Here is a 72,089-nt window from a genome sequence, read left to right on the forward strand (position 1 = left end):
GATGAAGGATTGTAATAACTTTTATAGATTTCCTGCTGCCACTCCTGCAGGTTGGCACACGCGTCTTCCAGACGAGTCTTACGCGTCCTGCTGTTCAGTTGCATAATTATAATTCCTGCAGGATTGTTACGAGATCATAGTGAAAATAAATAAGTCAGCACAAATCCTGGATAAACTGTTTATATGTGTCATGCCAAATGCTCGATTTGTCTCTCACGAAGGCCATATTTCCTCAAGCACTGCTGCGAGAAAGAAAAAGTGAAAAAAGGAAAGAGTGACTGTAATAGTGTGATATTATTGCATATGTTAATGTAACTTGCTGCTCCGTGTTATTTTACATTAATAGTGATTGTTAAGGCAATACAATACAATACAGGTAAAACCAGTGTGTCTTCATGCACTGGTCAGTTTTGCTTCCAAACCATGTCTTCATTTAGACTATAGCGGAAACTATAGTAGAGTTTTGAGTCTGGCTTTGTCTGATGTTCAGATGCAAATTAGTGCATATTTAACTAGATGATGTGTCATATTTAACATAACATTTCAGAAAACTTGTAATACAAAACAAGTGTCTTAATGAACTACAGTTAATTAGCTAGTTTTTTATTCTATTAACCTGTGCTGTCTTGCGTTTAATCAAGCATCACTACTGACCAAACCTCTGACACTAAATATTAAATGATAAAACAGGCAAAAAATCCTACAGACGCACAGTGAAGGAGAAATTCGACCAGAGGATGCAGAACTCTCACATCAGAGCAACCACCCAGAGTACCCTAGTAACCACCCAGAATACTCTAGCAACCACCCAGAGTACCCTAGTAACCACCCAGAATAACCTAGTAACCACCAAGAAGATCTTAGCAACCACCCACAATACCACAAAAATACAGAAACCACCCAAAATACCCTAGCAACCACTCAGAGTACCCTAGTAACCATTCGGAATACCTTAGCAACCACCCAAAACACCACAAAAGAAAAAAAAAAGTACCCTAGCAACTACCCAGAGTACCATAGTAACCACTCAGAGTAACCTATAAACCACTCAGAATACCCTAGTAACCACTCAGAACACCCTAGCAATCACCCACAACACCACAAAAAAAAAAAAAAAATAACATAAACCACCCAGAATACCCTAGCAACCACCCAGAACACCCTAGCAACCGCCCAGAATACCCTAGCAACCACCCACAACACCACAAAACACAGAAACATACCCTAGCAACCACCCAGAGTACCCTAGTAACAACCCAGAGTACCCTAGTAACAACCCAGAATGCCCTAGCCACAACCCAGAACACCATTGTAACCACACAGAATACCCTAGCAACCACCCAGAACACCATAGTAACCAACCAAAAAACCTTAGCAACCACCCACAACACCACAAAATCATACAGAGTACCATAGCAACCGCCCAGAACACTCTAGTAACCACCCATGATACCCTATCAACCGCCCACAACACCACAAAAACACAGAAACCACCCACAATACCCTAGCAACCACCCAGAATGCCCTAGTAACTACTCAGGATACCCTAGCAACCACCCAGAACACCATAGTAACCAACCAGAAAACCCTAACAACCATCCACAACACAGAACACCACAGAAACTTCTCAGAATACCCTAGCAACCACCCAGAATACCCTAGTAATCACCTAAAGTACCCTAATGACCACTCAGAATACCTTAGCAACCACCCATAATACCCTAGTAACTACCCAAGATACCTTAGCAACCGCCCAGAACACCCTAGCAACCACTCACAACACAGAACTCAACGGAAACTTCCCAGAATACCCAAGCAACCACCCAGAATTCCCTAGTAACCACCCAAGATACCCTAGCAACTGCCCAGAGCACCTTAGCAACCACCCACAACACAGAACACAACAGAAACTTCCCAGAATACTCTAGCAACCACCCAGAATTCCCTAGTAACCACCCAAGATACCCTAGCAACCGCCCAGAATACCCTAGCAACCACCCACAACACAGAACACAACAGAAACTTCCCAGAATACCCAAGCAACCTCCCAGAATTCCCTAGTAACCACCCAAGATACCCTAGCAACCACCCAGAATACCCTAGCAACCACCCACAACACAGAACACAACAGAAACTTCCCAGAATACGCAAGCAACCTCCCAGAATTCCCTAGTAACCACCCAAGATACCATAGCAACCACCCAGAATGCCCCAGTAACCACCCACAACACCAACTACCACAGAAACCACCCAAAATACCCTAGCAATCACCCAGAATACCCTAGTAACCACCCAAAATACCCAAATGACCACTCATAATACTGTAGCAACCACCCAGAATACCCTAACAATAACCCAGAACGCCATAGTAACCACCAACAATACCATAGCAACCACCCACAACATTGAACACCACAGAAACTACCCAGAATACCCTAGCAACCACCCAGAATGCCATATATCCACATAGAATAGCTTAGTAACCACCCATAACACTGAACTCCACATAAACCACCCAAAATACCCCAGTAACTGCCCAGAACACCATAGTAACCACCCAGGATACCCTAGCAACCACCAGAGCACCCTAGCAACCACTGAGTACGGTGAATGAAAGCGTAGAACACTGAATGTAAACACTGAAAATAAACAGAGAGATGCAAAGAAGTGATTTTTTTTTCACACATAACACAGGATAGTGTGTGTGTTCTGTATAAACTGCTGTCACCGCGGGCGAGTGTTGTTCCACCTGTCTCTCTCTCTCTCTCTCTCTCTCTCTCTGTGTGTCAGGTGGCACAGAGCCACAGACGCCGCACCGTTTCTCACAATCACGCTTGTTCTCATTTGCACACTGATTCTAGATTCTAAAAGTCTATCGAAAGCGACGCCAAAGGCCGTCACATTTCACTCGTTGCGTCCTGCTAAAGCCGGACGCGAGGGTCCGGATCCGAAGCGCCGCGTGGGCGTCGAGGGCATCCGAGGTCCTGCGGCAGATGCATGCGTGTGTGTAATTCACAGGTTTTATTGTGGTGTCGTCTGTCAGTGACTCGTCAAGGCCTGCGATAGAAATGTGCCGTCAGCTCCATCGGCCCGTCAATCAAACTCTAACTGCTGATTGTACTTTGACTCGCTTCCAGAAAGAAATAGAGCAACAGCCAACTGCCAATGAAGCTCGTCTTTAATTATAAACGTACGGTTCACAAAATGATGGCCGTGCGCTACTGTTCAGCCCCGGGCCTTCGAGAGCCTTTGGTCTTCAGAACCACCGAAATCAAGACAAGATCAAAACCTGTCTGAGCTCTTCATCAGCATCACATGATTTATTATTGCATGCGTGTAAAAAGAACAAAACTCTGACTGATGGAGGAAATTATTTTTAATGATGCTTAACTATAGATGAGAAGCAGAAAGATGAAGAGATGATTAACTGATAAAATATGACTAACGCTCGCACCGACTTCAACGCTTCCGCCATGGAGTACAAGAAAATGAAAAGTGGAAAGTAAAATTTTGAACAACATTGGAAGACAATAATTTTATTGTATGGACTTAAAAAAAACTCTCTTGTACACACTGCAAAATTATATTAACAAAACATTTTTGCTTAAATAAAACCAGTTAATTTAGGTAATTGTCTCTTTTCTTTTTGTCTCCTAATTCTGACTTTTTAGACATAAATGCAGAATTGCAAGATATAAACTTGAAAAAAGTGAACTGCAAGATGTAAATTTAGACATCCCACAATTTTGACTTTTTTTCCAGAATTGTGAGAAAAAATTGTGAACAATTCATAATTTTAATTTAATTTAATTTAATTTAATTTAATTTAATTTAATTTAATTTAACTTAACTTAACTTAACTTAATTAATTTTTTTTCTGTGGCAGAAACAAGCTTCCAGATAATTTAGATGTTACCATTTTTCGGTTTCTGTTTTTTCAGTGCAGTAAATTCCACAGAAGAAAGTCAGTCATGGGGTTTGTACTAACATAATAATTAAATATTATATTAATAATTAAAATGATTAAATAATTAAATAACAACTGATCAAAGTTTTAGATGAAAAAAAATATATTTTCATTTGAATTTTTTGTCATTTTTTAATATGTCTACTTTTTAACCTTTTTTTTAGTAATTAGTAGTTTATTTAGTTTTAGTTATTTTAGTACTTCAAATCTAACTAAAAAGTGAGAAATGCTGCCTAAATGTTAAAATAAGTTAATTTTTTATTTACTTTATTATTGTTAACATTTATTTTTTTTCAAGAAATAATTATATAATTTTAAAATAAAATTAAAATAAATTAAATTTAAAATCCATGGAAATGTTTTACATTTTGAATCTTCTGTTTTTATTTTAATTTGTTGTTGTTATATTTTATATAATCTATATAGGTAAAAGAACTTTACTTTTTATTATTTTTATTGTCATGAATGCATATTTATGTAAAGTAATAATTAGATAAAAAATGTAAAATTTAAACAAATTGAAATAAATAAATAAAAAAAACAAAAACAAACAATAATTATGATCACAAAACACTTCCTAAAAGTCTTGCAATTCTAACTTTTCCCCCGGAATTAATTTAATTTAATTTAATTTATTTTTCTGTGGCGGAAACAAGCTTCCAGATAATTTAGATGTTACCATTTTTCGGTTTCTGTTTTTTCAGTGCAGTAAATTCCACAGAAGAAAGTCAGTCATAGAGTTTGTACTAACATAATAATTAAATATTATATTAATAATTAAAATAATTAAATAATTAAATAACAACTGATCAAAGTTTTAGATGAAAAAAAAAAAATTTTCATTTGAATTTTTTGTCATTTTTTAATATGTCTACTTTTTAACCTTTTTTTTTTAGTAATTAGTAGTTTATTTAGTTTTAGTTATTTTAGTACTTCAAATCTAACTAAAAAGTGAGAAATGCTGCCTAAATGCTAAAATAAGTTAATTTTTTATTTACTTTATTATTGTTAACATTTATTTTATTTCAAGTAATAATTATATTATTTTAAAATAAAATTAAAATAAATTTAATTTAAAATCCATGAAAATGTTTTACATTTTGAATTTTCTGTTTTTATTTTAATTTGTTGTTGTTATATTTTATATAATCTATATAGGTAAAAGAACTTTACTTTTTATTATTTTTATTGTCATGAATGCATATTTATGTAAAGTAATAATTAGATAAAAAATGTAAAATTTAAACAAATTGAAATAAATAAATAAAAAAAACAAAAACAAACAATAATTATGATCACAAAACACTTCCTAAAAGTCTTGCAATTCTAACTTTTTCCCCGGAATTAATTTAATTTAATTTAATTTTATTTATTTTTCTGTGGCGGAAACATGCTTCCAGATAATTTAGATGTTACCATTTTTCGGTTTCTATTTTTTCAGTGCAGTAAATTCCACAGAAGAAAGTCAGTCATGGGGTTTGCAGTGACATGAGGCTGAGTAAATAATGTCAGAATGATCTTTAGTGGTGAACTATCACTTTACCAACCCTTTAACCCTTTAAACTCTTCCTGAATGATTCCTCAGATCATGTGTGTTGTTGAGGAGACCTTTGCTTCTGCTTTACTAAATAATCAGACGCACCATTTCCACCTGCTGGAACAGAAAACTAACCCAAGCCATATAAACAATCTGTTTTAAGCATTAATGTTTATAGTGGGTCTGATATTCTACGCTGATGAACTCGATTCTATTGTTGTCGTTCGGAAACAGGCGAAGCCTCGTCTAGGTGTGGTAAGAAAATCGCTTCCTCTTGTTGAACTTCATTGGCTCGACTTGTTTCTCTATCAGCTAACGTAAAGAAAGCCAAATGACTAAATGCACAGGAATGCATCACAATACACAATAAACACGGGCCGTGCACCCTATATAGTGCACATGGGGACTGAAGCGGGCGGTGCACGGCTGTTTATTCAGGAACAGACTGCACGGATCAACATTCACATGTTCAGAATGTAAAATGAAGCAATAATTAGAAGCTGCTCCTCACAGCATGTCACGCACATGCACACGCTCACATGCACACACACACACACACTGACGTGCTACTGACTCAAGAGCTTGTATAAGCACACATGCACACACCGTCTGCATCTGACACACATAAAATACCAACATTATTCACCATATAGGCTTGATTCTAAAGCTTGGTGTGTTTTATACCAAAACAGCTGTTTCTACATATCTAACTATTCCAGAAACTTGAATGATGTTTTAGGAGAACTGAAAAATGATGCAGAAATAATCTCTGACTTGAACCGGTGTTACTTTAGTATGCTTGATATACTATTATTGTCTTTACTAATATGTAGAATTTTTATTTCCTGTTTGGTTTTAGTTTTGGTCATTTTAGTACTTAAAGTTAAACTAATGAAAATGAGAAATGAAATAAGAATAGAGATAAAAATGTTGGTATTTATTTAATTAATTAATTTATTTATTTCAGTTAAAATGTATTTTATTTCAAGTAATGGAATTTATTTTGGTTTTGGTTTTAGTTGACTATAATAACACTGATAATATTTATACATTTTTTAAAAAAAAAAATATTTATATTTATTTATTTATTTTTATTTATTTTTTTATTTAATTTAATCTGATAATTTTTACATTTTTAAAAAAAGTATTTATTTTATTTATTTTTAATAACTTTTTAAAAAAACTGATAATATTTTTAAAATAATTTTTTTAATAAAATAGTATTTATACATTTTTTTATATTTATATTTTTTATTTATTTATTTTTATTTAATTTAAGCTTTTTTTAAAAATATATCAGCAATTTTTAAAATTATTTTTTTAACACTGATAATATTTATACATTTTTAAAAATAGTATTTATATTTATTTATTTATTTATTTATTTTTATTTCATTTAAGCTTTTTAAAAATATATCAGCAATTTTTAAAATTATTTTTTAATGACATTGATAATATTTATACATTTTTAAAATAGTATTTATATTTATTTATTTTTATTTTATTTAAGCCTTTTTTAAATATATTTCAGCATTTTAATTCATTTTTGTTTAATAACACTAATAATATTTATACATTTTAATAAATAGTATTTATTTTTATTTTATTTAAGCTTTTTTTAATATATCAGCAATTTTTTGTTTATTTTTAGTTATTTTAGTATTCCAATTTAAACAAAAAAAAAAAAACCCCCAAAAACAAATGTTGCCTTGCAACTAGCTAAAATAAAACATGTATAAAATACTATTTATATATATATATTTTTTGTACATTTTATTTCAACTAATGTTGATTTTATTTTAAGCATAATTTTAGCTTTAGTTTTAGCTAACTATAATAACCCTGACTTTAACTAATGCATCTTTCACTGCTGTCTTTTAAACTTAAATGGTTTATTTGCATTACTATTTTTCTCATAATTCCATTTAACGTGATGTTGACGCTGATCTTTGCCCAGATCATGATTTATATCGCCAATCTACAAAAAAGACAACAACAATGACATAAATGCACCAATAAAGTACATTCTATAAGACTTCTGAAGTCATGTGATGCTTTGCATAAGAAATAGAATGAAACCGAAGTCATTATTCCCTGTAACAGAGCAGTCTGGACATTCTGCTAAACATCTCTTTGTGTGTTTAATGACAGTAGAGTGAGTAAACGATGACAGATTTTATGCGCAGCTTCCCAAACAAACTTAAATCACGTCAACGTGATTGCATGAGCCGATTGCATGATCTCGTGTTCCCACTGAACAACTGTGTGATTTCACCACAGCCGTCCTGAATCACACACTAACACGGGACTGACGTCACATTTTCAGAGAACTGTACAGAACACAGACGAATCAAGGTGGGAAAAGAGGACGTGCCGTTCCGTGGCTGCCGCTGTTGTACTTTGCTCCCGTTCAGGTGAAGAATGTGTGTCGTGAGATTTATTAGAACTTCAAAGACGCCACTGACTAAAGCTGACACTCCCACTGCAGCACTAGCTCTCTCGCCCTCTCTCTCTCTCGCTCTGGTTTTTGTGAATGACAAAGCTCCAGTGACTGACAGCTCTCTCTCTCTCTCTCTCACATCACACATCGATTGTTCTCATACAGAACATGATTGTTTGAGCAGATACGGGACTTTTTTCTTCCTCAGGAGCTGTAAAACTCGTCTTGAGGTTTCAAGAAAGAACAATTGACAATATTACAAAAAAAAAAAAAAAGAACAACTTTCTCTGAGTACAAAGAAGTTGATGGTTAGGAAACAGTAGACACACAGACACAGACACAGACCTATTCAGAACAGTTTACTTCAATAATTGAACTACAACAATATAATGAAATATTATTTGTAGAAAGCTGCTGTTTGCAGTCAGATGATGTAGTTGTGAACTCTGCCAGCAGGGGCAAATTGACCCACACTAAGCAGCCGAACATTGTCAGAATCAGAATCAGAACGCTGTTATCGGCTGACCGAAATCGGAACGTGAAGCTGTGACGGTGTTTTAAATGTGAACGGCTCAGCTGCTTTGAAAGATGAAGATGAAAGATCTCTACGGATTTCTGAAATGGCAAATTTAGATGCATGAAAACACTGAGATAATGTTCATGCCTGAACCTGCACTGATTCTTTTCCAGCAGAACACAAATATCACACGGGATTCAATTTTCATCTTACAAAACAAATGAATGGCCCTTGTGTGCTCACGATTTATGATTTATGTTTTTTTTTATGTCAAGTCAGGGTTTTTACAAATGAGAGTTAATGAAAAGCTAATTATATATAAATGTAAAATTAAAATAACTAAATAATTTAAAAAAAATGTTTTAAATAACATTTTATGCTTTCTCTTTTCATTTTATTTTATTTTTTTTCATTTTTTAAAAATATGTCCATTTTTTTTTAGATAAATAAAATGTAATAAAATTTAAATACATGTAATAAAATTAAAATAAATAAATAAAATTAAAAATCCCTGAAAAGGTTTTACGTTTAGAAATTTCTTTTATATTTTAATTTGTTGTTTTTTTGTTATTTTTATTTTTTAAGAAGTCTAATTTTATTTTATTTTATTTTATTATTATTATTATTATTATTTATTTATTTATTTATTTTTGACTAATTTTAGTAATTAGTAAAAATAAAAACAGAAAATTCAAAATGTAAAACCTTTTCAGGGATTTTTAATTTTATTCCGTTTATTTTAATTTTATTACATTTAATTTAGCTTAATTTTCATTTTATTTTAAAATAATAAAATAAAATAGGGTTTTACATTTCGAATTTTTGTTTTTATTTAACATTTTTTTTGTCATTTTTATTTTTTTATTATATCTTTTTTTATATCTTCTAATTTTTTACTGATTTTAGTAATTAGTAGTTTATTTAGTTCTAATTATTTTAGTACGTCAAGTTCAACTAAAAACTGATAAGTGCTGCGTTGAAAACTAGCTAAAATAAGTTTACTTTTTATTTATTTATTTGCTTCATTTCTGTTAACATTTATTTTATTTTATAATCCCTAAAAAGGTTTTACATTTTGAATTTTCTGTTTTTATTTTTATTTGTTTTTTGTTTTTTTCGTCATTTTTATTTTTTTATATATTTTTATAGTTTTATTTTATATAAGCAATATAGGTAAAAGAATATTACTTTTTATTTTCATGAACATTTATTTATGTAAAGTAATAATTAGATAAAAAATGTAAAATTGTAATAAAATGAATTGAATACCAAGGCTCTATGTATTTAAATGAAAAATGAAAAAATAATAATAATCACAAAACACTTCCTAAAAGTTTTTTTTAAAAAATGTAAACAATATAAATAATATAAATATAGAAATATTTTGTTTCCCGCATGTCATTTGACCATTAAACAACATCAGAAAACCATGAACGTGATCGTATATTAAATTATTGAAATGTTAACTTAATAGGAAACATTTTAGCTCAGATGTGTTCGGCTGATTAAATCTGAAGAGTCAAACATCACTGGTACTACTAGTAATGTATGTTTGTGTTTTAAAAGTTCAGTCAGTAAAAGGAATTACAATCTATGACTAAGCCTTTTAAAATAACCATTTAGGTTGTTGGCATCAAGGAAACCGATGCAGCTCGGAGGAAACGGCGCTCAGACGCCGCAGGCGTTGTGTTTTCTGTCAGTGTTAATAAAACAACACAGAGCTGCTCAGGAGCCAAGATGAAATTCCCCTGATGATCAATGAAAAAATCAAAAATCCCCTCAACCGCCTGTAAATCCTCACACGAGGGGCATACGTGCACACCAACAGCTGCTGATAGGCATCGTTTCCCGAGCACACGGGCCCGAGAGACACCTGCAGCTGCGGCAAAGGGGGACATGTAAAAATAGCATGTGAATTTGCACAGATAATGACTTGTTAGGCTTTATAACAGCGATGTTGATACGGGCGAGTAGCTCCGTCTAGATAACATCTCGGTGCCGTCAGTTTAAAACTCACTAAATATGGAAACATATCCGCTTCTTCATCTTTAACCTGAAATCAACAATAATAGGCGTTAAAATCTCATCTGACTTCACCATTCACAACCCCGGCCTGGCGCCGTGTTGACGCCTGACCTTTCAGAGGTCAATCTGATCGGCTTCAACAAATGCAGGCCGTTTGTATTTGTATTTGGATGATTTATTTAGTATAATCTCGTATGTTTCACAGAATCAGCTGCTGATATAGTTTAGACTTCATTCTGGAGCTCCAGACAGAGACGTTCGGTTTGGTTATTAGATATGAACTACTTAAAAGTAATGCTTTACAATATTGAGTTACTCCCTAAAAAAGTAACTAAGTACTTAGTTACTTTTTATGGAAAGTAATGCTTTATGTTACTTTTGCGTTACCTTTTAAATCTGGGCAGGGCTTGCTTCTTTGTTTTTAATGTAAAAAAGTTCTTTTTTGGCAACGTAAAAGGCCTTTCACAACAAAAGTGAAATGAATCACAACGGGATAAAAAAAATAGAAATAGAAAACCTGTATAATTACTTACCTTCATCATAGCAAATCAGCAGAACAGACTCCACAACAACACGCATGATTTGAGGACTCGTTCACGTCTGGAAAACGAACACTTTTTACTTTAGCGTGAAAGGTGTGATCACATCCAGAAGTGTAAAGTGTAATAGTGATGCTTCACTTAAACACTAATAACTATAGTTATTTACAAGAAATTAATGCTTTTATTAAATAAAAATGCATTCAATTAAGATGCATTCAATTTCTGCCACAAAATTAAGAATAAAAAGGTAATTGCAAACTTTAGCTCACAATTTTGTTTTTCAGACAATTTTCACTTTTCTTTTTTTATTTCTTTTTAGTTATTTTAGAAACTAGCTAAAATAAGTTTACTTTTTTATTTATTTCTGTTAACATTTATTATTTTAAAATAAAATATAAATTAAGATCAATTAAATGCAATAACAGTAAAATAAATGTAATAAAATTCAAATAAAAAAAATTAAAAATCCTTGAAAAGGTTTTACCTTTCAAATTTTCTGTTTTTATTGTAATTTGTTGTTGTTTTTTTTTTTCACTAATTTTAGTAATTAGTAGTTTATTTAGTTTTAGTTATTTTAGTACTTCAAGTTTAACTTAAAACTGAGAAGTGCTGCCTTGGAAACTATAGCTAAAATAAAAATTGCAAGATAAAAACTAATAATTAGCACCTATTCATTCACTTTTCTTTTTCACAATTGTGTGTTTATATCTTAAAATTCTGACTTTTTTTTTCTGAACTGCAAGAATAATTGTGAATTGTGAGATACAAAGTCGCAATTACATTTCTTTTTAATTTTGTAGTGGAAACAAGCTTTCATTTTAAATTGATAACAAGTAACAGTAAAGAATGTTACAATCAGTGTTGGGGAAAGTTACTTTTTAAAGTAATTCATTACAATATTGTGTTACTCCCTAAAAAAGTAACTATTTACATTACTTAGTTACCTTTTTATGGAAAGTAATGCATTACGTTACTTTTTTTTTTTTTGGCAAACGTAAAAGCCCTTTCACACCAAAAGTGAAATGAATCAGGCTGAAGGAAAAGTAAATTCATGTCTGTACAGTAGAACGCAGAAGAAGAAAATTCAACACAAAAAGTAACATAAGGCATTACTTTCCATAAAAAGTAACTAAGTAATGTAATTAGTTACTTTTTAGGGAGTAACACAGTATTGTAATGCATTACTTTTAGAAGTAACTTTCCCCAACACTGATTGTAACATTCTTCACTGTTACTTGTTACCAATTTAATATGAAACCTTGTTTCCACTACAAAATTAAAGAAGAATTGCAACATTGTATCTCACAATTCACGATTATTCTTGCAGTTCAGAAAAATGTCAGAATTTTAAGATATACACAGGACCTGAAAAAGACCTGTCAGTCAATAAATAGAAAAAAAAAGTAACTGGCGTTACTTATTTGCAAAAGTAACTAAGATATTTTACTGTAAATTAAACAGTGGTGCATTACTTTACTAGTTACTTGAAATAAAGTAATCTGATTACATAACTCAAGTTACTTGTAATGCATCACCCCCAACACTGGTTACAATGTTGCAAAATACTTTTATTTCAAATAAATGCTGTTCTTTTGAACTTTCTATTCATCTGTGAATCCTGAAAAATAAAATGTATCACAGTTTCCACAAAAATATTGTGCAGCACAGCTGTTTTCAACATTGATAATAATCAGAAATGTTTGTTGAGCAGCAAAACCGCATATTAGAATGATTTCTGAAGACTGGAGTTATGATGCTAAAAATTCAGGTTTGATCACAAGAATAAATTATAGTTTAACAGATACTCACTTAGAAAACAGCTATTTTAAATTGTAAAAATATTTGATATTTTTATACAAATAAATACATGGAGCCTTGGTAAACATTGTGAGTCAGTTCACTTTTTGAGTTTGTGTGCAGCTGTTTATGAAAACTGCAGTGATGTTATGTGAGGTTTTGGCAGCTGAAGCTCTTGTTCATTCTGGATAATTATCTCCTGGCAGACTGTCACGGCTCTTTTTGCTTTGTTAGAAGCTCTTTCATAACTACTGCTGGTGTCCCTGAATAGACGTTTCAAGTTTTTACACCAGGCCTCGAGCCTGACGAACAAATGCCACACTTGACGAAAAACAGCCAGGGGGCAGCGGACGGCGGGGGAAAAGAGACGCTTATATCACCGGATTAAAATGACCATAAACAGAATGATTTGATTACACAAAGGGAAAAGATATTGCACGGGTTATGAGCCCTTTGGAAGAAAATCAAGCGAAGCAAAGCTCCTGTCGTGCAAGGTCACATCACGCTGCCAAACATCTCACGGTTTGGGACGGGAGAGAAAGACCCCCTCCGTGCACACGTAAAAGCCCACTAATAAACAAAAGCAAATGCAGGTCTCTTCTTGTAGCTTGTTGATTCTTTGACATGTTATTTCTGCATCTCTCAGTGGTTTGGCTGGAATTAATCAAACGCTTTCCTCCTTCATGACAGCTACTTGGACTCACCGCATAACGCAACGGTGTGTGCGCAACCGATATTACGTGTCACGACATGCGTCTGCAATGAAAACCAACAGAGCGGCTGCGAGAGGACGTGTCATTAAAACGTTTCCCTTTCTACCTTTATATAAACACCATCATTCTGTCATTTAGTAACAGTGAAAGATGGTAATTTGAGCCCTGCAGTCGCTCATAAAACAAATCTCTCTGTCTCTGTTCTTACAAGCTCGTCTTTTGCAATGCACAGAAACGCATACGATGCCAGGCGACGTGCTGCATCTGTTGACCTCAAGTAGTCGGTTTGTTCAGAATGCTTGTTTGCATTGTACTGCGCTGCTTTTTTCAATGTTATTCTATGCAAACACGTGCTAGACGGACATAGCTGGTCGCATCTTTTGTAGCATGGCACACGTGACAAATGGTGTTGTAAAACAGCGCTGAAATTTAAATAAGTTAATCTTTGAAAAAACAGGTCTCTATTTTATTCCACTACTCCCTGTATGGAAGCTTTTTTACACCACAAAATAAAAACATAGGCCTAATAAAGGTAATTGCAACTTTATTTTACAATTCTGATATTTTTCTCACAATGGGAGTTTATGTCTCACAACTGACATTTTTACACTTTCACATGTCACAATTCTGGCTTCACATCTACTTATTCTAATTTCACATATTTCTCAATTCAAACCTTATATCTTGCAATTCTGGCTTGACATCTCACAATTCTAATTTTACATTGCGCAATTCTAATTTTAGATCTCGCAATTCTTACATCTTGCAATTCTAAATTTACATCTCGCAGTTGTAACTTCACATTTTGCAATTCTAAATTCACATCTCACAATTCCAACTTTACATCTCGCAATTCTTACATCTTGCAATTCTAATTTTACATCTCACAATTCTTACATCTTGCAATTCTGATTTTACATCTTACAATTCTAATTTTACATTGCGCAATTCTTACATCTTGCAATTCTAATTTTACATCTCACAATACTAATTTTATGTCTTACAATTCTTACATCTTGCAATTCTGACTTTACATCTCACAATTCTACATTTACATCTCGCAATTCTAATTTTACATCTCGCAATTGTAACTTTACATATTACAATTCTAAATTCACATCTCACAATTCCAACTTTACATCTCGCAATTCTTACATCTTGCAATTCTAATTTTACATCTCACAATTCTAATTTTACATTGCGCAATTCTAATTTTACATCTCACAATACTAATTTTGTCTCGCAATTTTTACATCTTGCAATTCTGACTTTACATCTCACAATTCTAATTTTACATTGCGCAATTCTAATTTTACATCTCACAATTCTTACATCTTGCAGTTCTGACTTTACATCTTCCAATTCTAATTTTACATTGCGCAATTCTTACATCTTGCAATTCTAATTTTACATCTCACAATACTAATTTTATGTCTCACAATTCTTACATCTTGCAATTCTGACTTTACATCTCACAATTCTACATTTACATCTCGCAATTCTAATTTTACATATCGCAATTGTAAATTTACATCTCGCAATTGTAAATTTACATCTCGCAATTGTAACTTTACATTTTGCAATTCTCACTTCACATCTCACAATTCTAACTTTACATCTCGCAATTCTTACATCTTGCATTTCTTATTTTAAGTCTCGCAATTCTAATTTTACATCTCGCAATTCTAACTTTACATCTTGCAAGTCTTCCATCTGGTAATTCAGACTTTACATCTTGTAATTCTGACTTTAAATCTCAGTTCTTACATCTCTTAATTCTGTCGTCACACCTCTGGCTTTACGTCTTGCACTTCTGACTTTTTTCTTGGAATTCTGACTTTACGTCTTGCAATTCTCTTTTTTTTTTTAACTACGGAAGACTGAAACTTTTTCCAGAATTGCGAGTTTATATGTAAAAGTTAGAATTTTGATATAAAAAGTAGCAATGACCTTTTTATTTTGAATTCTTTCCATCTCGCAATTCTGTAATGTCACAATTCTTAAGTCAGAATTGTTAGAAAAAAGTGTCAGTGAGCTTTTTTTTATTTGTTCTGTGGAGGAAAGCATCTTCCATATAAAATACCTAACACAAATGAACATGATGAGACAGTCCTGTGTGATCTGCAGTTGACCTCTTGTCCTCCAGAGGACACCGCCCGAGGAGGCACGTTAAAAGCGTGCGAAGCGCCGCTCGTGAAGATGCCGACTGTCAGGGGGCAGAAGGAGGGTCATTAGTGTCTCAGAGATAAAGAGCTCGTCCTCACGCAAGAGCAGCAGCACGACCCTGAGGCTACACCTCCGCCATCTCCGTGGACTCGTCCGGCCGGTTCTGCGCTGCTCGCCGATGGATGTGCATGCGAAGAGCTTGTAAATGAGAGAGGAAGTGAAGGTGTAGAGTTTGAGCGCCTGAGGCTAAGAGAGTTTAGACAGAGCTGCAATCACGCCTCGAGACTGCTGTATACTCCACTTACCTTTGGCAGGTCATTTCTGAAAGGGCCAGTGACTCATCTGCTATGCAAAAAATGAAGAAACAAACTGTAATAAACTTGATCTCCAAAACAGCTTTTGAGAGCTGCATAAACAGCCTTCATCAGCACTGTGGTCTATTAAACTCTTTCAAATATTTTTATTGGCATAAATGGTTGCAAGAGGTTTTTCAGTGCACAAAAGGTTATTTATAGTGGAAAAAAGTTCTTCAGATTATTAAACTGTACTTCACACTAAGAGAAAATGGTTCTTTTAAGATCTGTTCAGTTAAATGTTCTTTGAGCAACCAAAAAGGTTTTTTTTTTTTTTTTTTTTTTTTATTGCTTATTTTTAAGAGTCTAATAGTCCTTTTAGACATATACCATGTACTGCTAAATGAATAAATGTAAATATGGTATTTGCATGGTACTCTATGGTACTCCTGGTACCATGTCCAAAAAATAAAAAATAAAATTAATAATTAAAATTAAATAAAAAATGGAGTAGAAATTAAATTGCATTAAGTAATAGAAAAAAAAAATAAATAAAATTATAAAAAAAAAATTAATGGAGAAGGAAATTAAAAAAAAACATTAAGTAATGCAAAATAAAATAAGATAAAATGAAATGAAATGAAATGATATAAATTGAGAAAATTTGGGTCCATATGAAAACATAATTATGGAAACAATGAAAAAAATAAATTAAATAATGAGGAAAAAATAAATAAATAAATAAAATAAAAAATAAAGGGAGGGGAAATTTGGACCATAATTTGTTTTTGTAAACTACAATATTTTATGTAGAAACACGTGACACACTTTTTCTGATTTTTAGTGTAAACAACTGCAAAAATAATTTCTCTGCTGACAGCAGCACATGAAAACATTCACATAAACAGTGTCTGACAAGAGTTACGATGGGAATTCAGATCCTATTGATCGGCTTATGGGAACAAACTCCTGGCTAAATGTGCACATACCAGACAGCAGCGGCCAAACCTCAATGATGATTGTGTTCATGTCGAGCACAGGCCTAAAAAAACAGGCCGAGAGACAGAGAGACAGACAGACAGAGAGACAGACAGAGAGAGACAGGCCGGGATGAGCGCAGTGGCGTGTTTGGCCCGAGGCCTGGCAGCCCAGATTTAAGAATGAGTTAGCGTGTGAAGGCTGCGTGTCGCAGCAAACCACGCCCGCACCTGTCATGTGTTTGCTGGCATGAAACGCACAGAGCTGCTGCACAAATCTGTGTCGCATGTGTTCCTGTTCACATGTGACACCCTGCAGTTTCACTAAAGCACTCTGGCCCTGGAAACCGCTAAATATTTACACTGTCACTCTGAGAATATGTGCTACTGATCACACACACACACACACCCACATCAACACACACTCACACTCCCATGCAAACCAAACGTCCAGATTTAAACAAACAAACACTCAGTTCTACAATAAAAAAGATACAGGACCGTTTCAAAACTAATTTATGTGCTCAATTTGCTGGTCAAGCTCAGGCACATCAACTATTAATTGCAAGTAAATTTATTAAGTTAGTCATTGTTTAATTTTAAGATTTTTTTTTCATATTTGAAGCATCTTTTGAAATGTTGAGATTATAAAATATAATTTGATCAAACAGGGTCAATGTTTCAAACGAACTAACACCACAAAACATCCCAGAATCAATCAGATCCACTTACTGATGGCGGAGCTGCTGCTTTCCCTCCAAAACGATGTCACTTCCCTGAGGACGATGTCAGTGTTAGTTAAAAGAATTCTACAATAAAAAGATGGAAAAACGCAGCAGAATTAATTATCATCCACAAAAATTATTTAAAATTCTGTCCATTATTTAAAAAAAAAAAATACATATGACCAAAAATATAAACGCAACACTTTTGTTTTTGCCCCCATTTTTCATGAGCTGAACTCAAAGATCTAAGACTTTTTCTATGTACACAAAAGGCCTATTTCTCTCAAATATTGTTCACAAATCTGTCTAAATCTTTGTTAGTGAGCACTTCTCCTTTGCCAAGATAATCCACCCACCTCACAGGTGTGGCATATCAAGATGCTGATTAGACAGCATGATTATTACACAGGTGTGTCTTAGGCTGGACACAATAAAAGGCCACTCTAAAATGTGCAGTTTTATCACACAGCACAATGCCATAGATGTTGCAAGTTTTGAGGGGCGTGCGATTGGCATGCTGACTGCAGGAATGTCCACCAGAGCTGTTGCCTGTGAATTAAATGTTCATTTCTCTACCATAAGTCATCTCCAAAAGCAAGAATTTGGCAGTACATCCTAACGGCCTCACAACCGCAGACAACGTGTAACCACACCAGCCCAGGACCTCCACATCCAGCATCTTCACCTCCAAGATCGTCTGAGACCAGCCACCCGGACAGCTGCTGCAACAATCGGTCTGCATAACCAAAGAATTTCTGCACAAACTGTCAGAAACCATCTCATCTGCATGCTTGTCGTCCTCATCGGGGTCTCGACCTGACTGCAGTCCATCGAGTGGGCAAATGCTCACATTCGATGGCGTCTGGCACTTTGCAGAGGTGTTCTCTTCACGGATGAATCCCGGTTTTCACTGTACAGGGCAGATGGCAGACAGCGTGTATGGCGTGGTGTGGGTGAGCGGTTTGCTGATGTCAACGTTTTGATTGAGTGGCCCAAGGTTGGCAGTGGGGTTATGGTATGGGCAGGCGTATGTTATGGACAACGAACACAGGTGCATTTTATTGATGGCATTTTGAATGCACAGAGATACCGTGACGAGATCCTGAGGCCCATTGTTGTGCCATTCATCCACGACCATCACCTCATGTTGCAGCATGATAATGCACGGCCCCATGTTGTAAGGATCTGTACACAATACCTGGAAGCTGAAAACACCCCAGTTCTTGCATGGCTAGCATACTTACTGGACATGTCACCCATTGAGCATGTTTGGGATGCTCTGGATCGGCGTATACGACAGCGTGTTTCAGTTCCTGTCAATATCCAGCAACTTCACGCAGCCATTGAAGAGTAGTGGACCAACATTCCACAGGCCACAATCAACAACCTGATCAACTCTTCGTGAGGCAAATGGTGGTCACACCAGATACTGACTGGTTTTCAGACCCCCCCAATACAGTAAAACTGCACATTTTCGAGTGGCCTTTTATTGTGTCCAGCCTAAGACACACCTGTGCAATAATCACGCCGTCTAATCAGCATCTTGATATGCCACACCTGTGAGGTGGATGGATTATCTCGGCAAAGAAGAAGTGCTCACTAACACAGATTTAGACAGATTTGTGAACAATATTTGAGAGAAATAGGCCTTTTGTGCAGAAAAAGTCTTAGATCTTTGAGTTCAGCTCATGAAAAATCGGGGCAAAAACAAAAGTGTTGTGTTTATAATTTTGGTCAGTAAATATATATATATGTGTGTATATATATATATATATATATATAAAACTTTGAAACAAATTTTGTTAATATTAATTAAATTATTAATGAAAAACATAGAATTAATTTAAATTATCATCCACAAAAATTATTTAAAATTTAGCCCATTTGAAAAAAAAATATATATATATATATATAAAGTCTAAATCTTAATGGAAAAACACAGAGTTAACTATCATCCACAAAAATTATACATACATACACACACACATATATATATATATATTCTTTCATTCCTCAAAGATGACATAAATTGATAGAAAGAGACAGCATATATTTATAATTTTAGACAAGATTTTGATTTCAAATAAATGCTGTTCCTTTGAACTTTCTATTCATCAAAGAATCTTAAGTAAAATGTATCATGGTTTCCACAAAAATATTCTCTTTCAACATTGCTTTGTGTCTTGAACAGCGAATCAGCATATTGGAATGATTTCTGAAGAATCATGAGACACTGAAACCTGGAGTAATGATGCTGAAAATTCAGCTTTGATCACAGAAATAAATTACAGTTTAACAGATATTCACATAGAAACATATATTTTAAATCACAATAATATTTCACATTTTTCCCATATTTTTGATCAAATAAATGCAGCCTTGGTGAGCAGAAGAGACTTTCACACACTACTGCATCTAATAAAGACATGAAAGTGTGCTGGAATGACATAGAATCACAAAGCGAGCGTGTGAAGCATCTTCCAGCGGTGTGCGTCTGGAGCTGCGGTCTGATGTTTGTGATCTGTGATCAGATAAGCGGAGCTCCTGTAATCACGGCTCGCATGCATTTCCTGCAGGTGTTTGCTGCAGACGAGCCGCTGTCGCTTATTCTCACGTAAGATCTGCCGGGTCTCAGACATGTTAAGAGATGCTGCTTACCTGCAGACACGTTATGGGGACGTGTGGAGATCATCTCTTCATGAACACTTTCCAAAAAAAAACTTCTCCTAAATGAGATTTTGCATACGTTTCCTTACTTTCATCCTTAGTAATGTCACATGCAAAAGACTCAGCAGCAACAGCAGCAAATCAGCATATTAGAATGACTTCTGAAGGATCATGTGACACGAAAGATGAGTAATGATGCTGAAAAATTCATCTTTGATCACAGAAATAAATTACATCTTAACAGATATTCACTTAGAAAACATCTTTTTTTAAATTGTAATAATATTTGACATTTTTTACTGATTTACTGACATGTTGTATCTAATAAATGCAGCCTTGGTGAGCAGAATCACAAAAAAAAAATCTTTAAAAACATCTCAACAATGTCTCAATCTCAACTATGAGCTGCTTCACATTCATTTTATATCTCTAGACGACTGGTGACTCATTTATTTCTATTTTAATTCCTCCTGGAAAATTTTTGAAGAAACATTAGATCGCTAATTTAAAAATAACTGAGATGGTCATTGAGTCCCCTGAGCACTGAAAGAGCAACACACGTTTCCTCTGGGCAGAACTATTAACACAATGACAGATAAACACACAAACTCTCAAATGTACAGCTGAAGAACATTCAGATCCACTCAAGAGTGTCCTTTACTTGATCTCTGACCTCAGAAACATCTCGTAAATCAGCGCTGACGCATCTCATGAGCATTTACTAATCTGAATATTAACGTTTCAATGTTTACATTAACAGTGACTAATAAATACTAGGATTATTGCTCATTGTTGGTTCATGTTAACTAATGCAATAATTGATGCAACAAAAAAGACGTTATTGTAAAGCGTGACCCATAATGTACTACTCAGTGTTGTTGTTTTGTGGTTAAGCTTTACTGGAAATGATGGTTGATGGGAACATTCAATTTAATTTCTGGTTGGTTTGGTTGATTTTATACAAAGTAAAATCAACATCAAACATGTAAACTGGTTTGCTCGGTTGGATGATAAAGTGGTGTGATTAACATGAACTGGTGTCATTTTAGTATAACATACTATTACATTTGTGGAAAAAAAAATTATATATATATATATATATATATATACACACACACTTTTTTAGCTTTAGTTGTTTTATTAATTGTGAATAAAATTCAAAACTATTTTTTATTTTTATATTTTCTATTTTAATGAAATTTTAATTTTTTTAATTTAAGGTTTTGTCATTTTTATACAACATTTTTTTAAATCTTTAATATGGTTGATATTTACCATACAGTTTTATTACTTTTTTAGTTTTAATTATTTTATTAATTGTGAATAAAATTCAAAACTAGCTTTTATTTTTAATTTTATTTTTAATTTTTTTTAATTTTGTTGTGTTTTGTAATTTCTTATCCTTAATATGATAGATATTTAATATACAGTTTTTATTACCTTTTTTTCAGAGTTTGTCATTTTATTAATTGTGAATAAAATTCAAAACTAGTTTTTATTTTTAGATTGTGTTTCTTTTTTTAATATAATTTTGTCGTGGTTTTGTCATTTTTATACATTTTTTAAATCCTTAATAAGGTAGATATTTAATATACAGTTGCATTACTTTTTTAGCTTTAGTTGTTTTATTAATTATGAATAAAATTCCAAACTAGGTTTTATTGTTAGATTTTCTGTTTTCATTTTTTAATATAATTTTGTTGTGTTTTTGTCATTTCTACACATTTTTTGATCCTTAGGGTAGATATTTAATATACAGTTTTTATTACTTTTTTATTGTTTGAATTATTTTATTAATAAAATTCAAATCTATTTTTTATTTTTTAATTGTTTTTGACATTTTTATGACTTTTTTTTTATTCTTAATATAGTAGATATTTAACATACAGTTTTTACTACTTTTTCATTTTATTAATTGTGAATAAAATTCAAAATTTTGTTGCTTTTTATCCTTAATATGGTAGATAGTAGTTATTTTATTTTAATGTTTATTTCAAATGTTTTTATGGTTTTAATTTTAATGATCTCTAATAACCCTGGCAAAGCATGTAAATGTAGACTAGTTATTTAATTATTCAGAAAAGGCTGACAAACCCTGTCATATAAACACACAAATACAGTAGGCATGAAAGTGTAAAGAACAAATATTACAGTGCAGATATTATTTAATAATTCACAATGGATGACTTGTCAATAAAGAATTCTGTTTATGTATTAAAGTTTCGTGTTGTGGTTTCATGTTAAAGTTACATAAACCTAAACAACAGTTAAGCATCAGTGGAAGTATGCGGTCGGTCAACATCCGTGAACTCCAGTGACCGCGTCACCGGCGCCTCCAGAGGAGCAGCGCGGCACTGCAGCGCCTCACGTACAGGACGTGCTAACAGTAATACACGCATCTCTCATACGTGACATGAAGAACACAGCAGGGCCGATGATGGGAGAGATCTGCTTAAACACACACACGCTGACAGATCTGTGTGTCTGATATGACAGCAACAATATCAAAAAAAGAGTCCAAGGACAAGCCAGAGACACGTTACTGCAGATTGTGTCATGTATGGACACACTACAGTCAAAAGATTTTTTATTTGTTTTTTTAAAGAAGTCTCTTCTGCTCACCAAGCCTGCATTTATTTAATGTAAAAAGTACAGGAAATACAGTAAAATTCTTTTTTACTATTTACTATTTAAAATAACTGCTTTTTCATTTGAAAATATTTTAATGTAATTTATTTGTGTGATCAAAGCTGATTGTCACATGATCCTTCAGAAATCATTCTAATATGCTGATTTAACGCATTTATTTGATCAAAAATACAGTAAAAATCTGAAATATTATTCTAATTTAAAATGGCTGTTTTCTATGTGAATATCTGTTCAAATGTAATTTATTTCTGTGATCAAAGCTGAATTTTCAGCATCATTACTCCAGTCTTCAGTGTCACATGATCCTTCAGAAATCATTCTCATATGCTGTTCAAGAAACTTTTTTTTTTATTATCAGTATTTAAAATAGGATTCTTCAATGAATAGAAATTTATAGAAATTAATACCTTTAATTTGAAGGATGCTTTAAATTGATCATAAGTGATGATAAAGACGCTTATAAATCAAAGAAACCTGAAAAAAAATATACCCAGGTGTTTTCAGCATAATAATAATAGTCATTTTATTTATTTATTTATTTGTTTTAGTTTTTAGCTGCAAATCAGCATATTAGAATGATTTCTCAAGGATCATGTGACACTGGAGTAATGATGCTGTAAATTCAGTTTTGATTACTGAAATAAATAAAATTTTAACAGATATGCACATACAAAACAGCCATTTTAAATTAGAATAATATTTCAGATTTTTACTGTATTTTTGATCAAATAAATGCGTTAAATCAGCATATTAGAATGATTTCTGAAGGATCATGTGACATTGCAGATTGGAGTAATGATGCTGAAAATTCAGCTGCGCATCACAGAAAAAAATTACATTTTATGATTTATTCAAATAGAAAACAATTATTTTAAATAGTAAAAATATTTTACAATTTTACTGTTTTTTCTATACTTGGATCAAATAAATGCAGGCTTGGTGAGCAGAAAAGATTCTTTAACAAAATGTAAAAATCTTACTGTTCAGAAACTTGACTGGTAGTGCGTATAATGTTTTTCCATCTCTGCTGGTCATTAATTGCGCTCATTTTAACTCCGTGTTTGTAAGAAGAGTGTTCAAATCTCAAGATTGATGAGATGTACCTTCTACTCTCCTATACAATACAAGCAAAAGCCAGTAAACAAAAATAAAAACACTGATGGGAAATTAAATTCACACTCATTTTGTGAAACGTGCTTTAGTCTAGTATCTGTATACAGATGTTTTTGTTAGCAGAGCCCAAGGAGCCAAAATCATGCGATGGTGAATTTTTGACTCATGAGCTGTAGTTTGGCTCCACCTGCAGGATCAAAAACAGCATTACATTGACTCAAAAGCTCAACTGGAATAAGCTCACAAATGCTTGAGACCAATAAGAACAATCAGACCTGAAGCCAAATGAACTTTCTGATTAAATGAGCCCAATTAGGAATTAAAAAAGCTGTTTTTATTACAGGACAGTGAGCTAAAATTAATTCAGATTCATCTGAATGACTGAATCCTATCAGACTTCTGCTTATTCTCACATACACATGTGCATTTCAGTGATAAACGGTTCTGGCTCTGCTGCAAATTGAGCACTAGTGTCCTGTCTACTATGAAAAAAAATCAAAAGTTATACTGCAACTGTCTTGCAATTCTGACTTTTTATCTCACAATTATGACTTTTTTCCTTAAAATTCACAAAAAAAATTGCCTGTTTAAATATTTATGTTCATATCTTGCAATTCTGGGTTTACACCTCACAATTATGACTTTTTTTTTTCTAGAATCACAATTCTGAGAAAAAAAAGTCAGAACTGTGAGATAAAACGTCCTTTTTAATTTTTTTTATTCTGTAGCAAAAAAAAAAAAAGAAAAAAAGTGTGATGTAAACTCAGAATTCTGAGGAAAAAAAAAATACAATTTCTGTGTTTTGTTTATATATTGCAGTTCTGGGTTTACACCTCACAATTAAATTCTGAATTGCAAGATATAAACTCAAAATTTGTGAGATATAAAAAGGTCAGAATTGTGAGATAAGAAGTCACGATTACTTTTTTTTAATTCTGTAGCAGAAAAAAGAAGAATTACATGATGTAAACTTAACATTTTAAGAAAAAATTATAGATGATATTTATAAATGATATTTATATAATATAAAAATCAGAATTATAAAAATTAAACAACTCAGAGAAAACGTAAGAATTCTGCATTTTTATCTTGCAATTCTGGGTTTGCACCTCACCATTATTATTTTTTTTTCTAGAATTGCAAAAAAAAACAAAACAAAAAAAAAACAATGTCTAAATTGTGAGATATAAATTCACAATTGCAAGTCAGAATTGTGAGATAAAAAGTCACAGTTACCTTCTTAATTTTATTCTGTAGCAGAAAAAAAACAGAACTACAGAACTCAGAGTTTTGAGAAAAAAGAATTTGAAAACTTAAACTCACAATTTAGAGAAAAAAGTCAGCACTTTGAGATAAAAAGTCACAATTACATTTACCTTATTGTGTACCAAAAAAAAAAATCTGTTTAAAGATTTCTGTTTATATCTTGCAATTCTGGGTTTACACATCACAATTATGACTTTTTTTCTAGAATTGCAAGAAACAGTGTCTGAACTGAGATATAAATTCAGAACTGCAAAATATAAACTCCAAATTTGTGAGATATAAACTCACAATTCTGAGAACAAAAAAGTGTGAAATTACCTTTTTATTTTTTTTTAAATTCTGTAATGAAAAAAAAAGTGAGTTTTGAGTAAAATTGTCTGAACTTCCGTCAGTCTGATGAAATAATGAATCAAGGAAAAGATATTAAAAATCAAAGCTGTTATCTCTTTTGGTTCATTTGTCACACAGGTAACAGAAGGTCAGGTTGAGCGCACTGCATTGTGCAAATGTGGACTGTAATCCTGATTTTCCAGACGCAGTGTGCACTGCTAAAAGAGGAGTATGTATTATGTTATTCAACGCTCTACTCTGCTCCAGTTCACTGTCAAACACATTTGTCTTTCAGGCATCATCTTACAGTCTTTTCATCCCACTGATTACACGACCTGAGGTAAAGCATTCATTATGCATGTCAGTTATACTGATGTTGAATCATGTAAAATCATAATGCACGTGTTCCTCATTTGAAGCAGCCGCTACTGGACTCTACCTGCTCAGCTTCTTCTGGGCTTCAGTCCATCTGGGATTGATGCACTGTAATGCAGCAGCTATTCCAACGTCACGTGTTCGGCATCAGCTCTCCCTCTCCCGACGCCCACTCCTCAAGCTCCGCCTCTTTGCTGGAGAGAATGGGTGTGTCCACAGAAAGGCCACGCCTCTTCCCAAACACTCGCTGCTGCAGCTCGACGATGTCATGACGGATATCAGCCATCATCAGTAACAGGAAGTCAAACGACCCTGGAGGGCCCTGAAGAGAGAGAGAGAGATTTAACTACCGTTATTTCACTTTGCTTTTTCTGAAGCTTTTTGTAAAGCAGCAGCAGTTTGATTCTTTGGTTCTGTGTGAATGAAATGCTGCATCAGATGCACTATGAAGCTTATACGGGTAGGGTTATTATAGTTCATGTAAAAGAAAAAAAAAAAAACACTTTAAAACCAAGTTTATTAAGTGAAAATTGAAAATTGACAGCAAAAAAATCTTTATTTTATTTGCTATAAAGGAAGCACTTCTCATTTTCATTCAGTTTAACTTTATTAAATAAATAAATACCTATTAAAGAAAAACTAATAAAAAAGACCAAAACACAATAAAACGGCAAAAACTTTAACAAAAATAAATAAATAAATTTTAAAAATGAAAAAAAAAAACACTTTAAAAAGAAGTTTATTACTTGAAGTAAAATAAATGATAAATGAAAATTGAAAGATGAACAAAGAGCTGCTGCACAAACACTGAGAGAAAAAATAATGTTTCACTGATTGCTGATGCATTTAATCAGTAAAGTGAAGATGAACTTACTGGAGATCCTCTGGGTCCAGGAAAACCTCTGTCACCCTGCACAGAAATATCAACAACCTCAAACACCACTATTCATCTGATCCATACTATTTACATCAAGCACAGCACTCCGTTTGTATAATAAAACCATAAATAACAATAAACTGCCACATAAAGCAAGACACACGTGCCTTCTGTCCGTCTCTACCAGGTGCTCCTGGAGGTCCCTGAACAAACAAATGAAACGTTTCCAAACTACAGCATCACATCATCAAATAAATCAGACATAAATATATATATATGACTACAAATGATTCTCATCCAGTGTTGAACAGTGAATATGAATCATTTTTGATCCAAGACCACAAAACCAGTCTTAAGTATCACGAGTGTATTTGTAGCCATAGACAAAAATACATTGTATGGGTCAAAATTATCCATTTTTCTTTCATGCCAAAAATCATTAGAATATTAAATAAAAATCATGTTCCATGAAGATATTTTGTACATTATCTACCGTAAATATATCAAAACTTGATCTTTGATTAGTAATATGCATTGCTAAGAACTTTGTTTGAACAATTTTAAAGGTGATTTTCTCAATATTTTGTTTTTTTTTTTGTACCCTCAGATTCCAGATTTTCAAATAGTTGTATCTCGACCAAATATTGTCCTTAACAAACCACACATTAATTCAAGCTTATTTATTCAGCTTTCAGATGATATAAATCTCAATTAAAAATTGACCCTTATGACTGGTTTTGTGGTCCAGGGTCATATTTGTCGAGTGTTTTCTCAGTGTCAGTGCTCAGTAAATCAGATTTACCACCGGTCCCCGTCTGCCCGTCTTTATGTGCTGAAGATCCGGCTGTGGCCCCATCGGACCCATGTCTCCTCTGGGCCCCTGGGGTCCCGTCGGCCCCTGCTCTCCCTTCTCCCCTCGCTCACCTGGGTCACCTAAAACACCACAGATATGAACAGAAACACCTCATTTTGGACATTCTTCTGGCTAAGTTCACTGTGTTTTTACAGTGTTATGTAAAATATAGATTTAATATGAAAATAGAACAGAGATTTAAAGGAGAAGTCCACTTCCCAAACAAAAATGTACAGCTAATGTACTCACCCACTTGTCATCCAACAATTTATACACTTTTTAACCTCAAATGCACGTCTAGTCTAGCTCTGCGTGAACTCTGTGTAATCCGGGTCAGTACAGTTACGGTGTGTCAAAAAACTCTCATTTTCTCCTCCAACTTCAAAATCATTCTGCATCGCTGCAACTGTATTGACCCGGATTACACAGAGTTCACGCAGAGCTACACAAGACGAGCATTTGAGGTTAAAACCTATATAAATCAAAAATTGACCAATCGTTTCGCTAGATAAGACCCTTCTTCCTCGGCTGGGATCATTTAGAACCTTTGAAGCTGCATTTAAGATGCATTTTGGAAGTTCAAACTTGGGGCACCAATGAAGTCCATTATATGGAGAAAAATCCTGAAATGTTTTCCTCAAAAAACAATTTCTTTATGACTGAAGAAAGAAAGACATGAACATCTCGGATGACAAGGAGGTGAGTACATTTCCCTTTCTATTTTCTTAATGATATATTCACAAAATTTTAACAATGACTTTCTTGCTGATACCAAATACTGCAGAGATGTTCATTTTCCAGATTCAAATCAGTAGTTCATTTCAGTGCTTCCTTGTCTTACAATTGGCAACTATGAGGACATGAAAATAGTGGATGATATGCAGATGCAGTTGAGTCAGATTCAATTTAGTGAATCAGTTCAAGCAGAATGATGGATGTGCATTTATAAGCTCTGAATAGGGTACAGTGGTCAGAGACAGGCTGGTGTGTGTGTGTTTGTTTACCCGGCACACCAGGAGGCCCCGGTGGTCCTGGAGGTCCAGAGCTGGTCTGACCGTCAGGATTTTTCTCTGTTCTCCTGTGAGCCGGTTTGTGGCTGTTATTATCCAGGCTGGGAGACGAACCCTAAACACACATGCAGATGAGATGTGTTTGAGCTCATCAGCGGAGTGTGTATGTACGAGTGTGTGTTACCTGTGCGTGTGTGTGTCCCAGCTGCAGTCTGATCTGCTGTAAGCTGCTCCTCATGTTGATGAAGTCCTGACAGCTGAGAGAACATGATCCAGAGCTCATCTGAGTCTCAGATTTACTGGAGGAGCTCACTGACACACACACACACACACACACACACAGCTCATTATCGCACAGAACACATACTGTACACACAGATTTAACATAAGCTGAAGTATAAGAATCAGCTATTGAAAAAACATTGCTAAACATCAATCTCTAATCACTAATACTGCAGTTTTACAATGTCTACAATTATACAGATGTCTACATGATCCCAAATGAATGTGCAACTGTTTCCAAAATATACCTAGGAACAATTTATTAAAAGCCTGTATGCATAAAAAAGATTTTTAAATGCATTTCTCATTATCAGTTGCAATTCCTTTTGTTTATAATCATTATTTATAAATTATATGACATGGATCCCTAAATATACACACTCACTACCAGTACAAGTTTGGAATAATTCAGATTTTTAAATGTGTATATATATATATTATACACACACACACACACACACACACACACACACACACACACACACATATATATATATAATTTATTTTTAAGAGACTTTTAAAAAAAAAAAAAATTACAAGTCTTCATTTTTTTTTATACGTTCAACCACTAATGTATTGCAAGGCTCAAAAGTAATTATTTTGTCATCAAGCAAAATATATTTCTTTTACTCTATTTATTTTAAACTATTATCTTACTAGAGAGTATTGAATTATATATGCACGTTTTTTGGCCAATATGAGTAAAAAGTTTGGAATAATTCACATTTATATATTCTATATTCTATATAATTATTTATTTATTAATTTTACATTTGTTTGAATTTTTTCTCTTGTTAACCAAGGTGGCATTTATTTGGTCAAAAATGCATTAAAAACAATACTATTGTGAAATATTATTAATTTATTAATTTAAAGGAACAGTTTTCTATTTTAATTTATTTTAATCTATTACATATATACTGTATAATACACAAACAGGAATTAATATTATTATAACATTTAACTGAATTAACAATTACAATCAAAAAAACAGTTAAAATGTTGCATATTAGCACTTATGATAATATTAAAGCATATTGTGAACTGGTGTTTTATTTACATTTTATTATAAATGTTTTTTTTTAATAATTATTCCTATAATACGGCTTTATAATTGCAAATAGTTTTGTATGCATGCTTTCAGTTTCTGTACATATTAAAAAAAAATCATATCAGTTTCTGCTTTTATGGATCCTGATTAGATCCCTTTTTTTTTTTTTTTTACATAAAATGAAATCTACAGAATTTAGGATGAAATCCAATGCTATGCATGTTTTCTAAATTACGCCTTTAAGGATAAACAATAATTTCAATGGACTTTAATCTCTAATCTATAAATGTACATCAGTAGGAGATATTCATATTTTAATACATTTCTTAATTTTTTTTTCACTTAAAATTTTTTTTGAATTTGAATACACACATTCAAATTATATATTTTTTAAAAATAAATTAAAATACTTTTTGTTAAAAAGTACAAAGTTTACAATAAATAAATAAATAAGAGAGAGACTAAAATGATAGCTGAAAGTTTAAATGAAGTCAAGTGGTTTAGTTCAGCCTAATTAATTGAGGAATTTCAATATTTAGGTTGAGAACAGAGACTCTGAGCAGACTGACTGACTGAAGAAAAAGAGTTAAAAACAGAAACTCAAAAACACACACAGACTCACGGTTGCGTACGGGAGCGCAGGAGCGCTGATCTGAGGTCAGTGTGAATCCGGCATTACAGCGGCAGCGGAAACTTCCAGGAGTGTTTTCACACACGTGTTCACAAATGCTGCTGTTCGATTCCTCACACTCGTCCAGATCTGGACCACAGACAGACAGAGAGAGCTTACGATCGCGTGCATTTGAGCGCAGCACATAACAAGTGTTTGACCCACTGACCGACGCAGTACGGGTGCAGGTGCTGCCGGTGTCGCTCTCTGTCGAAGCGGTAACCCTCGTAACACGTGCACAACACACGACCGAAGTTATCAGTGCACTGCTGCTCACAGGGAGAACCGGCACACACGTCCAGACCTGAACACAAACTAACAGTTCATCTATGTTCACAAACAACTAACAGCTAACAATTCACATTTAGCACACACATATCTTACTTAGACATTGAACATTTGTATTTCAGTAGAACAGACCAAAAATACTGACCACAAAACATGCATACATACACTACCGTTCAAAAGTTTGGGGTCAGTACATTTTTATTGTTTGTTTTTTTTTTTTTTTTAAGAAATTAATACTTTTATGCACCAAGGATGTATTAAGTTAATAATTAAAAGTTTATTAAAAGTTAATAATAAATAATTTACATTGTTATAAACACTGTACTTTTTAAACTTGTTATTCATGAAAGAATCCTGAAAAAAAAAAAAAAAAAAAAAAAAAAAAAATCACAGGTTCCAAAAAATATTTGGCAGCACAACTGTTGATATTATCCAACATTGATCATTCTAATAATAAATCCGCATATTAGAATGATTTCTGAATGATTCACTTAAGACTGGAGTAACAGCTGATAAAAATTCAGCTTTTTATCACAGGAATAAATTCTATTTTAAAGTATGTTAAAATAAAAAACATTATTTTATATTGTAAAAACATTTTGCAATATTACTGTTTTTTTTTCTATATTTTTAATCAAATAAATGCAGCCTTGATGAGCATAAGAGACTTCTTTAAAGACTATTACAAGTCTTACTGACCCCAAACTTTTGAACGGTAGTGTATATTCTCTAGAAGAAGATCATACTTTAAAAATAAATAAAAAATGTTGCTTTTTTTATTAAAGAAAGGAAGCCGGAGGAAGAATACATGATTACTTGTAAATGATTACTTTTGATATACATCAGTCAAAAGTTTGAAATAATTAAGACTTTTAATGTTTTTCAAACAAGTCTCTTCTGCTCACCAAGACTGCATTGATTGATATTGCAGCTCAGTTATTATTGGTGCCTAATTACTATAAATGTCTGTACTGTCACTTTTGATCAATTTAATGTTAAATCAGTAAATCAGTATATTAGAATGATTTCTAAAGGATCATGTGACACTGAAGACTGGAGTAATGATGCTGAGAATTCAGATTTGATCACAGAAATAAATTACATTTTTACAGATCTTCACATAAAAAAGCTTTTTTAAATTATAATAATATTTCATATTTTTTTACTGTATTTTTGATCAAATAAATGCAGCCTTGTTGAGCAGAAGAGACTTCTATCAAAAATATTTAAAAATATGCCGACTCATCATGTAAAATAAATAAAATAAAATAAAATAAAATAAAATATCAGGCATACAAAAAGATTGATTGTTTAACAAAATATGAGAAATGAGCTGAAAGTTTTACCTACTTTCTGGCACACACTGACCCATCACAAACCTGAAGCCTTCACAGCACTTCCTCCTGCAGACACACATCAATTACTTCTAAAGGTCAGAGAAAGCATAGAAATTGGCCATGAAAAACAAAACTAGTACCCCTAATGGAACAAAAATTATGATATTATGTCTGTTCAGTTTGGACTTAAAGCAGGTCTTTAGTTCTTATCAGAGAGGAGTTAAAATAAGCAGAGAGCATTAAAATACACTTCATATGGTGGCTGTGAAAGTGAAAATTAAGTGTCAGCACTCTGATTGTTTATTTTCTCAATACTCGTCCAGCGGTTCCTCTTTTCATCACTCCATCCATCATGTTCTTTCACTTCTGTCATCATGATCATCCTCTGTCATGTTTATGTATTCCCACACTTCATCTCTCCGTTCACAACTCGTACAGCGGTTTAATTCTACAGTCAATAATGTTCACAACCCAGCAACAACATCTTTAGAGTGATTTTACCACTTCAGTCCTACACAAAAATTACTGTGATAAAACACACACTTCTAGACATTTGTCATGAACATGTCAGATCAGTTCCTGTGACCCTTGACCTACTGACCTCTGCTGCTCCTTAAGAATCTAACCTCTCTCAACACACACACACACACACACACACTCATCTGCTCTTTATTTGCACATAACACACAAGGCTCAATCAGATCTCACTCTGACTTTCTGAACTGTATTATAGCACATTTTTGATTAACAGAAATAACATTGAAATCATGGTTTGTTGCATTTATCAAATCACAAAGGCTGTGCTTTATTTAAATAAATACACTCGCTGCATGTTTCTGAGTGAAATGTGACATTAACAGCTCATGATTTGGTGCTTTTATTTTTACATTAGAAATGTAAACATGTAGCAGCAGAAGATATCGGCGGTTTTCTACTGAAGCAAAAGCTCAGTGATTAACATTTGAAATTAAGAAATTAAGACATTATTATTAGTACTGTAATTTTACAGCTGTACTGTAAAATAAAATCAAATTATTTTTTTCAAATACTCACTCTTAGGTTGAAAGTCTTATAGTATTATTTATTTATTTATTTTTTAAATTACTGAATATATAATTTTATATAATAGGTATTTACATAAATTTGAATTAAAAATAAATTTGAATTAAATTTAAATAAAAATAATAAATATATTTAATATGTTACTAAAATATATATATTAAGAAAAATTTAAATATTTAATTTATAATTAGAACTACTTCACTGTCATATTGATATACATTTACAACATTTTTGGCAAAACTGTGCAGCCCTACAAACAAGCACAGCAAACCTATGAAAAAACATGCAATTTTAATCAGAAAACTGGATCATTAGATTAATTAGACAATTACATTTTTTCCCCAATTCGTGCAGGCCTAGATCAAAATCTTATCAGTTCCTGAGGAAATTTAGTATCAGTATTTAGTATCAGTGTGCGGACTAATGAGTATAAATGAGAGCATCTCAGAAGAGTTTGTCAAAGTGTTGTTGTTCAGTCACACCTCTGTAACCAGCAGATCCTATACAGCAGCTGTGATCACCAGCCTCTTCCTCCACTTCCTTACAGTCTACAACCTCAGATCACACAGATCTAACACAGCTCTATTCCCCAACGGCAACATGAAAACACGCTGCAAATGAGAAACACTGAAACACATCAATGAGGACCTCTTCTCTGGAGAAACATCATTTTCTCTATGGGCAGAAGAGAGGAAAACACACTTCAACAAAAGACTCCCAGACTCCTCGTCTCCTCCTTCAGGATTTATTCCTCATTTTAACAGCTGAAACTCAAAGTCTGAATGCCCAGCGGGACGATGACACCCGACCTGCTCCTAAAAACAGTGTCACACTTCAACCTTACATTTAAAGACTGTTTACACCTCAGACACGCAGCTGTGAAATCATTAGTATTTAATTAGCATTCCTCAGTATTTTTGTCTTGGTTTTCAGTACAAATATCTAAACATCCTTAAATCAAAATACATTTACTAGAGACTCTTACGAGAAGTTTAAACTAAAAAAATAGGAAAGTATACTTTTATTCTACTTTTTATGTTTTACTTACGAAACTTACCCACATTCACGTGTTTAAAAAAGAATGCATGAAGCTAGAATAAAATGTTTTTGCTGACAAGCAGATACCCTGATCTTTCTTTTGATTTTTTGTTCAGATATTCATAAAACAAAATATATACAAATTAATACCTAAATAGGGACATACACTGTAAAAAATAAAAGAAAACACAATTTGTTGAATCAGCTTAAAATAATTTGTTACCCTGCAGCCTTAAAATTTTAAGTTCAGTCAACTCAAATAAGTTTAGTCACTTGAAATGTTAAGTTGTACTAAGTAACAACTTAGATATTTGTGTTTGCTAAACTTAACAGATGGGTAAGTAACCCAGCTGCCTTAAAATTTTAAGTTGAATCAACTCGAATATCTAATTTGTCACTTAGTATAACTTAACATTTCAAGATGACTAAACTTATTTGAGTTGACTGAACTTAAAATTTTAAAGGCAGCGGGGTAACAAATTATTTTAGGTTGACTCAACAAATTGTTTTTTTACAGTGTAGTAGTATACTTAAAGTATGATGTAAAGTTCACTTAAACAAAACTTATAAACTACTACTAAAATAGTAGTTTACTGAGACTATACTTCAAAGTGTACTAAAAATGCTACTACATTTATTTAATTAGAAAACTATCAGTACACAAATATATATATAGACCATTTTGTCAGATGTAAACATACTGGTCCCGATACACTTCCTGTTTCTTTTTTTTTTAACTTTACACAAACATCACAAAAAAATACAACCAACATAACATTTGACTGGATGAAAATGTTACATTAGCACCTTTAAGATGTATTTGTATATGTGAAATAAAATAAAAAACAAAAAAACAGGAAGTGCTTCTGGACCAGTGTTGTTTACATCTAGCAAAATGGTCTATATATATATATATATATATATATTTATATATCATATATATATATATCAGTATTCATCAGTATAAATATCAGTATATATAAGGTCACTTTTAGTATAGTTGCAGTACAAGCGAAAAACTTTGATGTAAACTTGTTGTATACTTTATATACTAGAAAGTGGACCAATTTAGTCCCAAGGAGTATTGAAATGGTACACTTACGAGTACACTACTAGTACACTAATATTTGTATACTTACTACATAAAATATACTTAAAAATATATAGTATACTTAATAAAGTAAACTTGAAGTATATTACTTTTTGGTAAGGGGATGCATGACTTAAATGATAGAGAAAAAGAAGTTTAGTTTTTTTTTAAATGCATCAAAAATGCAAACAAAAGGCTGGCAAACGAGTCAGAAAAATATAGTAGTTTGTTTTTGGCACAGGATGAAAAAATAAAAATAGTAATTGTGACTGTGAGTTTATATCTGACAATTTGGACCTTTTTCTCATAATTACAATATGTAAACATAATTGAGATATACTGTAAATGCAGAACTGGCATAAATGTAGAATTGTGAGATAAAAGTTGCAATATTTGTTCTTGTTTTAAGCATTAACACACTTAATTTTGATCAATTTCTCAGGAAACAAATATCTTAGTATACCATTTTTCATCTCCGATAAACTTAAAAAATGTTTACATTGTTTTGAACATCAGTTTTTTGTGTATAAACAGGACAGATAGGAATTTTACACATAGTAAATGCAAAAAATTATGTCAGAAATGATTTTGTAACATTTTCTGAAGAATGTGTGAGTGATGTTTGCCTGTGTCTGAACATTAGTCAATTATCAGAACATCTTTTTTCTTTTCTTTTTTGCGCTCCAGTATGTATTGGTCTCCGTTTCTGTCTTGTGTTTTGGACTTTTCACTTCTTAACAAGCTCGAAACAACACCTAGGACACGCCTGTCAGTTCTGCCGCTGGTTTGGCAGCTGCTCTACAACATTTTTGACTGACATTGAGACACAAACCACAGCATTTCAGCATTTTATCAGTTCACAAATGCAGGATTGTGAAAGAGTTATGACTCTCATACAAACTAAACACACAAGAGTCTCTAATTCACACAACAGATCATGAATATTGAACAAATGTACTTCACCTGCCAGAAAAAAACTCCTGAAAACGCTTTACATTCGATAAATCAGACTGAGAGTTTGGAAAGCTTATATTTTGTATATCATGCACTGTACATTGCTCACTGTCAACATGTACTGTACTTTTAGATCATATATTACTCTCATATTCTTAATGGGTGTTTTTGTCTTGCTTTCCATTTAAAATATCTCAGCATTCTTAAAACTCAATTTTAACTGAGACTTTCATAGATTGCATCTGGAATTTAATCTTACTCATCTTTAAACTCATTTAAACTTAATTTAAACTTATTTCTTTTACACAAAAACTTTGTTCTTGCTTGCATAAGCACTAAAAGTTATTAGAGCAAAAGCAAATGCATTGAAATATAATTTTTCCATCACCGCGTCACTGGTTTCACACAGAAATTCTGCAGTCAGTGTAACTGAGTACAAATGTATTAAAACTGATATGATTCTCAGAAAAGTCCCTTTAATTTCTCTGCGCCTGAGAACTCACATGATGAAGGTCACATGATCCTCCAATCTCTGATCAGCCATAAAGCCAAACACACCTTTCATATCACGAACGGGTGACTAACGTTCTCACGCTCACTAGTAGTGCTTGATCTGGTTACGGGCTGCTAAACAAACACTTAAAGTTCAAATCTCAAGTCATGCTTCCATGAACTGGAAAACTGCTGATTCCTAATCACATTCACTACAAACATGAAACATTATTTCAACATTATTTTATTAACAGTGCTGAAAAAGTTACACAATCAGTTTTAGTATTTAGAGGTGTACCTGAGACAGCGACCTCTCTGACCTCCAGCTCTCGTACACGGATACTCCACAGTCAGGATCTTATTTTCTGGACAATCCTCACTGACAGAGACACAGAGATGTTATCTACAGAAAATACTGAAGAAATACAGCACCTTAAAGTACAGGAATACTTCACCCAAAAATAAAAATGAACAAAAAATGTGCTCACCCTCAGGTCATCCAAGATGTATATGAGTTTGTTTCTTCATCAGATTTGTAGAAATGTGTCATTCCATCACATACTCGCCAATGGATGTGAATGGGTGCCGTCAGAATGACAGTCCAAACAGCTGATAAAAAGATCACAATAATCCACAAGTAATCCACACCACTCCAGTCCATCAGTTCACATCTTGAGAAGAAACAAAATCCATGATTAAGATGTTTTTAACTAAAATCTGAGTCCATGATCCATAATAACACTTCCTCCAGTGAAAAAGTGGTCTGGTCTGAATCAGGAGAGAAATCTGCACAGATCAAGCACCGTTTACAAGCCAAAACAGCTCTAAACAAATATGTGACTGGATTTTGATGTGAGAGACAACAGGAAATTGACTTTTATTGTGGATTATTGACTTCATGAGGGATTTGTTTCTTCTCAAGATGTGAACTGATGGACTGGAGTGGTGTGGATTACTTGTGGATTATTGTGATGTTTTTATCAGCTGTTTGGACGCTCATTCTGACGGCACCCATTCACTGCAGAGGTAAGCAAGTGACGGAATGACACATTTCTACGAATCTGATAAAGAAACAAACTCATCCTAATCTTAAAAAAGACATTTTGGGGTACACTATTCCTTTAAGAGGATATTTGTAGCGGCACTTTGAAATGTAACATTGTATTTACATGATACAACAAAAATGACATGATACAGAAAATCTAATTATCATATGAGACATTTAGAAAAGAGCCACAAGAGCTTCAGAGTGTCAGTATTAAGCCCATTAAAGCATTTTTGCAAGTATTAATGTCTCTTATAATAATGAAATAAAACTTGAACTTAAGTCATTTCGCTTTAATCAACTTGGATCAGTAAAACTGCAACACTGTACACTAAGCTTCATTTCTTCACATCCGTTAACGTGAACAGCATTTAATAATCTTAGCTCATTTATAAACTTACTAATGCATTTTTAAAATCAAAACTTGCATCTGTTAACATCAGTTAAACAGCGAGTAATTTTACTGAAATCAGCATTAAAAATATTGCGTTCATTCAGTTCGTGTTAGCGAATGCATTAATGTTAACTAGTGAAACTTTGCAAAGTGTTAGCAGTCAAAAAGCAGATGAGCTGAGATCAGAATAAGCTCAAGATGAGACAGATGCACAAACACTCACTGTGAGGTGTCAGACGCGTTCACGCCGCAAATCCACAGAAACACGCACAAGACGCCAAACGGTGCGCGCAGGAGACGCGTCATTTCACTCCGGATTCACAAGAATCTCTCACGAGAGTGCAAAACTTCATCAAACTTAAAGATGTCAAATCCAGTCTGTCATCTCACATCTTTAGTGAGACCAAACTGAAGCACATGCATAAACGCGCACTGATCCCTCACGTCAACACAAAAAACATGAGATGAGATGAAGCCCCTCCTCTTCCTCACACCTTTACACCGTTTAACCTTCATTAATAATTCAGTAGCACATTTACATATGGATATAAAAATATAAAGATTCATTTAATTACGTTGTCACATTAAATCCACTAATGCATGTTATCTGTGACCCTGGACCACAAAACTAGTCATAAGGGTCCATTTTTTTAAATTGAGATTAATATACAAGCTGAATAAATAAGCTTTCCATTGATGTATGGTTTATGATAGGACAATATTTGAAAATCTGTAATCTGAGGGTGCAAAAAAATCTAAATATTGAGAAAATCGCTTTTAAAGTTGTCCAAATGAAGTTCTTAGCAATGCATATTACTAATCAAAAATTAAGTTTGGATATATTTACAGTAGGAAATTTACAAAATATATTAATGAAACATGATCTTTACTTAATATCCTAATGATTTTTGGCATAAAAGAAAAATTGATCATTTTGACCCATACAATGCATTGCTGGCTATTGCTACAAATATACCTGTTTGACTTAAGACTGGTTTATTTATTTATTTTTCACATTTACAGAAAAGTGTAACCTGTATCCTGATAATAATTCAGAACAGCCCACATGAATGAATGAATGAATGAATGTGCATTTTGAATGTGCATTACCCACTGATCATTGATTATTAATGCAACAAGACTAAAAGACTAATTTTATTGCGCTAATGGTGGTATATAAATCAGCTATTTATTATCACAACTTTTTTTGAACGTCTGAGGTGGAACAAATCCACCTTCATGGTTTTTTAAGGTTAAGATTAAACGAACAATATGATTAGTTTGTAGCCTGGATGAATATACAGTGACAGATCCTGTATTAAAATATTAAAGAGTTCATTCCGTCGCCCTTTAATGAAATGTATAGAGATTCATCAGTTGTCAGGACTGTGGGCCAAGGTTTTGATATTTACCCTTGTTAGTGGCTGAGTTTAATAAGAGTTTTTGATTTTAAAAATGCTTGTTTACTGGTTATATTGTTCTGTAAGTCGGATGATGTCAGATGTGAGTTTAGAAAGAAGCGTGTTATTGTCTCGCTGAACAATGAGCTTAAACGTCTCCTGATGGTCGTCTGGCTTCAGCTCAGTGAAAACATTTCTGAGAGAAACCAGCCAATGCCAACCAAACCAAACCTCACAAACACCCTCACCAAACTCACTTACTCCCACCGGTTGAGCATTATTCATAAAACACATGAAGCCGCATTATTGAACAGCCACAGAGAGTCGTGGATGTAGAAACGGCAGCTTTGGTTCATTACTGCAAACCACACAAACCCAGTTCCCACGTTTCTCGTCTGAAGGGTTTCTGAAGGTTTTCTTCTGTTTTCTGGATGATGACGGATGACATTCCCACTGAAGCCAGAACAACACACTGACATGATCTTTACTGGAAAACACTCTATTTATAAATCATATGACAAATAGGGACATGATTTTTATGATTGTTTTAACTCTACTGTTACATATTCTTGTTAGTGAGTCAAGATGCTTTGGAAAAGAACATATGAAGAGAATTTAATATGGATATTTTTAACAGCAGCAGAAACTGATATTTTTCTCAGCATTTTTTGTCTTTGTGTCCTTTTTAAACATTCTTAAATCAAGGAACATTTACCGGAGAAGTAAAATGAAGAAATGAAGTCTTATTTTCTGAGAAATTTCCAAAACAACAACAAATATCTGCTTGTTTTTATTTTGAATTAAGTAGAGCCCACTGGCAGATATTTGCTTCTTTAAACACAATTTTCCTTTTATTTATTTATTTTAAATAAATAAAACTTAATATCTAGTTATTTTCTATCTCCAGGAAATGCATCTCGATTTATGCGATTTATGCATGTTTAGATCTTTGTACTGGAAAAAACTGGACAAAAATACAAAACAGTCTATGCAAAAAGTACAGAAAAATTGAGAAAAAAAAAAATGTGAAAATTGCATTGAGAACCATTTTAATTAGAAGATCAGTGAAAATGCATATATATTAGAGTAATCTGAAATTATATATATACAATTATATATAATATATATAATTATATATATATATATATATATATATATATATATATATATATATACACATTAACACATGAAAAAAGTAAAAAAAAAGCACATAAATTTATATATATGTATATATATATATATATATATATATACACACACACATATATATATATATATATATATTAATCTTATTTTAATATTGAAATACATATTAAAATATATATATAATATATATATATATAAAAAAATGAAAAAGTAAAAAAACAACAACGCATGCATATATATATACATATATACATATATATGTATATATATGTATATATATATATATATATATATATATATATATATATATATATATATGTGTATATATATACACACATATATATGCTTTTTTATTTTTTATTTTTACTTTTTTTTCATTTGTTTTGTTTTGTTTTTTACATTTTTGTAACTATTAAAGCTCAGGTCATCAGATATCAAAATTACACAAGTTTTTTCTTAAAACAACAAGGAAAATAAAAACTCTGATATTTCTAACAGAGAAATCAGCATTCAACCAGCATTAATCACCTTCAGATATCAGTGTTCTGAACATTTTTTTTAAGATTACAGCTTGTTAAAATTGTTGCAATTTCATTTAATTCCATTCAGTGGATTTGAGTTTGCTGAATGTGAAATGCCAAAATACTGTTAAATATTGTTATTTTTCAATGATTTGAACACTATTTGCATATATCTGCACTGAACACAGAAGATTCTTCTAATCTTTTAATTCTTCTCAGTCTGTGATGTGAGAGTCGAGTCTCAGTCTGGAGAGAGTTAAACAAAAATTCACTCAAAATTCATTAAACACCTATAAAAATGTTTTACAGGGCCACAAATGTACTTCTGAAGGATTTACAGAGACGTTACTGGATGTGTGTGTGATAAAGTCACAGCGGGACAGAATGAACTTATCTGCAGCAGTCTGTGATCTTACAGAATTAAACACAGAATTAATTCATTTACAGTGTTAAACGATGTTCAGTTCACTAATGCATGTATTAACTAGCCCTCTAACTCTATTAATACTAACTATTTGTGCTCCAGACATTAATGAATTTTCAAATCACTTTATTTTTCTTCACTAAATCCAACAGACACACATAAGTTGCTTCTTACATTGCATACAAGCTGTAGCTTTAATGACTGATTTTTTTCAGTATTGAAAATGAATTATCACCTCCAAACCGAGCACAGATCAGTAGTATGTGTTTGCTAACTTTCTCTGTTTGCCATTGAAAGAACAAAACTATGGTTCACAAACCGCTTTGGCTCTCAGTGTGAGTTCATTGAGTTAATGGAAAGGGAGGAATGCAGATGGACAGCAAACAAATTGGACCACAAGCTACAAACGAAGCCGCAGTCTTTAACAAGCCACGTTTATGAGCACAAACGGGTGAGAATCCGCTGAAATCATCTGTAAAGCGGGTGGATAAATGTGAACAGATGCGGATCTGAAAATGCTACATGTTCAACTTCACCTGTGAAATCCAACGCCTGCAAGAAAAATATATATATATTTTTAATCCAAATACTCAGTATTTATGATACAGGTGAACAATTTATTACTTTTAGGAGGTGTCAGCTTCATAAAATTAAAATATAAATGGACTATTAGGAAATATTAACAAGTGATCAGTAGGAGGCGCTATAACACATGCATTCAGTCATTTTAGTGAATGCAAACATGCAAATCTTTACATGCATAAACTGGTGCAGTGGATGATCTGTCGGTCTTGTTTTGCCAAACACGGATAGATTGTGGGTAAACGCAAATGTTGTGTTAATCATGTGTGTTTATGTTTATGGGTGGCCTCGAAAACAGGAAGTGAAAGCGGTAATGTGATGTATATGATCATAATCATATGCTGACGGTCAGTCACGATCATTACTGAACTCTGTAATATATAATATGTAATAAGTGTTTTTGAATAAAGGTGAAAGATTGACTAATAATCAAGAGAGTGAATCTGAAACAAAATAAATAAATAATAAAATAAAATAATATAAAATAAAATAAAATGCATAAATAAATTTAAAAATCATAAATAAATAAAAAGAATAAATAAAAACTTTTTATTTATTTAAAAAAATAATATAATATAATATAATATAATGTGAACCAATAATAAGAGTGAGGGGACATTTAGTGTTTTTCTCACCTGCACACAAACTGGTATTTTACCATCATTTCTTCAATGATTTCCAGGTCATCAGTGTTTTATAACTTGATCACTCAATTGTACAGTAGGTCCAGGATAACATCAGCTCGGGATAAAAGAGGAAAAACACTGTCAAATACTTAATGCACTTCATAAAACATCTACACATAATGAGATTTACTACTAATTAAATAAGCAATGGAAAAGCATGGTAAGACTCTCCAGAACAAACTGATTTTCTTAAGCAGACATTTTGTAATGGCTGGGTTAATAATGTTTTTGTTTTTTATTATTATTATTATTATTATTATTATTGTCTTACATGCTATTAATATTTATTTATTTATTTATTTATTTTCCCCTGGCTAATTTTTGAGATTAAATGTCTCACACTGATTTTTTTCCAGTATGTTTTGTCTTCTGGCAAATTAAAATAATTAAATAATTAAAATGATAAAAAAAATATATATATAAAAACAATAATAAATAAATAAATACAAAATAAAATAAAAAATAATTAAAATTTAATAAATAATAAAATAAATAAAAATAAATAAATAAATAAATAAAATTACAACAACCAACCCACCAATAAATAAATACATAAATAAATATTAATAGCGCATAAGACAATAATAATAATAATAATAACAACAACAACAACATTATTATTGTCTTACACGCTATTAATATTTATTTATTTGTTTATTTATTTATTTTCCCCTGGCAAATTTTTGTGATTAAATGTCTCACACTTATTTTTTTCCAGTATGTTGTAAATAAACACCAGCTGTGAAGCGACTTCATACCTGTGTTTGCTCCTCCCTTCATCCGACACTCACGTCTCCTCTGATCCAATAAGCTTTGATCAGGCCTGCCAAGACTCCGCCCCCACAGACAGGAGTCTCATGATTGACAGATCAGAGGGTAGAATGTGAAAGCTGACATGAGTTCATTAATCATCATTATACAGCAGGAGCAGTTCTTCAAAGAAAACACACAGAACACGTCTCATTATAAACTCATTCACACAACCTGAGACGTCAGCACTACTGACACACAGATCAGAACCACAATTTGAGTTAAAAGACAAGAACTGAACAAAATTACTTCTAGACGACAAAGGAAAGAAAACCACAAAAACCACAACTAACGCAGCTCAAAACCAAAGGTATGACATTCACACAGTTTCCACGATGTGATCAAACAGCTGATTTCACGACTGGTGTTTTTATGCAACTTATGGTTTTTAAATTATGCAAAACACAGCAAAACTGTGACTAATAACACTAGTACTAGTGATGGTTGAGTTAACAAACAGTTCAAATGATCTGAATTAAAACTAAAGGCAATTTTATTGAGCTCAGTTGTTATAGATGAGGAATATCCCAACACAAAAGCACCTGAATTCATATTCACATTTTGCTGATAATGTGAAACACAGGCAGACGGTGAATTACTCCCGGTGTTTCTGAAGGCAGGAGCTTCTGTCCATTACAGCTGATGATGTTTGTCAGTGATGTTCATCCATTACAGCAGCGACAGAAGCGCCGTGATCCGCTTTAAACATCACTGACGGACTCTCAACACTGTCTGAAATGATAATAAACACATGCATTGTGAGCATTCATAATCATGTTGCACATTATGTGCATTACGGCTCAAAAGTTTAGGGTCACCGTGATTTTTTTTAAAGAAATTAATATTTTTATTCATCAAGGATGCATTGAATTGTTTAAAAGTGATAGTAAAAACATTTATAAGGTTACAAAACATTTCTATTTCAAATAAATGCTGTTCTTTTGAACTTTCTATTCAAATCCTGAAAAATAAAATGTAAAGTAAAATAAATAAAATAAAATAAAATCACAGTTTCCACAAAAATATTGTGCACCACAACTGTTTTCAACATTGATTATAATCGGAAACGTTATTAGAATGATTTCTGAAGGATCATGTGACATTGAAGACTGGAGTAATGATGCTGAAAATTCAGCTTTGATCACAGAAATATATTACATTTCAACAGATATTCACATAGAAAACAGCCATTTTAAATTAGAATAATATTTTGATTTTTTACTGTATTTATGATAAAAAAAAATGCAGCAAATCAGCATATTAGAATGATTTCTGAAGGATCATGTGACACTGAAGACTGGAGTAATGATGCTAAAAAAATTCAGCTTTGATCACAGAAATAAATTACATTTCAACAGATATTCACATAGAAAACAGCTATTTTAAATTAGAATAATATTTCAGATTTTTACTGTATTTTTGATCAAATAAATGCAGCAAATCCATATATTAGAACGATTTCTGAAGGATCATGTGACACTGAAGACTGGAGTAATGATGATGAAAATTCAGATTTGATCACAGAAATAAATTACATTTTAACATAGATTTACAAAGGAAACAGCTATTTTAAATTAGAATAATATTTCTGATTTTTTACTGTATTTTTTAACAAAGTAATGATGGTGAAAATTCAGCTTTTATCACAGAAATAAATTACATTTTAACATAGATTCACATAGAAAGCAGCTATTTTACATTATAATAATATTTCACATTTTTACTGTATTTTTTGATCAAATAAATGCAGCCTTGGTGGGCAGAAGAGACCCTTTCAAAACATTTTAAAACTCTTACTGACCCCAAGTAATAGGTTTAAACACATAGTTTTGTTTTGATCTGAATAATGGGATATTTTGCTTCATTCGAGCTTTAGGGTGGAAATGAAAATAATGTGTGTAATGTGATCCAGACTGTGATTCTGAAACAAAAGTTCACAGAAACCACAAAGTCACAAATCTCAAAAAAGTGTGAAAAACAACACTGTTGAATTTCTAAATCAAACGTGATTATGTGTATTTTCCTCTCGTTGTGCAACATACTAAACTAACCACCAACCACAGAGAAGTCTGCAGTTATAATAACAAAAATAAAAACACTAAAAAGTACCTTTGTAGCTCCAGATGTGACGTCACTTCACTAACAGTCATATCAGTGACTCCAGCATGTTTAGTTGGTTTATTGTGAGCGTGACTGTCAGGACACATTTCTGTAACTCGTGTGACCTCTTGACCTCTGACCGCACTGAGGCGGTGTCGGGCGGATCGGAGCCGCGTGAGTCCGACGCACAGGAAGGATGAGACACGAGCAACGGCCGCAATCAATCGATCTGCATGTATGATCGATACTCTGAACTGATGAAGAAAGACTGAGTCACTGATGAGACAGAAAGATTAAACCACTGGAATGAAAGCATGAGATCACAGACCGCCACGGAAGAGTCAATTTACTCACACATGAACACAGAGAGATGAAGAAATAGAGACTAAGAGCCTCTTATATTCATTCTTTTATAAATATCAGAGCATTTAACAAGCAGCTGATTTTTGTAGGTAAACAGGTGTATTTTTTGCCCACTTCTTTGAAATCAGTCACAGAGCTGCATTGCTGTATTTGCACAGGAATCATCATCAGAAAACAACAGATTACACTTGAAATGATTCTTTAAAATGAACTTAAATCAGAATGAGTTTGTTTCCTAATCAGATTTGGAGAAACGTGTCATTCCGTCACTTGCTCACAGTGAATGGGTGCCGTCAGAATGAGAGTCCAAACATCTGATAAAAACATCAAAATAATCCACAAGTAATCCACACCACTCCAGTCCATCAGTTCACATCTTGACAAGACAAAAGCTAAGACATTTTTATCTAAAATACCATAGTCCATAATCCATAATAACGCTTCCTCCAGTGAAAAAGAGGTCTGGTCTGAATCAGGAGAGAAATCTGCACAGATCAAGCACCGTTTACAAGCCGAAACGGCTCTAAACCTTAACACTTTTGCCTTCTCAAGATGTGAACTGATGGACTGGAGTGGTGTGGATTACTTGTGGATTATTGTGATGTTTTTATCAGCCGTTTGGACTCTCATTCTGACGGCACCCATTCACATCCATTGGTGAGCAAGTGACAGAATGACACATTTCTATAAATCTGATGAAGAAACAAACTCATCCTAGTCTTGGATGGCCTAATGGTGAGCACATTTTTAGCTAATTTTATTTTTGGATCAACTATTCCTTAAAACAGTACCATTGATTGACACCAGTGTTTTATGCGCCACTAATGCACAAGCTTTGTGCAGTTGTAAATGCAGCTGAGACAAATGTCTGTGCATAGTCCATATAGTGCACAAAAAAAAAAAACACACACAATTTAAGTCAACTTAAAATGACATGCTACCCTGCTGTCTTAAAATTAAGTTCAGTCAACTTAAGTTTAGTCAACTGAAATGTTAAGTGAAAATGTAGATATTTGAGTTGACTAAACTAAAAATTTGGTTTGTTAAATTAAAAGCTAGGTTTGTTACCCAGCTGTTATAAAAATGTAAGTTGAATCAATTTAAATATCTAAGTTTTCACTTAGTAAACTTATTTCAAATTGACTAAATCTTTTTTTGAGCTGACTGAACTTAACTGTGTAACAAATTATTTTAAGTCAACTCAACAAATTGATTTACAATGTAAACATGCTTTAAACAAAACTGTGTTAACAAACAGATGCCATTTTATCAGCAGTTTAAAAGGAGCATCCAACAATATTTTCCACTGTAAGATTTCCTCCTAAATAAATGGACAGCATTTGCAATGAATTTAAAAGGACGTTCACCCAAATCAGATGACTTTCAACAGAGGAAAAGTAAAGCAAAAATTACATGGTGCACCAAGAGATGTACTTTCTCCAGGCTCCAGAGGGCAGCGCTGAGCTCAGATCTTAAAAATAAAATATTGTTTAAAATAAAATACTGTTCAAATGTCCATCATCATCTGAAAAGAACATTTTGGTCCCACATCAGTGCAGTTATCGTTAATTAAAAAAAAAAAAAAAAAAAAAAAAAAAAAAAAAAAAGTGTACTGTGATCATTTTTTCATTAACCTCAACAACATTAACTTAACATATATTATATTATGTCTCTTCTGTGTTTGTATAAGCACATGAAAATACTAAACTTTTTCGTGTGAGCATTGAAATATTGATTCAGTGCAGAGAAACAAATAATGAGAAAGACAGACACATTTCAGCTGCATAATAAAGCCGTTCTGCTGCATGAAATTGCATTAACATACAGTCTGTGGGTTTTGTTTTCACTTCCACCTCTAGTTTTTGGGGTTTAAAAATAGCTCAATTTGCAAACCCAGTGGATTTCGTGGAAATTCACAACTCTTCCTAACCACATCATTACTATTCGGTTGCATCTTTGTTTTCTAGTAGTTTTGCATGCGCTATGGCTCGTCTTTCAAACTATCATCTTCATTTGATGCGTTATATAACACAAGAAATAAAGACATAAACTAGTAAAACAAACACGAAAGCAGGACCAAAAATGACAAGCAGCACAATGACACAAATTCCACAAAATCATATGATTGTCCAAGTCTAAATCAAATTTCCATTCGGAATGATTGAGAACATTAATATCACTATAACCATAACAGTTACAGCAGCAAACCTCAGTGTCATTTTAATATTATTTATGTAAATTTATATTATTTATTCATATTTTGAATTTGCCTTTATTTTTGTATTGATTTATTTTATTTTTTAAGATGTTATTATGTGCTTTTTATTAACTTTATTTTCTGTTTTAGTAACATTTGCCATTTTTAATTTAATAAAAGTTTAAGTTTAGCTTTATTTCAATGACTAAAAATGTTTTAGTTAATAGCAACAACACCGATCAGTTCAATAGTGCAAAAGCAGCATCTGATGTTTTAGCTAACGAGCCTGCAGTGATGCCACACATTACAGATATTTGCAAACAAATTCAACCTAAACTTTCCTCAAGTCCTCCACTGTTAGTTCCATCCCAAAAATCCATAAAGACATGAGAAGTGTAACACGGAGCGATCTGATGAGCTGAGAGCTTGTCAATCAAGCTTTGCTGGCCTATAAGGCGTTCGGCTGGAGTTCATGCCAGCATGCCGTCTCCACCTGCGCCCTGCTGCACATCTCACTCCAGTGCTGGTTTCCTGCCTCTAAACCTCCGTAGCCAATCAGAACCCGACCCAGAATGCAACTCTTCGTGTACAGCCTCCCCTGTCAATCAAAGACATAGAAATGGCATTACTGTAAAACATTAAGTGCAAGACTCATTTGTTGTGTGTCATATTACAGCAGACGATGCACTGCATTGTAAATTTCTTCTGACCTGCATCACGACGAGCTCCAGGAGCAGCGGTAGTTGGCTGATGTCACCGGCCGGCAGATCAAACAGGAACGGTGCGTTCCAAACCGCGTTCGCTCCACTGGCTCCCTTCGTCTCCTTAGTGCTGATGACTTTGCCATCCTGACGCAGATTGATGACGACATAGTGATCTACGGCAAATAAACGGCCACTCTGAATTCAGTTGGTCTGAATATGAATCATTCTGCATTACTTTCCATAGAACGTAACTATTGCAATTGGTTACTTTTTTAGGGAATAATGCAACGTTGTAATGCATTGCTTTTAAAAGTAACTTTCCCCAACACTGTATCCAACATAGGCTGAACATGGAAATTTTGGAAATTCATGTATACAGGTAAATTATATTTATTCATTATATGTTTTTAGCCAAAGTAACTTAAAAATAAGAAAATGCAAAGAAATGCATTTATTTAAGACAGACCGACCTGGAGCACCAGGCATCCTGGTGAGTTTGGGCAGGTTCTCAGCTTTCCTCACCATCACCTTCATGCGATGCGCCAGCGTCTGATACTGCAGGAGAATCAGGATCTGACCCAGAAACCGCACCGGACAAGCAGAAGCCCCAATGTCCCCCACCGCATCCTGGGAACTCTGACTCTGAACGGACACAAATGATGAGTTATAATTACTACTACAGGATTTGTAGTACATCCAGAGCAGATGTGAGGCGTGTTTCCCGGGAGTCTAGACACGGATCGCTCCAGATCACGAATGTGTCTGTGTGATGATGTTTCTGGCACTTTCCTCAAATAACATCTCCTCGTAATCGTGTTAGACTCTCAGAGGAAGTACAAACTCACTGGAGCGTTACATCTGAACATTAGCATCAAACGCACTCAAGTGTTTTCAGTGCGACTCTGAGTCCACGCTGAACCAAACCCAGCGTATACTGGAATGAGACGTGTTCGTTACGTAACGATTATTCATTATGCTGATAAAACTTCAGAAAACCAAAACTTTCAACTCAAATTCCAAGAGTTTTAAAGCTACATCCACCAAATCAAGACCAATAAATATCTCTCTCTCTCTCACTCTCTATGTGTCAATATGTGTCTAAACTATCTGATTATCTTAATATCTATCTATCTATATATCTATCTATATATTGCGGGTTCGAGTCTCAGGTCCGGCAGGGATTGTAGACAGATAATTTCGATAGAATATCTGTCTATCTGAATATTTATCTATCTGAATATCTATCTGAATATTCGTGATTTCTTAAATATCTTTGATTATCTGAATATCTATCTACCTGAATATCCATCCATCTGAATATCTATCTATCAGAGTATCTCTATCTGAATATCTTTGACTATCTGAATATATATCTGATTATCTGAATATCTATCTGATTACCAGAATTTCTATATGATTACAAGAATATCTATCAGATTATAAGATCTATGATCATTTGAATACCTATCTATCTGAATATCTAACTGATTATCTGAACATGTATTTGACTGTCAGAATATCTACCTATCTGAATATCTAACTGATTATCTTCAATTACCTGAATATTTTGATTATTTGAATATATCTATCTATCTATCTATCTATCTGATTATCTGATATCTGACTATTAGAATATCTATCTATCTGAATTTCTGATAATCTATGATCAATCTGAATATCTATCTATCGATCTGAATATTGGATTATCTATCCATCCATCCATCCATCTGTCTATCTATATGATTATCTGAATCTGACTATCAGAATATCTATCTATCTGAATATCTGATTACCTATCTATCATCAATCTGAATATTTATCGATCTGAATATCGAATTATCTATCTATCATCAATCTGAATATCTATCTATCTATCGATTTGAATATCAGATTATCTACCTATCCATCCATCCATCCATCCATCCATCCATCTATCTGTCTGCTTATCTGAATATCTATCTATCAGAATATCTGATTATCTATCTATCCATCAATCTGAATATCTATCGATCTGAATATCGGATTATCCATCCATCCATCCATCCATCCATCTATCTATCTCCAAGTTTTTAAAGTAGGCAAAGAGTAAGACTTTAAACAACTATTGTAGTTTCTTGTCAGGCCCACATTCACAGTTGTGTTAGTTCCTCCTCCTCTCTCTGTGTTTCTTCCTCTGCTCTGTGATGCATCTCTGCTGCGTTACTGATCTGCACTGGCTCGTGTCCACCTCTCTGCAGGACACAGCGCTCTGGCTCCGGGCCACGCTAACGCACCACTTGTTGGTACGCTAGTCACGCAGTCGTGCAATCCCACTGCTGTGGCGTTCGTGTTCTGATGAGAGCGGACAGAAACCTTTTTAGAGAAGCTCAGTTATTACCAGCATTCCTGTAGCTCAAACAGCAGATCGTGACTACCTATTATGGGTTTGATAAAATGCACATCTTCAATGCGGTTCATTTGGATAAAGGTGTCTTTCATTACTGTACTCTACTCTCCTGACATCATATTTCATATGGCTCTCAGTGGAAGCTCTTCTGTGCATCATCCTCTTGACTCACTTTACAGCAAAACTGCATCATCTGCTGCATTCAGCAGTAATCAAACACTAACTATGAGGTCGAATAACACTTTTGGCTCTTCTTAACCAGTTGGGTCATACTGAAATCACAGCTGTAGATGGATAGCTACGCAAAGGAGGATTTTGGACCAATGACGTGATTGGGACAGGACTACTGTACAGTATATGTCTGTCTGATGAAATGCACTATATAAATTTTGCCCATTTTGCAGTCTTGATGCATCAGTATTTTTTTTTTTTTCCATCACCCTGTTTTTATGTGCATTTTGAAGTTACACATCAGAATCGAGTGATGGAAATGCCACGTTTAGAACAAAAATCCCTTAATTCGCAAAAAGGTTTTTACGCTTGCTTGAGGTGGTTATCAGCTCGTGCGAAAAATGGTTAATGTGAATAATGGGAGATGGAAACGCATTTGCCAAATAAATTCCTCTATACGCATCAAAAAAGTCATGTGACTTTGTGCTACGGGACGGCAAAACCCGTCTAACCAGTGGACCGATCTCGTTCCACAGCATCTGAAATGTTGTTATGGTCATTCTCAAATGCCTGATCAAAGTCTGTCTTCTAAGCACTTCTGTATAATTGCCTTCCAGAACCGTCTTACACGACTGCGTTCCCAAACAGTGCAGGTCTAAAATGACTATATTCAGTGGCTTCTCCTACATTTCTTAGTAATATATAGTGTCAGTTTATCAGGAAGACACAATTTTGTTTTCTTTGATTTGTTTGATAGAAACTGTGCTTATTCACTAATGTTTTATGCGATATTCCAATTTTTTTGCATAGGTTGAATTTGCAACTTTGGATGGAAACCTGGCTAATGCCAGCTGCCAAAGGTCAGTTTTCAGACTTTGGGCAGAATTGTCAGATTTTGCACAAAATCGCATAGTATATGATTTGCACAGACTGATTTTCTAGCTTCATATTATGATTTCATCAAATCTGAGTATTCAAGCATGTTTTTGTGGTATATTTAGACAATTTTATGCACATTTTCTGTGTGAGTTTGTTGCTTTTGGAACAACTTCAGAAGTTCAGAATTGAGATATAAATTCTGGATATAAACCAGAATTCTGCAATTATATCTTGCTACTGCAACTTTATATCATGCAATTCTGAGAAAAAGTCAGAATTCTAAATTTATATCATGCAACTCAGAATTGTGAGATAAAAATCGCAATTACTTTTTTTTTTTATTCAGTGGCAGAAACTGGCTTCCACAGGCATCAGAGTCAAAGCCACTCAAATCTGCAGACTGGCTCTGACTTCTGGCAACTACAGTCAGCTATTCCAAAATCCTGATGAGTAGTGCATTCAAGCCCTCATTTGTTTGCTGTACGATGCACAGTTTCTCTCTGTAACCATTTACAATGCAAGCAAGTACACGATACATGATCTCCTCTAATACCTTCCTGAGCCTCCTCCTCACGGGGTTGAGTTGCCGATTGAAGGTGGCAGTGCAATCAGGTTCCCAGTGGATTTCAGCACATGCCAGTTCGAGTTCGCCCACAGCCGTCTCCCTCAGACCGGAGAAATCCCTGCTGGACACGGTCAGCCTGAGGGTGCAGGACTGGAGCTCTTCTTCCGACCTCACCTGCAGCTGAAACACCTGCGCTGGAGCCTCCGGACCGAGGCTGTGTCTGCGCGTCGGGCCGCCCTGAAGCGGCGTGGGGCACAGCGGAGGCAGACAAGCCTTTACCGTAGTCCCGCTCAGCTTCCTAGAGCCTCGGTAGAGACCCAGAATGGTGACGGTGAGTTTGCCCTGTGTTGGTGAGAAAAGAAGGGTGAAGTGAAGGGAAGGTGTGGGTTTGTGAGAACCAGAGCCGTAATGTCGGCCATTGTCGGCGTTAAGCCTGCTGCCTTCCGAAAATGAACTGCTGTCGTTCCCGTTGCGATCAATCACCCGGCGTGACTTCCCAACCAGACTAAGTTTAGGAATGGTCGGGAGCGACGAACGACTGCGAACGGGTTTAGAGGGTTTGTAGGGAACGGCTGGAGAGCTGAGCCGCCGTAGACTGAAACGAGACTTCGGAGGATAAGATGGTAAAGATAGATCGTCTTCTGACGGCGTCGAGCTGCTGTTAAATGAAGGATAGTCCAGAACGTCTCCGTCCAGCTCTTCGTATTGCTGTTTGATTGGCAGTGTGTTGATGGAAGGGGAGGGGCTAAGAGTAACTGTCACATGATCTGCAGGTAGAGGTGGTAAGGAAAGCCCCGCCTCCTTGTCACCCAAGGGGCGGGACTTCTGATGCCAGCAGCAGACGACGCAGCCAATCACCAGGCAGAAACAGAGAACGGCCAAGCCAACAGCCAATAGGATTTGGAGATGCGCTAGTAAAATAAACAGATGAAGACACAATCAATTTAAAAGACAAAATCTGTCATTTCAAGCAACTCTAAAAAAAATCCATAAAATTTACAGGTAAAAAAAAAAACGTGAATTTTACCGTAAAAAATACGGTAGCAACATTTACAGTTTTACGGTTTTAACTTAAAGGTGCATAGTGTCATTCATACAAACACTAAACACCACCATGGTAACACACATGAATCTGAAATAATGCAATAAACATTAATTTAACAACAATAGATGTAACATACATCCCTAATGTACAAAACTGATCCAAAAAGAAACAGTTATTTCAACAACAACAAAAAAACCCCCCATCAAATTTAAAAAAAAAAAAAAAAAAAAAAAAAAAAAGGGCAGGGCATTCTGAGAATGTCAATTTACTTTAAAAAAATATATATATATTATTAACATCCAAAAACGGTAAACTACCGTAAAATTACATGTAATGTCCAATACAGTTTTTCACCATATAGGGGAAACTATAGTACCGTTAACCATTTAACAGGTTTTTACTGTAGCATTTTTACAGTTTTTTACCGTTAAATTCCTGGTCATTTTTTACAGTGAACATCATGGTTTAAATTCCCAAGGAATGCATAAAATGATAAATTGTTACATTTTAATGCAATGCAATGCAAGTTGCTCTGGATAACAGCTTGTCAAATTTGAGTAGATTTAGACAGATTCATACAGATACTGTAAAATAAAATTCCAGGATTTTCAAGGACTTTAAGCACTACTTTTTGATTTTCAAGGACATTAAGGATTTTCAATCAGAGATCTTAATAATCAAACAATGTCTTATCTTTCAAATTCTAAAATAAAGATAAATAGAGGAATAAAATTATACCAATAAAACAAATGCAAAAATAAAGTGAAGCACATAAGAAGTATTACTACCAAAGTATTACAAAAAGTATATTACACTTTTACTATAGTAAAACACGGTTAATTTTCTTAACGGATTTGTAATTGTGTAGGCCTATACTTTTTTGTTTTGTTTTGTTTTTCTAACTGTTCTTCCTTAATTGTTTGAAGTTTTCTACTGTTTAAGAAGAAAAAAAAAAGATTCGTAAACCGCTCTGAAACAAACGATTCGCCAAATGCACTCCGAAGTCCCGAACTGAATCAAATGATTCGCGTTCCGCGCTCCGAAATCCCGATCTGAATAATCATTCACGAACCATCATTTCAGATTAGAACTCGGAGTACGGATCGCGAATCATTTAACTTTTACTGGAACTTTGCGTATCGCGATAATTTGAAAATGATTCACGAACCCGTTCCAAATCTAAATCAAATGATTCCTGATTCGCGATTCTGAAAGAGTTAATCATTTTGCAACGCAATGGCTTAACTCATTCGGAGTTTCGAAAAGCTCCATTTTACCCATGACTATAAGACCTTTTTAAAATCATTACAAGCGATGTCAAAATCCAACAATGAATCTGATCTGTTTTTTGCTAGTGAATTGTTTAAAATCAATGATCAAAGTCTAGAGTTTGAATCAATCGGAGCGAATCCAGCGTAAATGACTCAATTGATTCGGTTCATCTGTTCCTCTTTTCGCGTCTTCGCTACTACTACTGGCTGAGCTCGTTAGTTTTATGACATTAACTGAACTAAGAGAAAAAAAAGTTGTTTTTTGAATTGCGTGGATTTTGTGTGAAAAGACGTGTGCTTACTAAAAAAAATAACAGATACATTATTTTTTAATAATTCAAGCACTTTTCAGGAATGTTGCTATTTTCAAGGATTCCCCAGGCCTTAAATATCACAAAGTCAAATTGAAGTACTGCAAGCACTTCAAGCGTCTTGTACGAACCCTGTTTATAATAGGGCTGATGGCACGTGTCTGAATCTGCTGCAGCATGATTTCACAAAAATCATCAGTAATTTTAATGACTCATAGCAGTTTGGTCGTGCCGCCCGCTCCTAGAGTATCCTGTGTAGTTAAGCAATATGAAATATTCTGCTGTAGTGCACCAAGAAATCTCCCTTGAAAGCAATTAGAGGCAAACACAAAGGGTCCGAATGCAACTCATCATTTCTGATCGCATTAGGGCACAGAGGAAATGGTCTGGGTTCTAATCAGCAACTGGCTTCAGTGATCAGAACCAGAGCTGATGTCAAACCGCAGACAGCGACAGCTCAAAATGACGTTTATGCATGTAACTCAATTAATCTAATCAATAACAGTCAACTATGAAATCACACGCCGGCTGTGTCTCCGTAAAATCTCTCGTGCATATTTGTGAACATTAAAACAAGTGATTTTAAACATCTTACACATCTTTAAATAATTGCATTAAGGTGCTGCTTTTGTCTTAGTATAATATAGTAGAGTATAAAATCTAATGCATCAATGAACCAAACAAGAATTGCATGCAAAACAATAAATAAAACATCTAAACTAGATGCACAAGGTATTTTTCTTACCTTCAAGTTCTACCTGCATGTTGTCGGAGACTGCTGACTCCCCAAACCAGCAGCTAAAGCTAAATCTGACTAACTAGTGCTGTCTGATCCGCAGTCATACTCTCTACTGAGTGCTCTCACACATTAAACTCAGCTCACTTCAGTAGCTCGAGTCCCTGCGCGTCCACAGACACGACTCTATAAATCAGGACGCGAACGCGCGCCGGTCACGCGCACCGCAGTGGAGAAATCAATTCGGTTCACCGCTGATGCGTGATGGCACTGGGCGATTCGAATTAGTGAAGCAATGCATTTAAAGACGGCGAGATTATAAATAGAAGCGTCGGATTTATGTTATTTCTACGTGATGTACTAGGCAAAATTTCATAAATCTCTATTCCCGAATGTATAATGCAGGTAGGTTTTGGCAGAAACAAGTGCATGCTGGTGAATCAAACATCTAAAATTTGAAAGGGTTTAACTGATCTTCACTGGTTTAAGCTGGCCAAAATGAGAGACGAACCTTTTTTCCAGCAAGCATATTTATCATAAATCCATGGGGCGCATGTATACAATTAACACACAGTTTTGTCCAAAGCAAAGAAATACCAAATTTATTAAAAATAATAATAATAATTATTATTATTAAAATTAAATCACCTTTAAAGTTGTCCAAATGAAGTTGCAATGCATATTACTAATCAAAATTAAGTTCTGATATATTTACAATAAGAAATTTACAAAATATCTTCATGGAACATGATCTTTACTTAATATCCTAATGATTTTTGGCATAAAAGAAAAATCGATCATTTTGACCCATATAATGTATTGTTGGCTATTGCTACAAATATACCCGTGATACTTAAGACTGGTTTTGTGGTCCAGGGTCACAAATCTCGGGTTTACTGACCTTCACTGGTTTAAGCTGACCAAACAGAGACCTTTTTCCAGCAAGTTATTTATCACAAATCTCAGTTTGGGGCAAGCTGTCACATTCCCAGTGGGGCACATGTATCCATTTAGCACATATAGTTTTATTATTATTTATTTATTTTTTTTTTTAATTGCATCACCTGAAAGCTGAATAAGCAAGCTTTCCATTAATGTATTTTTTGACAGGACAATATTTGGCAGAGATCTGATGGTGCAAAAAACAAACAAACAAACAATCAAAAACTTGAGAAAAATTGCCTTTAAAGTTGTCCGAATTAAGTTCTTAGCAATGTATATTACTAATCAACAAGTTTTGATACATGTATGGTTGGAAATGTACAAAATATCTTCATGGAAAATGATCTGCACTTAATATCCTAATGATTTTTGGCATGAAAGAAAAATAATTTTGACACATACAATGTATTTTTGACTATTGCTACAAATAAACCCGTTCTACTTAAGACTGGTTTTGTGCTCCAGGGTCACAAATCTTGGGTTTACTGACCTTCACTGGTTTATGCTGACAAAACTGAGACACAATCCTTTTTTCCAGCAAGATATTTATCATAAGTCTCAGGCTGGGGCAAGTTGTCACATTTTCAGTGGGGCACATGTATGCATTTAGTACACAGTTTTATCCAAAGCAATGAAATACAGCATTTATTTAACAAAGGGAAATATAATATTACTTTTAAATCCTAAAGTTGCTTTCTCAAACATTCTTCTTGTTATGCAAGTCCTGCTATTAAATTAACCATAGGCTACTTTTCCAGTGCAATAATGGAAGAAACTGTACAAATAGCTCTGTATTGTGTGTCATCCAGATGCTAAAATCTAGTCAAACATATAAACTATATAAACAGTCATGCATTTATGGACACAGAAGTAAAAATACAGAAGGTCTATTACAGTATAACACACTTTCATGGAGTTCTGGTAAGTCATAAAATTCCTGCTGAACACAACATTAATTTCTAGATGGCTCATAAAAAGTCTGATCTCACCCAAACTGAGGGTTCAAACCTACTGACAGAAAAGCAAACGCAGCATCTGAAGGCAACAAAACGCTGCAGTTGCAACTCAACTGTTTACTTCCATAATGTGATGTGTTTATGAGTGAAACAGGAAATCCAGTTTTTAAAAACTTTACCTTTCTGATTTTATCCAACCTAGAACATCAGTCCGAGTGATTATATTGCACAATTGATGCAATAACATCTAAATGGAGGATAACTGCAGTTTATCAGGATGTATTCGGTTCTTATTTTCCCCATATGTTATTGTTAGTCTAAGCCAGTCTTAAGCCAGTTATCATCCAATAAGTGACATCATTTTTGCTTCTTGTTTGAAGTTACAGAAATCAGTTTAATGATTAAAAAATATCAAAAGAAAGTTGCAGATATGAAGATGACACTGTTGTGTAAGCTGACGGCCTTTCTGACCATCCTGTACATTTTCTTGTGTCCTCACGTAAACAATCAAGTCATAATTAATAAAGATGAGTGTCTGAGCTTGACCAGAGCAGATCTCTGGAACTCTATTAGAAGCTTTTATAAAATTACTTCCCTAATTCACAGCACAACAACATTCATTCTTAAGAGTTAATGAGTTGACAAGATTCGTCAGAAGACGAGTGACCCGTGTACCTTCCAGGTGTTTGCTGATGAGGACCTGCAGCAGCATCCAGGTGAAGATGAGGAGCAGAACCGCCTCGATCAGCCCCTTACAGAAGACGACGAGCACAGACACACAGACGGGCTGCTAGTCACGGCCGTCCTCCATCATGCAGCTCCTCTCATTTATCTAAGGGGACCATGTCACCATCCCCAGTTTGGATGTTTCCTGATGGCTAATCGGAGTCGTTTGTGATCGATCATAAATAATAAAAGCTCACTAGACCGTAGGTCTCTCCTTCTCCCACAGTTCTGGCATGAAATTGCAAGCTCGTTCTATTAATTCTGCAGCTGAAGGATGACTCTGTGTGGCAGTGGTCCATTTTGGCTGCTTCAGTGCAGTGGCATCCTGCTGAGTTTGCTTAACAAACTGGCTCGATTTTAAACTAAAGCACAAATATTTACTTAAAGACATGAGTAGATTTAAATAATTTGCATTATTTAAAAACATAGTATTACTGCAGACCAGGGTCTCTAATGACGGCCCTGTTCATACAACTCTTCAAATGTGACCCTGGAACACAGTCATAAGGGTCAGTTTTGAGAAATTAAGCTTTCCATTAATGTATGGCTTGTTAGGACAGGAAAATATTTGGCCGAGAATTTGCAAATCTGAAATCTAAGAGTGCAATAATTACTCAATCTAAATATTGAGAAAATCACCTTTAAAGTTGTCCAAATGAAGTTCTTAGCAATGCATATTACTAATCAAAAATTAAGTTTGATATATTTACGGTAGGACATTTGCAAAATATTTCCATGGAACATGATCTTTACTTACTATCCTAATGATTTTTGGCATAAAAAAATAAAAATTGATCATTTTGACCCATGCAATGTATTGTTGGCTATTGCAACAAATATACCCGTGCGACTTAAGACTGGTTTTGTGGTTCAAGGTGACAAATATCAATAGGTTATTCTTAAATCCAGCAAAGCAAAGTACTTTTCACAGAGGCATACAATGGTGTTCAATCCTTGTGCTCAAGAACATTAGCACTGCACATTTTGGACACACCTGAAACATATCTGCATAAATAAATAAATAATTAAATAAACGAAAAGTGGCTATGCCTTTGTGATCAACCAAATAAAGTATACAAATACCTTTCTTTAGGATGTTTCATCCCTTTAAAGGTCTCCAAATATATTACAAACTTGTCTTTAAAAAAACACTAATCGTGGGGGAAGATTGAAAAGATTTAGTTATTTATTTATTTTTATCCTTAGTTAACAAACCAAACAGGTATTCTTTGTTGTATCCAGCTACATGCATCATTCCAGAAAGTTTGTACCAAACTACACAAAAAAACAAACAAACAAAAAAAAAAAAAAAAAAACAGTGTTTAAATGTTTCTACTTCTAATTCTCAAACGCTTTTGTTACTCACTAGTTTGACTTTTATTTTGGCGCATGCGCAGTTCAGGGCCACAGTAGTGATGGGAAGTTCGGATCATTTTACCGACTCGGACCTTTGAGTCTCATTCAGCAAAACGAACAAATCTTTTTTTGAGTCATTTCGTTCATTTTAGCAAAATATATTTAAAATGTTACCTGTTACCTCCCTAACACATCTACTGCTTACACAAACGTTGATCACACTACAAACAAAACAAAACTATAATGCTATAAGAAACAGAAAATATTAATTCATTGTTTACCTGGGTCTTTAGTCTATGATTAGCTCACCTCACCTCTTATCTGACAAGTTTTCGGGTTCGAGTCGTTCGTTCATCACGTGACGCTCCATAAGGTGAACAAACGACTCTAAAACCCCGAAGACTCGAAACAGGTGAACTAATTCCAGTGCAGAACCTAACAGGATGTTGCGCATGCGCGACTGAACGAATCACTCCCCGAGACGACTCGTTCTTCCCGAGTCACATTAAAGATTCGTTCAAAATGAACGAATCATTCAATAACGACCCATCACTACGCCACAGTGTAATGCGCAGACGCAGTTTATTAGTTTAGTTACTTTTTAAAAGTTATTGTCGTTTTGATATGTGACCCTGGATCACAAAACCAGTCATAAGGGTACATTTTTCATACATTTTCATACATATCTTAACAGAACATGATCTTTACATAATTTACAAATATACCCCAGCGACTTAAGACTGGTTTTGTAGTCCAGGGTCACATATGTATTAGTCACTAATATTATACTAAAACCAATAAACGTTAACCAGATAAAAAAGTTTGTCAAGACAGTAGTTTTAAAAGGTTAAAGTTTGAGTGCAGTCTGTCAGATAGATCGATAGATAGTAAACATGTTAGTATGATTCTAAAACTAGCAACATTACCATTAGCAAGTAGTTAGCATGTTGCTAGTCTGTTTCTAACATGATTAACATGTTGCTAGCATGTTTTAACAACTTGTTAGCACGTTGCTAGCACGTTTCTAACATGATTAGCATGTTGCTAGCATGTTTCTAGCATGATTAGCGCGTTACTAGCATGGTTAGCAAGTTACTAGCATGTTTCTAACATGATTTGCATGTTACTAACATGTTTCTAGCATGATTAGCAGGTTGCTAGCATGTTTCTAACATGATTGGCAGGTTGCTACCATGTTTCTAGCATGATTGGCAGGTTGCTAGCATGTTTCTACCATGATTAATGGGTTGCTAGCATGTTTCTAGCATGATTAGCATGTTTTAACAAATTGTTAGCATGTTGTTAGCACGTTTCTAACATGATTACCATGTTGCTAGCATATTTCTAGCATGATTAGCACGTTACTAGCATGGTTAGCAAGTTTTTAACATGTGCTAACATGTTTCTAGCATGATTTGCATGTTACTAACATGATTAGCAAGTTACTAGTGTGTTGTTAGCATGATTCTAGCATGTTTACCAGGTTGCTAGCATGTTTCTAGCATGATTTGCATGTTACTAGCATGTTGTTAGCATGATTAGCAAGTTATTAGCAGGTTGTTAACATGATTTTAACATGATTAGCAAGTTACTAGCATGTTGTTAGCATGATTAACAAGTTACTAGCATGTTTCTAGCATGATTAGAAAGCTACTAGCATGACTCTATTTGCTAGGCTAGTTTGATAGATAGATAGATGAGTTTGAATGAGTTTGAATGGATTGTAAATACAGTACATAGAAGGGAAGCTTGATTGAGTCTCAAAGGATTCTGGGAGTTTTGACAGTTGGAATTTGAATAGTGTTGCTCATTTGAACATTCCGTCAATGTAAGTCTATGGGATTTTTCCCGGTTTTAAACGTCATTTTTGGAAAACCATAAAGCCCCGTTCACACTAGCAGCGACTTCTGCCGCATGTCGCCAGTGGCTGGCGCCAGGTTGCTAGTGGGCGTTGAAACTGAATTGCCTTGACAGCGAATCAGGTTTCTTGCCGCTAAATTCAAACATTTTGGAGGCAAAAGACTAAATATAATATAAATATAAATTAAATCTGTACATACAAACAAAAAGAATGAGAAGCAGAGCCTACTTTTTCATTGAGTATGTTTATCTATGGCTGAGAGAGGAGAACAGTTTTAGTAAGAATAATAATCTTCTTTAATAATGGCTAATAATAATAAAAATAACTTCATTTGCATAAAGTTGAGGGATTCTGAACTTTGTAAGTTGGCTGGACACGCCCCATCCAGAAAGTTTTAAAAGTTTTAAGTTAAGTTTGACTGTTTTCAGTTTAAAATAGTTTTCAGTTTGAAATGAATGGGAAAGATCGCTTTGTCGCTGAATGTTTTGAAGGGGCTTAAGTCCGATCATTTAGAAAAGATACAGCAAACCCGGCCAGATCAGTCTGAAGATCTGGGCTGAGTTTGGAGTTTGTAGAGTTAAAGCTCTAGGAGGAGTTAGAGTTAACAGTTTTAGTAAGAATAATAATAATAATAATAATAATAATAACTAGATAGTAAAGTTCGTAGACAAACTTTAAGTTGGCTTGAAAAAGCCTAGCCAGAAAGTTTTAAAAGTTTTAAGTTAAGTTTGACTGTTTTCAGTTTAAAATAGTTTTCAGTTTAAAATAGTTTGAAAGATTAAAGTCTGAATGTTTTGAAGGCAATACAGTCTATTAGAAAAACAGACCAATATGGTGTTGTTGTGTGGTTGCTAGGTTTCTCAGGGTGGTTGCTAGGGTACCTGGGGTGGTTGCTAAGGTATCCAGGGTGGTTGCTAGGGCGGTTGCTAAGGTGTTGCTAAGCAGTTGCTGGGGTACTCAGGGTGGTTGCTAGGGTACCCGGGGTGGTTGCTAAGGTGTTGCTAGGCAGTTTCTAGGGTACTCAGCGTGGTTGCTAGGGTGTTGCTATGTGGTTGCTAAGGTATCCAGGGCGGTTGCTAGGGTGTTGCTAGGCGGTTGCTAGGGTACCCGGGGGTAGTTGCTAGGCGGTTGCTAGGGTACCCACGGTGGTTGCTAAGGTGTTACTATCATGTTGTTACCATGATTAGCAAGTTATTAGCATGTTTCTAGCATGATTAACATGTTACTAGCATGTTGTTGGCATAATTAGCATGATTAGCATACTGCTAACATGATTTAAATAGATTAGAAATATTAGATGAGTTTGAATGATCAGTCTAAATGGATTAGAAATAGCACATAGAAGTGAAGCTTGATTTATTTAGTCTCAAAGGATTCTTGGAGTTTAGATTTGAATTTTGACAGTTGGAGTTGGCTTATTTGAACATTCCGTCAATGTAAGTTTATGGGATTTTTTGGTGGTTTTGATAGTCTGGTTTACGAAAACCGTAAGCCGGATCAGTTAGAAAAGATACAGCACACCGAGTCAGACCAGTCTGCAGGTCTGGGCCAAGTTTGGTGGCTGTAGCTTAAAAGCTCTAGGAGGAGATACGTTTTAAAAAAGGGTCTCAGAAGAAGAAGAAGAAGAAGAAGTTGTTTAAATACAATATCAGTAAGTTGGATTTCTCAAGCCAACTTAACGCATCTCTGTCCGTTATGACGACGATAGCGACATCGTGTGGACAAGATTACGTGAATTCATATGAACTTATACTACATATAAAACGGTAATGTATTTCATTTAATATATTCCAGTTTTAAATTGCTTTAGTCAGACTGGCGGTTAGCTGTCACACATTTATAATTATGTGTGTAACATTCACACGGTTTCAGGAAATTAACCCATCTATCACTATCACGAGAACACACGACCGAAGATAAGCAGTAATCGCCCCGCCTTTATTAAACTAACGTTACTCAGAGGAAGTTTAGTGACAGATGAACATCGGCGATTACTGAAGATGGATCGGACGTGTTTTTGTGTGCTGTTCATATTCATTTCATGTGTCAGTTCGACAAAAGTACATTATGATGCTCGAGTGACGGTGAAAAATGAAGGTAAGCTTATATTTACTCCTATTATTTCATGTTAGATCATGTTATGTTGACAGATATTAGATATTAATATTACGTTTACATCCAAATGTGGTGAGCTTTGTATAGGACGGTACAAAAAACGTATATACAATAATAAAGACAACTCACTAATAGCCTTAGTAGAGTTAAAATTAGAAGAGGAACATACAACAGAAACTAGAATGAGCAGTTTTTAAATGTGTTTCATTTTATAGTCACATTACATGAAAAGCGTTCATGTGTCAAACTGTCACTTCATTTTCTCATGCATTATATTAGAAGTCCATCTTAACAACCACAAGCCACTTAAGTTTCTTATCTCACTGTCACTGCTGTCTCTTCTGTATTTTGTACATCGTTTGTATATTCACATACAGGAACTGCTTTAAACTAGATGCATTTAATTACAAATGTATGCGTGTTTCAGGTATAACCAGGTTTTCTTTTGAAAACAATAATATTAATTTGGTGAAGCTTGTCAGCACTTCTGATAACGAAGTCATATGGGTCGGAGGAAACGACGTCCTCTATTCTATCAACCCAACACAAGGCATCAAACCCCATAAGGTACCTCATATAGTGTCATACTGTATTTACACAGACTGTAAATGACATCTGATCAGTTCCCATCGGCTGCTCGCGCTAGTTCATCTGCCAGGAAAAGATATTTTACTTTAAGCGAGTATGCAAAAGCTCATGTGCCGTAACTTCTCCAATGCAAAACATTTAAAATATTTAAGAAAACAAGTTATTCCTATTAAAATAACTTCTGTCATGATCCTTTATTTGCACAGTGTCATTATGTTTTTGTTTGTAATATGATATGTTTGCTGTTTAGGTGGATGTGACTCTTTGTAAGGATGAAAGCAAAGATTTAGACACTTCTGTAAGTATTAAAGAACAAACGGTGTTTATGCACAGCTTTCGATATTCAGAATTCCCACGATCAGGTTTTACTGAGTGTGTTTACACTGTAGTCTGATAATCAGAGACGAGCTGTTTATTGAAATAACCTGTTTTACTAGTTTACATGCACATAACCTGAACCAGAAAACCATGTTTACAAAAATGTGGAAAAAATTAAAAACTCAGATTCGTTTTTAGATAATTTGAAAACTGAATAAATAAGCTTTCAAATGCATTGATGTGTGGTTTGTTAGGATAGCATATACAACTATTATAACTATTTGAAAATCTGAAATCTGAGGGTGCATAAAAAAAAAAAAAAAAAAAAATCCAAATTTTAATATAATAAAACGTTAATATTAATAACATTTTAATATAATAAAACATTGCCGGTACTAATCCAAAATTACGCTTTTTTATATTTAAGATAGGAAATTTACAAAATATCTTCATGGAATATGATCTTTATTTAATATCCCAAAGACTTTTGGCATAAAAGAAAAATTTCTAATTAATAAACCCTAGATTATTTCAAAATGTCAGTGGGAAACTTGTCCGACTCATATTCTCATCTCATGTTTGCGAGTTCTCCTGCAGCTGCACAGGATGCACAATAATGTACAATATTTCCTAAAAACATTTGCAGTACAGATACTTTCCTGTGAGATCTCACATATGCACACTTGCATATTTAACCTGCACAGAATGCAGGTTAAGGTTTAACGCGTTTACATGAATACACTTTGCATTATGCATAACTGAACACTGATATAAACAATGTTGTAGTTTGTGTCCCATTAAAGTTCACTGACAGCTATTTAACTGTTCATTTTTTCCAGCACCATTTATACAGGATCTCTCTGCTCAGAGAAAGCATTGACAACAATCTCCTGTTCATCTGTAGATCACATGATGCAAATACAGTGTGCTGTAACATGGTATGTCCTATTTCTATATTGCATTACAAGCTCGGGTGAAGTATGAAACTGAGCCACGTGTTTCGTTACAGAGCTCCAGCTATTCTCCGATAGACTGCTTCACATCAGAAAATTACGAGCCGGATATTAATGAGCCGTCATTACTTGTCAGTGAGTATTGCACATTGTATTGATGTATATGCATGCTTGCGCACATTCGGGCTGCAGTTTTGGTTCAAGAATTAAAATTGCAAAAATAATGAATCTTGTTGAATATCTGTCGTTGATGATATTAAAGGGCTGCATTCAGAGTCCGTAACTCAAAATATTCTTGACCACCCACTCATGTGGGTGACAAATCACTCATGTGTTTGGTACATAGCTGAACACAGTGGAGTATTATTATTTAATATTAGAGCCAAGAACTAACTGGGGAGATTGTGCTTGGTTATGTTTCTTTTTCTCCTTCTCTCCATCTCTGTCCGCCTGCATGCAGATTCTTATGAAAAGTTTAAGTTTTATTTCTGACTCCCAGCAGGAGATTTGAAGTATTAAAGCACTATTTTAAAGCTGCTGTTTGTTCTAGTTCTAGCAGCGGTTCAGGAAACTGCAGACGTTTTGAAATGCAGTGCCTGCTGCAACATGCAGTGTGTGTGTATTTGCATGAGATATTCATTACTGCTGATACTATATATAATAGATCATTAATGTTTAACAGGAGAGTTGACTGATATCATGTTACCACGTTATTCCAAACCTATATGACTTTTTCTTACGTAGAACACAAATGGAGATGTTTAGTAAAATGTTCATGCTGCTCTGTTCCATACAATGATTGTCAAGCTCCAAAAATGACCTAAACACACCATGAAAATATTTCAACACTAGTCCATATGACTTGTGTACTTTATTACACATTATATGACACTGTGTGAAGAGACCAAACTGAAAATCTTGGACATTCGTCCTGGAAAGTCTTACAGTCTCCAAAAGGTTCAAAAGTACGGTGGCTGAGAGAGTTCAATGCGCTGCAACTTAAGAAAACACACGCAAACAGAAAAAAATGACAACAAATTAAGAAAACATCTTCATCAGTTTGACAACACAGGCGCTGCAAATCCTCGCAACGCAAACACAAATACGGAAACGCGGTGCAAATTCTCACAACACAACCAAACACAGAAACGCGCTGCAAATAGCACAGACCACAACAGAAATGTTTCAGGGAGACCTCAAAAAGTGACGAACCCAGCTGGGACCTGAATTTTGACCTGATTTTAACCATTAATGAAGCATTGCAGTTTTTTTTTTTTTTTTTCGTGAACTTTGAACGTTATATTTATTTGCATTTATTTATTTATTTATTTGCAATTAAGTTAATAACATTTCACAGTTAAGTGTGTAATTCAGAGTAGTTTAATAATATCCAAAAGACCAATGAATCGTATGATCAGGGTGTTAAAATAAACAAAAAACTCCTTTTAGTTCACCGACAACACCTCTCTGACCAAAAGCCACTGAACAAATAATCAGGTCCAGATATTGAACATTTATTTTTCTGTTGCCCTTATGCGATTTCATTTTGGACTGACTTTAAAATAGACATAAAGAAATGAAGCAAACCCCTTAATTTAGATGTTCATGATATTTTACTTTGTTTTCAAAACCCCTCTTTTTCTGATAAACAGGTTTATGTTATAAATCTCTTAATTATCTTAGCAAAGTTTTATATTCACAAGTCAAAAGTAAGTCAGAAGAAACCATTATACATTACATTTTGTAACACTGATCTTAAAATTTACCTTGAAACCCTCTCTAATATGAGATCTCAAAATAAGAAGCTCATAAAAACAAAAAATTTACAGCTGTTGTTATTTATTTATTTATTTTGCAGTTGAATTTGTAATCTGAAATGTGCAGTGTTGCCTTGTTTTTTGTTCGATGATGAAACTGAATAAAATGATAATAATAATAAAATAATAATACTAATAATAATAATAATAATAATAATCATCATCAGGTCCCAGCTGGGTTCGTCACTTTTTGAGGTCTCCCTGAAACATTTCTGTTGTGGTCTGTGCTATTTGCAGCGCGTTTCTGTGTTTGGTTGTGTTGTGAGAATTTGCACCGCGTTTCCGTATTTGTGTTTGCGTTGCGAGGATTTGCAGCGCCTGTGTTGTCAAACTGATGATGTTTTCTTAATTTGTTGTTGTTTTATCTGTTTGCATGTGTTTTCTTAAGTTGCAGCGCGTTGAGCTCTCTCAGCCACCATACAAAAGGTTCATTTTTGGTTGAACTATTGTACAGTATCTACAATAAATGTCTGACAAGAAGCAAATGCAGCACATTGTCTTTGCTTATCAAGTGGTTTTGATGAGGAACTGATAGAGGAACTAGACCCTTTCCGTGTGCTATGGTGAGAGATCATCTCCATATATAGACCTTTACGAAGTCATGTTGACCCTTATTCATAAGGCTTCTGATTACTTGTTTAATTAATAGGAATACAACATTATGTTTGACTAGTAAAATTACTATTTGATAAGTCATAATTAAAAGACAACTGGTCGATTTATCTGCTCGTTTGTTTATTTTTTGTTGACATCTCGTGTTTTGCTTTCAAAATACGGAGATCTGTGCTGGCTTACTATCTGCATGCTAAAAACTTATTTAAAGAGGTCATGAAGAACTTATGTAATCAGATCCAATTCAACCATACTAATATGCAAAAATGACTTTAGATAAATTAAAGGAGAAGTCCACTTCCAAAACAAAGGTTCACATATAATGTACTCACCCCCTTGTCATTAAAGATGTCTTTCTTTCTCCAGTCGTAAAGAAATTGTTTTTTGAGGAAAACATTCCTGCATTTTTCTCCATATAATGGACTGATATGGTGCTCTGATTTTGATCTTCCAAAATGCAGTTTAAATGCAGCTTCAAACGATCACAAATGCGGTTGTAAACGATCCCAGCCAAGGAAAAAGGGTCTTATCTAGCATAACGATAAAATAATACAATTTATATACTTTTTAATGTCAAACGCTCGTCTTGTCTCTCTCTGCCTGGACTGTTTTTGTTCAGGTTCATGTCAGTTAGTGTATGTGGAAAAACTCTGATCTCATGTTCTCCCTTCAAAATCGTCCGATATCGCTGTTTTACCTTTTTTGTTAAGGGTGTTTGATCTTCTTTGCATGTTCACTTTGCAAACACTGTGTCTGTACTTCTGCAGCGATGTAGAGCCAGAATACACAGAGTTCAAGAAGAAATTTTTTTTTTATGAAAATAAGACCCTTTTCCTCAGCTGGGATAATTTACAACTGCATTTGTGATCGTTTGAAGCCGCATTTAAACTGCATTTTGGAAGTTCATAATCGAGGCACCATATCAGTTCATTGTATGGATAAAAATCCTGAAATGTTTTTCTCAAAAAACAAATTCTTTACGACTGAAGAAAGAAAGACATGATCATCTTGGATGACAAGGGGGTGAGTACATTATCTGTGGATCTTTGTTTTGGAAGTGGACTTCTCCTTTAACATTTGTGCTTCATTGCTTTTTTTATTGCTGAAGAGTGTTGAACTACAGATGTGAATTTACTTTTCCTTCAGCCTGAGACTTTTTGGTGTGAAAGGGCTTTTACATTTGCTAAAAATAGAACTCTTGCCCTGCCCAGATTGCGAAAGTAACGCAAAAGTAACAACACATTACTTTCCATAAAAAGTAACTAATGTAATTAGTTACTTTTTAAGGGAGTAATGCAATGTTGTAACTTTTGCAAGTAACTTTTTTCCCAACACTGGAGAGAATTATTGCCAAACTTTGAATCACCTGCTGTTTAGTGAATAGTTTTTGTGCTTAATCTGTGTTCAGTGCATTTTAAATTTACAGCTTGTTTACAGTGTTTTACTAAACAGGGCAAAGACTGCAATTCCATAAAAGTGCTGATTGGAGTGGAAATTTCTGTGGGAGATTTAATAACACTCAAATTAAAGAAAACAGACCCACCTCTTTTTCATAATGACTAGTGCAATCTGCCAAATAAAGCAAATTAGCAACTATCACAGCCATGTTATTGCAAAACAGATTACGGGATGCTTAAAATAGTTGCTCAAATACCATTAAAATTGACAAACCTTAGTAACACACCTTTCATGATTCATGATAAATTACACTCCCTCAGAAGATTTTAGATGCAAAAACAGGCATTCATTATTATTTTTTCACTCTGTGTCTTTAGTAAATCGTAAGAGTAGTTTTTAAAAAGGTCAAAAGGAGGTTTGTGTTGGCATACGCTGTTAGTAAATCCGCCCCTTAGTATAAACATCAGTCAGTTATGCCAAAAAACCTGTTGGATAAATAAGAAGCTATGAATATGATATGTCTGAGAATGTGTAGTCTGGCACATTCCTATTAGCGGAACACAATACAGTATTGTTATTATTAGTTTCAGAAAAAACAGGAACTTGGCATCTATTAAAGGCCTTAAATGCTCATACAATATGTGGGAAAACTCTTTCTGTGACACATCAGAGCACGGCTGTGAGATTGTGAGATTGTACACCTCTGGTGAAAAATTAAGACAATTTCTTTTTATTACATACTGCATCCTGTTGATTTCTATATTCTATATCTTCCAGATAATATGCTGTACTTTACCAAGTCTGAGAAGGGATTGTACAGGATCAACAAGGATGACAAAAATGACAACATTTGGTCTCAGTCGAGTCAAGCAGGTGAGAATCTTTCACTACTAAAATGTTTCATTGCAACAGTGAGAATTTCACTTTTTCACTGAAGTGACTCAGTGTCTTCATCAGAATGATACTGCTTTGATTCTAAACGGTGCTTTTTCGTGCCACATTTAGAGCAAACATACCTGAAGCTGATTGCTGGTAAAGGCCAACACCAGGACAAAGTTTATTCCTTCTTCGCAGAGAAACACAAAAGAAAAGACAGTGAATTGGAGCACTGGATTCCACGAGTCTCTCAGAGCTGCATGGTGAGCAGAAATCACACCGTTAAACATGAAGCGAATTTGGGATTGTGTTTTCAGTTTGTTAATAGTTTCAAAATTAGTGATGCACCCTAACTTTACCTAATCTGATAATGATACTCCACCCAAAAATGAAAACAGTTCTCATTTACTCCCCACCATGTCATTCCAAACCTGTATGACTGAGTCTGTGAAACACAAAAGTTTCGAAAAGCCAACAGGATCTAGAAAAACATAGGACTGTATTTCTTAGACTTGCAAGTTCTTAGAATGCAATTCATACAGGTTTAGAAAGCCAAGGGAGAATGATGTCAAAATGATCATGTTTGATTAGACTGTCCCTTTAAAGGAGAAGTCCACTTCCAGAACAACAGTTTACAAATAATGTACTCACCCCCTTGTCATCCAAGATTTTCATGTCTTTCTGTCTTCAGTCGTAAAGAAATTATGTTTTTTGAGGAAAACATTTCAGCAT

At 34.1% G+C, this 72,089-nt stretch overlaps 3 protein-coding genes across 7 annotated transcripts in view; 1 reads left to right on the forward strand and 2 right to left on the reverse strand.

Moving 5' to 3' along the window:
* Positions 1-15,602: 15,602 nt before the first annotated feature.
* Positions 15,603-38,986, reverse strand: LOC127180460 (collagen and calcium-binding EGF domain-containing protein 1-like). 3 transcript variants are annotated; one of them, XR_007829643.1, is made up of 15 exons: positions 38,766-38,986; positions 37,402-37,482; positions 32,481-32,533; positions 31,012-31,146; positions 30,795-30,932; positions 29,024-29,151; positions 28,834-28,954; positions 27,779-27,909; positions 27,144-27,179; positions 26,974-27,009; positions 26,164-26,421; positions 17,707-17,783; positions 16,987-17,039; positions 16,010-16,046; positions 15,603-15,902 (listed from the first exon to the last, which is right to left on the reverse strand). XR_007829643.1 is itself a non-coding variant. In XM_051134504.1 (11 exons), the coding sequence occupies exons 1-11, from the start codon at positions 38,846-38,848 to the stop codon at positions 26,233-26,235; spliced, it is 1,131 nt and encodes a 376-aa protein (XP_050990461.1). In that variant the 5' UTR covers positions 38,849-38,986; the 3' UTR covers positions 25,407-26,232. The 3 variants fall into 3 exon arrangements, 1 of the variants encoding a protein (XP_050990461.1); XR_007829644.1 differs by lacking the exons at positions 15,603-15,902; positions 16,010-16,046; positions 16,987-17,039; positions 17,707-17,783 and adding an exon at positions 25,407-26,059; XM_051134504.1 differs by lacking the exons at positions 15,603-15,902; positions 16,010-16,046; positions 16,987-17,039; positions 17,707-17,783 and having other exon boundaries at positions 25,407-26,421.
* A 7,575-nt stretch (positions 38,987-46,561) lies between these two features.
* LOC127180480 (synaptotagmin-13) lies at positions 46,562-56,987 on the reverse strand. Its single transcript, XM_051134561.1, has 5 exons — positions 56,849-56,987; positions 53,465-54,387; positions 49,946-50,117; positions 49,482-49,648; positions 46,562-49,369 (listed from the first exon to the last, which is right to left on the reverse strand). Exons 1-5 carry the CDS (start codon positions 56,865-56,867, stop codon positions 49,220-49,222), a joined length of 1,431 nt encoding a protein of 476 aa, XP_050990518.1. The 5' UTR covers positions 56,868-56,987; the 3' UTR covers positions 46,562-49,219.
* Positions 56,988-64,545: 7,558 nt separating this feature from the next.
* The window catches only part of LOC127180476 (semaphorin-7A), a 19,603-nt gene continuing 12,059 nt past the window's right edge, over positions 64,546-72,089 (forward strand). Inside the window, exons 1-7 of one of the 3 annotated variants that reach the window (XM_051134555.1) lie at positions 64,546-64,777; positions 65,223-65,362; positions 65,634-65,681; positions 66,541-66,639; positions 66,711-66,789; positions 71,259-71,354; positions 71,487-71,620. In XM_051134555.1, the coding sequence (XP_050990512.1) occupies positions 64,681-64,777; positions 65,223-65,362; positions 65,634-65,681; positions 66,541-66,639; positions 66,711-66,789; positions 71,259-71,354; positions 71,487-71,620 (693 nt within the window). In that variant the 5' untranslated portion in view covers positions 64,546-64,680. The remainder of the gene's footprint in view (positions 64,778-65,222; positions 65,363-65,633; positions 65,682-66,540; positions 66,640-66,710; positions 66,790-71,258; positions 71,355-71,486; positions 71,621-72,089) is intronic. The other 2 variants (XM_051134553.1, XM_051134554.1) reach the window with 2 other exon arrangements.

Source organism: Labeo rohita, chromosome 18, assembly GCF_022985175.1.
Source record: "Labeo rohita strain BAU-BD-2019 chromosome 18, IGBB_LRoh.1.0, whole genome shotgun sequence".
Taxonomy (NCBI): domain Eukaryota; kingdom Metazoa; phylum Chordata; class Actinopteri; order Cypriniformes; family Cyprinidae; genus Labeo; species Labeo rohita.

Bases quoted from the DNA above. Each gene is read 5' to 3' on its own strand.
- LOC127180460 (XM_051134504.1), bottom strand. From the start codon at position 38,848: ATGACGCGTCTCCTGCGCGCACCGTTTGGCGTCTTGTGCGTGTTTCTG. The intron at 28,955-29,023 runs GTAACACACACT...ATGTGTGTTTAG, and splicing joins TGGGACACACACACGCACAG to GGTTCGTCTCCCAGCCTGGA. The intron at 26,422-26,973 runs GTAAGTTCATCT...CTCTCTCTTCAG, and splicing joins CTGGACCCAGAGGATCTCCA to GGCCCTCCAGGGTCGTTTGA.
- LOC127180480 (XM_051134561.1), bottom strand. The intron at 50,118-53,464 runs GTATTAGAGGAG...GTGTCCGTTCAG, and splicing joins TGAGGAGGAGGCTCAGGAAG to AGTCAGAGTTCCCAGGATGC. The intron at 49,649-49,945 runs GTCGGTCTGTCT...TATTTGCCGTAG, and splicing joins CAGGATGCCTGGTGCTCCAG to ATCACTATGTCGTCATCAAT.